We start from the raw sequence: 72,089 nt of genomic DNA, 5'->3' as shown, positions 1-72,089 counted from the left end.
ACACAGGAGTTGATATCTGCACTGCCATGATGACCTTCAATCAAGATTTTCTCAGATGCAGTTGAAAACCCTTTCCTAAGAAATGCCAAACACCACTAGCGCTCTACTTGAATTTCCTTCCTTTTTTTTTTCACAAGCAAAACTTAGCAATTTTCGAATTGCCTTGGAACACACAGGAGCTCAAGGAAAATCCACAAGTCATTAGGTAAATGAAAATGCATTATCATTTCCTTATTTATCCATTGAGTTTTAATTGACACTAGGATCCAATGGTCAGATTTGAAGCTCACAACTTAAAGTACACCGGTTATTTGTTAACAATACCGATACTCAAATAAATGACTCACGGGACAAACTTCAATTAAGAACTTTTTAGACCAGAATTTATGCATCACAACTATGCAGATAAACACATTTTTACATTAGTTGAGGGGATTCAAGAATAATCTTACCATGTGTGCTCCCTCTGGGCATCGGTATGCCTAGTTAGAAGTGGAACTATCATCACCGATGGATGATGAATTGGTTTCAGAATGTCCCTGTTCTTCTTCTTTTCCTTCATCCTTCTTGATCCATGTCTTTTTCATTTCATCTCTTATTTCTTCAGTTGTCTTCTTCCCTTTTAGGTCATTTTGCTCCTTTTTCTTGCTAAAATGATTCTTGTCTGTATACCGGTTGTAGGATCAACTTCTGCATTCTCTAGCTAAGTGGCCAATCTTATGGCAGTTAAAGCATGCCATACCAGTTGTCCTCCATGGTTCTGGATTGTTTCTCTGACCCATCCTCATTCTGCATGTTTCAGAAACATGACCAAAATTACCACACATGGAACAGGTGGCATTCAACTGATTGCTCCTTGTGTTGAGACTAATCGGTTTGAACGATGGTCTTGATACCTTTGTCTTGAGCCTGCATTCTTCTGATCTATGTCCAAACTTATTGCAAGTGAAGCAATGCCCATTAAATATTTTATCTCTTGACAGTCTGCTTGACTGAGATCGACACTCATAAGCAGTGTGACCATACTTATGACAATTGTGGCAGTAACCATCAAAAGTGAAAGTCTTCTTTTTATTAACCGGTTTGTTCCTGCAATCATTGGACTTATGACCCAATTTTCCGCAATGATTACAAGAGAATTTGAAAGACTTCATACCTCTTGTTTCTGAGTGATTTCTTTTATTATCCTTCATCTTTTTGGATTTAGATGACTCTCCAATTTTCATAGGACCTGAACCGGGGTAACCAAGGCTGGTTGTGTCCTTTGTTCTTCTCTAAGCCTTCAACTATCTATCTGCCTTCTCTAAGATTTCATTGAATTTTCTCAGCATCTCATTTCTCTCATTTTCACTTTTCAAGAGTTTTTCAATCTCTTTCATCATCCTCTCCTTTTCTTCTGCATTGTCATTTAGTTTTTTATGTATATATTCATTTTCCTGACTGATAACTCGGATCTCTTCATCTTTCCCAATCATGATTGCATCATTTTCTCTCAAGGCATCTTTAGCAAGCCTCCTGGCTCTTTCAGATTTTGACAAATATTCTTTTGCCTCTCTCTTTCTTTCATCAACACTTCTACTAGCTTCCAGTATCTTAGTCATTCTCAGGGGGGTATATGCACGAAGTTGTGGTACCAAAAAGGTGCCACACTTCAAAAAAAAATGAAAAATGATTATAAGGCACACGCACTATAGGGCACACACCTTATAGGCTTGGTGTGCCAAGCCTAAGGCTTAGCACACCAAGCCTATAAGGCGCGCACCCTATAGTGCATGCACCTTATAAGGTGTGCGCCTTATGAGAAAATGTGGGCTTGGATAATGGGTCAAGGGTCCCATATAACCATTTTTTAGTGCAGCTCATTTGGCTAGCACCAAATATGGTGCTAGTCAAATGACTTCCATTGAAAAATTTTAACCTTTGATAAATTTATACTCTATACCCTATAATCTATACTCTATTCCCTATAGTTTGATAGCCACAACCATAAAAATTAAACCATTTCAAACCTATAACAAATACCCTAGATCGTATGACCAAATATGCTAAATCCTCGACCCTATACAATAACCATAGACCCTATAACCCAATATGCTAAACAATATGAGGTCGTTATGGGTCGTATGGTGTCCTAAGGGGTCATATGGTGTCCTATGACCCCTTAGGACACCATATGACCCCTTAGGACACAATGTGGACCCTAACAATGTGTAAGGGGTTAGATGGTATCCTAAGGGGTCATAGGACACTATATGACCCGTTAGGAGACCATATGACTCCTTAGCCCATAACAACACTATATGGTGTTCTAAGGGGTCATATGGTATCCTAAGCAGTCATATGGTGTCCTATGACCCCTTAGGACACCATATGACCCATAACAACATTATATGATGTTCTAAGGGGTCACATGGTGTTGTAAAGGGTCATATGGTATCCTAAAGGGTCATAGGACACTATATGACCTGTTACGACACCATATGACCCCTTAGGACACCATATGACCCCTTAGGACACAATATGGTATCGCTATGGGTCGTATGGTGTCCTAAGGGGTCATATGTATTGTGTCTTAAGGGGTCATATGGTGTCCTAAGGGGTCATATGGTGTCGTAATAGGTCATATAGTGTCCATATGACCCCTTAGGACACCATACGACCCATAACGACACCATATTGTGCCCTAAGGGGTCATATGGTGTCCTAAGGGGTCATATGGTGTCGTAACAGGTCATATAGTGTCCTATGAACCCTCAGGATACCATATAACCCCTTACATGTCGTGAGGGTTCACATTGTGTCCTAAGGAGTCATATGGTGTACTATGACCCCTTAGGACACCATATGGTGTCGTTATGGGTCGTATGGTGTCGTAAGGGGTCATATGGTATCCTATGACCAATTAGGACATAATATGATCCCTCACGACATAATATGGTGTTATTATGGGTCATATGATGTCCTAAGGGGTCATATGGGGTCCTAAGGGATCATATGGTGTCCTATGGGGCCATAGAACACCATATGACCCCTTAGGTCTCGTTAGGGATCATATTGTGTCTTAACGGGTCATATGGTGTGTTATGACCCCTTAAGACACCATATGACCCCTTAGGACACCACACAACCCATAATGACACCATATGGTGTCATAAGGGATAATATAGTGTCCTAAGGGGTCAAAGGACACCATATGACCCCTTAGGACACAATGTGAACTCTAACGATATGTAAGGGGTTATATGGTATCCTAAGGGGTCATAGGACACTATATGACCCGTTAGGACACCATATGACCCCTTAGGACACCATATGACCCCTTAGGACACAATATGGTGTCGTTATGGGTCATATGGTGTCATAAGGGGTCATATGGTATCCTATGACCCCTTACCACACCATATGACCCCTTAGGACACAATATGGTGTCGTTATGGGTCATATGGTGTCCTATGACCCCTTAGGACACCATATGACCCCTTAGGACATAATATGGTGTTGTTATGGGTCGTATGGTGTCCTAAGGGGTCATATGGTGTCCTATGGGGCCATAGGACACCATATGACCCCTTAGGTGTCATTAGGGATCATATTGTGTCTTAACAGTTCATATGGTGTGTTAATACCCCTTAAGACACCATATGACCCCTTAGGTGTCATTAGGGATCATATTGTGTCTTAACAGTTCATATGGTGTGTTAATACCCCTTAAGACACCATATGACCCCTTAGGACACCATACGACCCATAATGACACCATATGGTGTCTTAAGGGGTCATGTAGTGTCCTAAGGGGTCATAGGACACCATATGACCCCTTAAGACACAATGTGAACCCTAACAACACGTAAGGGGTTATATGGTATCCTAAGGGGTCATAGGAAACTATATGACCCATTAAGACACCATATGACCCCTTAGGACACCATATGACCCCTTAGGACACCATATGACCCCTTAGGACACAATATGATGTCGTTATGGGTCGTATGGTGTCCTATGACCCCTTAGGTGTCATTAGGGATCATATTGTGTCTTAATGAGTCATATGGTGTGTTATGACCCCTTAAGACACCTTATGACCCCTTAGGACACCACACAACCCATAATGACACCATATGGTGTCGTAAGGGATAATATAGTGTCCTAAGGGGTCAAAGGACACCATATGACCCCTTAGGACACAATGTGAACCCCAACGACACGTAAGGGGTTATATGGTATCCTAAGGGGTCATAGGACACTATATGACCCGTTAGGACACCATATGACCCCTTAGGATACGTAATGACCCATAACGACACTATATGGTGTTTTAAGGGGTCACATGGTGTCGTCAGGGGTCATATGGTATTCTATGACCCCTTAGGACACCATATGACCCCTTAGGACACAATATGGTGTCGTCATGGGTCATATGGTGTCCTAAGGGGTCATATGGTGTCCTATGACCTCTTAGGACACAATATGGTGTTGTTATTGGTCGTATGGTGTCCTAAGGGGTCATATGGTGTCCTATGAGACCATATGACCCCTTAAATGTCGTTAGGGATTATATTATGTCTTAACGGGTCATATGGTGTGTTATGACCCCTTAAGACACCATATGACCCCTTAGGACACCATATGACCCATAATGACACCATATGGTGTCCTAAGGGGTCATATATTGTCCTAAGGGGTCATAGGACACCATATGACCCCTTAGGTGTCCTTAGGGATCATATTATGTCTTAACGGGTCATATGGTGTGTTATGACCCCTTAAGACACCATACGACCCATAATGACACCATATGGTGTCCTAAGGGGTCATAGAGTGTCCTAAGGGGTCATAGGACACCATATGACCCCTTAGGACACATTGTGAACTCTAACGACACATAAGGGGTTATATGGTGTCCTAAGGGGTCATAGGACACTATATGACCTGTTAGGACACCATATGACCCCTTAGGACACCATATGACCCATAATGACACTATATGGTGTTCTAAGGGGTCACATGGTGTCCTAAGGGGTCATCTAGTGTCCTAGGACCCCTTAGGACACCATATGACCCCTTAGGAAATAATATGGTGTCGTTTTGGGTCGTATGGTATCATAAGGGGTCATATGGTATCCTATGACCCCTTAGGACACCATATGACCCCTTAGGACAAATATGGTGTCGTTATGGGTTGTATGGTGTCCTAAGGGGTCATATGGTGTCCTATGATCCCTTAGGACACCATATGACCCCTTAGGACACCATATGGTGTCATTATGGGTCATATGGTGTCCTAAGGGGTCATATGGTGTCCTATGGGGCCATAGGACACCATATGACCCCTTAAGTGTTGTTAGGGATTATATTGTGTCTTAACGGGTCATATAGTGTGCTATGACCCCTTCAGACACCATATGACCTATAATGATACCATATGGTGTCCTAAGGGGTCATATAGTGTCCTAAGGGGTCATAGGATACCATATGACCCCTTAGGACACAATGTGAACTCTAACGACACGTAAGGGGTTATATGGTATCCTAAGGGGTCATAGGACACTATATGACCCATTAGGACACCATATGACCCCTTAGGACACCATATGACCCCTTAGGACACCATATGACCCATAACGACAATATATGGTGTTTTAAGGGGTCACATGGTGTCATAAGGGATCATATGGTGTCCCATGACCCGTTAAGACACCATATGACCCCTTAGGACACAATATGGCGTTGTTATTGGTTGTATGGTGTCCTAAGGGGTCATATGGTGTCTTGTGGGATCAGAGGACACCATATGACCCCTTAGGTGTTGTTAGGGATCATATTGTGTCTTAACGGGTCATATGGTGTGCTATGACCCCTTAAGACACCATATGACCCCTTAGGACACCATATGACCCATAATAACACCATATGGTGTCTTAAGGGGTCATATAGTGTCCTAAGGGGTCATAGGACACCATATGACCCCTTAGGACACAATGTGAACCCTAACGACATGTAAGGGGTTATATGGTATCCTAAGGGGTCATAAGACACTATATGACGCGTTAGGACACCATATGAGCCCTCAAGACACCATATGACCCATAACAACACTATATGGTTTTCTAAGGGGTCACATGGTGTCGTAAGGGGTCATATGGTGTCCTATGACCCCTTAGGACACCATGTGACCCCTTAGGACACAATATGGTGTTGTTATGGGTTGAATGGTGTCCTATGGGGTCATAGGACACCATATGACCCCTTAGGTGTTGTTAGGGATCATATTGTGTCTTAACTGATCATATGGTGTGTTATGACCCCTTAAGACACAATATGACCCCTTAGGACACCTTATGTTGTTATTATGGGTCATATGGTGTCCTATGGGATCATAAGACACCAAATGACCGCTTAGGACACCATATGGTGTCGTAAGGGGTCATATATCATCCTAAGGGGTCATAGGACACCATATGACCCCTTAGGACACAATGTGAACCCTAACGATACGTAAGGAGTTATGTGGTATCCTAAGGAGTCATAGGATACTATATGACCCGTTAGGATACCATATGACCCCTTAGGACACCATATGACCCCTTAGGACACTATATGGTATTCTAAGGGGTCACATGGTGTCTTAAGGGGTCATCTAGTGTCCTATGACCCCTTAGGACACCATATGACCCCTTAGGACACAATATGGTGTCGTTATGGGTTGTATGGTGTCGTAAAGGGTCATATCGTGTCCTATGACTTCTTAGAACACCATATGACCCCTTAGGACACAATATGGTGTTGTTATGGGTCGTATGGTGTCCTAAGGGGTCATGTGGTGTCCTATGGGGCCATAGGACACCGTATGACTCCTTAGGTGTCGTTAGGGATCATATTGTGTCTTAACGGGTCATATGGCATGTTATGACCCCTTAAGACACCATATGAACCCTTAGGACACCTTATGTTGTCATTATGGGTCGTATGGTGTCCTTAAGGGTCATATGGTGTCCTAAGGGATCATTGCACACCATAAGACCATACTGACTCCATATGGCATACTAGGGGCTCATATGGTGTTCTAAGGGGTTATAGGACACCATACGAACCATACTGACACCATATGGTGTACTAAGGGATCATATGGTGTCCTAAGGGGTCATCGGACACCATATAACCCCTTAGGACATAATATGACCCCTAAAAACACCTAAGTGGTCATATGGTGTCCTATGACCCATTAAGACACCATATGGTGTTGTTATGGGTTGTATGGTGTCTTAAGGGGTCATATGGTGTCCTATGACCACTTAGGACAAAATATGGTGTCATTATGGGTCCTATGGTAACCTAAGAGGTCATATGATGTCTTATGACCCCTTAGGACACCATATGACCCCTTAGGTGTCGTTTGGGGTCATATTGTGTCCTAAGGGGTCATATGGTGTTCTATGACCCCTTAGGACCTAGAGAAAGGAGGAAGTGAGGAAGAAACTGAGGGAAAGAGGTGAGAGAGGGAATTAGATGGGTGTAAGGATGAAGAGGGAGATAGCTCGAGGGATAGGAGAATAAGGGAATTGTGAGAGCTAGAGAGGGGAGGGACAAAGAAGAGTATGTATCTATAAGAATGAAGAGCCCAAGATGAGGTAAGGGGAGAGAGAGAATATGAGATCTAGTTCATAGAGAGAGATGGAACTACGAGGGAAGGGAGATAACGAAGGGAGAGGTGAGATGGGGGTTTCTATGTACACATTTGGCACTCTCCCTATTTGGCACGTGCCAAATGTGGAATATGGACCATATTTGGCGCACACCAAATGGAAAAATCCATTCATCACATTTGGTGCATGCCAAATAGGGCGAGCGCTATATTTGGCACGTGCCAAATGGCCCGCTTTGGGAAAAACCAAACCTATGGGTTGGATTTGCCTTGGGCATCCAACCCAAAGGTTTGGAGGACCATTTCAGGCTAGAGACGTGTTTTTATCAGAACATTGAAAATTTTGACATATTTTTGGTCGTGCTCTCCATCAAGTTTGCACGTGTTTCAATGAAGTTAAAAAAAATACCATGGTAAACTTGAGCTCCCTCTTAGCTATCCAACAATGTAATTTATTTCAAATTTTGATTTCATTAAGTCTTTCATCTATAATTTCTTTTGTCAGTGTGTTTGTTTTTTGTCAAAAACCAACATGCACTATTTTGGGTATAGATTTTTACATGTTCATCAGATTTTGAAAAAACTTACATTTTTAGAAACTAGACTCCATTCTACACAATTTAAAAAAAAAAGTTTTGATTTTTTATTAGTTTTGAATGATTTTAGGGTGGAGCACACTCAAATTTCTATTTTTCAAGATGTGTCCACTTCGAAAATTAGTAAAAAATCATATACTCATTAAAAAATTAGCTGAAAAATTTGGCATAAACTACAAGGTGTTAGCTAACTTCTCACCAAAGCGATTTTAAAAATCCAAAAAAAAGTTAACATTTTAGGGGGGCCACAACAGACGCTATGTTATGTTTTTTGCATAAAAACAGGACCACTTTTTGTGGCCCCCCTTTTTGAAGCCCTTAATCTCCACCATTTTCAAAAAAAATTAGTAGTTTAGAAAGTAGACTCGAAGCACTTTGACTCTTGTTCTTGTTGCATCTTCAAATTTGGAGTGTGACTATCTTCAATTTGTCGTTGAAGTTCAGACTTTGTTGATTTCAGAAAAAAAAAAAGTGGCATCTTAAGACCCCCTTTTGGTACCACAACTTGGTGCACATACCCAGGGCCTAACCTTCATGTTCTCTTTTTTGAGATGTGTGATTTCTTCGGTTAGCTTCTTGTTATTTTCCATAAGTTCTGAGACTGCTTCTTCAGCTTCTTCAGATCCACTCTGTTCAGAGAGTTGATCTATAATATCTTGGCTCTCATTTAGTTGTTGAGCCAATTCCTTCCTTTTAGCAACATATTTTCTCAATCTCTCTTTCAACTAAGCAATAATCTCATTGGCTTCATCAATCTTCTTTTGATATTGGTATTCTTCCATGATCTTTATCCTCAAGCTGAAAAGCTTCTCACCAAAGGAACTGTGCTTTGATACCAATTGTTAGACCCAATCAGTACTGAGAGGGGAGGGGTAAATCAATACATTACTGGTAAATACTAATTAATACTTTTACTTTAAGTATGAAACAATTTACCACTCACCAATGTAAACATTTATTGAAAAAATAAGCATAAATGAAAAGATACTCAAAGACACACAGATTTATCTCATGGAAACCCAATAGGGAGAAAACCATGGTGTGAGTAGGAACTCACAAAACTTGCACTCTTCTGGAGTATGCCCGGTTAAGAGCCATCCCTATTAGGAGATTACAACGACACTATTAGGTGCCACCCAGTTAAGGGATTTTGATCAAGGTCAGTTAGTGCCTTTACCCTGTTAAAGGTAGCTTGGTTAGAGGACTTAGAACATCAGTTAAGATGCTACCCAGTTAAAGGATTTATACAATGAAACCTGTTAAAGCCCACCCAATTAAAAGGGATTTATGTTGCATTTATTTGAAAAACAACAGAAGAATGATCAAATACAAGAAGCTACACATTAGCCTGATCAGATTACAATTAAGCATCACTCTTGGTCTGCATCGGTTATGCATGTCCTTCACAACTCTGCCTTCTGTCAGTTTGTTGGTACTTCAATCCTACAGTGTCAGTCTTCTATCACCTTAGTCACTGCTCAGTGAAACCCTCACTCTACCGGTCTTCTATCATTCGGCTCTACACACTCTAAGACTCCCCCTGTGTCCTCTTTCACATTAACTTAATTCACCTTGACAACAAAAAATCTCAAGAATGAGATATGTGTATTTATAGACCCTTAAGTCTATCACCAACTTTTCCCTCCAAAACATACCTTTCAAAGTTCCATTGTCAAGCCTTAAATTGCGCTTCTGAAATCATGCAGGAATCTCTGTCAATATTGTCGAACATGCCAATAAGTTCGTTGGTTGACCGAGAGAGGACTTCTGATTTAGTTGGTTGTAACCAAACGTTACCAGTCTGTCGGTTACCGACTTTTCCGGTCTACTGATCAAAACCTGTCTTAGTCGATTTCTTCTTGTGTACTGGTTTAGTCTTTTCTTAGCTGGTGGACATCTTCCTCGCCGATCTACTCACCGCTACCCAATCTCCTTATTGCTTGCCAGTATACTTACTGTCGATCGGTCTACTACTTGCCGATATACTTATTGTCAGCTGGTCTACTACTTACTCCCTAAGGATTGGGAAGACTGAGGATGATGATGTGGCCAACAATGACAACCATATCATTTCCCGGTCATACAAAATTGCATTAGAATGCCAATATAGACCATCATTCAACATGGAATTTGATGCAAAGATAACATTGGATCAATGTGGTGGGAAAGGGTCTGTGTAGATTTGCAACTCACTGTTTGTTTTATCAACAAACTTGTTAGATTTATGGTTTCTATCACCGATCTTTATATCTTCATTGCCAATGTGGCCTTGGACTATATGTCTAAGACGATAACAATGCTCAGTGTCATGACCAGACACATGGTAATATTGGCATAATTTAGAACCATCATATGAACAAGGGCATGGTCTATTGTTAAACATGGCTCTAAATTCAAAAAAGATTATGAGATTGTCTTTCAATAATCTTTGCATTATGCTCAAATAGGAATCGTTCAACTTGGAGAAGACCTTATTGCATTGAGGTTTTTGTGCAGCTGCTATTGAAGGAGTAGCTCTAACATTAGCCACAACTTTGTTCTTCCTAGACCCTTCTATGGACATGCCTACGAAAGTACCCATATGGGGGTTTGAAGAAGATTATTCGAACTGAGTCATTTTATGTTTGTAATCAGGGAGTGCGAAACACAAATTACCAAAATAATAATGTTTAAGAGATAACTTATCCCTCAATGTCGGATGTAGATTTCCAATGAACATTCTTTGCAAGTCACTATTTGGCAAGGCAAAGGGGATCCTAGTAGAGATAGACTGGTAACGTGAGATAAAGTCTATAACCTTCTCATTCAATATTTTATTACAATGAACAAGGTTTGTGATGGTGACCTTACTGCCAATGTTATCTTGGAACCATTTGAGAAACAAATCCATAAGATAATCAAATATTTGGATGTAATGATCAAGCAATGAACTATACCACTCTAACGTGGTTCCCTTAAGAGAATGTGAGAATAGTTTGAGCAAGATGAAATCCAGACAATGATAATTGCTACACATGGTCATGAATGAATCAATGTGCACATTAGGATCTCCATCACCATTGAAATGATCAAACTTAACGACTCAATGCCCTGGGGAAGGATAGTATTGAGGATGTTGACATCAAGCGGGATCTTGTGGTAATAGGTAGGTATTGAAGATTGCCTAGAGGCAGATGCAATGTTTGTGAGTTGCAACTATAACTGTCCCATATTTTGCACAATATATAGTATTCAAGATAGGATTATCAGGTGGAGGAGGAGGAGGAGCACCATGTAGGCCACCACCTCCACCAGCACAAACATGAGGACTGGTACCACTACTAGGGATGTGACCAACATGTGGACTAGCGCTAACAAAAGTGGTATGTCCTCTAGCAAAAGTGGTGGTGGAACTACTAGACATTCCAGTATAACCCAGGTTAATGGTAGAAGCATTAATGCTAGGGATAGTAGATTCAACCATGTGCACTTTCATCCTAGGTATATCAACACCAAGCTGAGAACCATATGTGTCAGATCGATTATCCTAACGAGAAGTACCAGCTAAGGGTACACAATTCTTAACAATCATAGACAATGCTCTCAACATCTCCAAGCCTCTTCTATCTAAGATCAGCATGTCTCTCAGAGTATTCACAATACTTCTATCCTAAGGAAGAACATTCTCCTGGTTCAAAAAACCCTCATTGTCTAATTTTTCTCTAACATATTAATTTGGTCAAAGTCAATAGTGACAAAAGAATCATGAACAATAGCAGGAGGAGAAGATGGGGGAAAATTTCTCAGGGTATTATTCTGAGAATTTGATTGTGAATTAGGTGGAGAAGGACCCCTATTCAAAATGGTTCTAACAAGGTGAGAGGCCATGAAGTCATTTGGATCAGGAAGCAGATCATTAAACATTAGACCTGGTTGAGGATGACTATAGCGATTCATAGGGATACTCTTCCTAACAGTCCTTACAACGACTCATGTGGTAATAAGTGTTGTAAAGATCATGGACAAGTTGTACAATGCTTTGACCACACTACAAAGATGTCGTAAGTCTACAATACTCAGTGGTGAAGGAAGGTGGTTCAAGATTTGTTTTAATTTGAAGAGAATTTATGCTTGTCTTTTTTTTATCTTTAGAATTTAAATGCAATTACAAAACAAACAATAAAAAAATGATAATGCAATTAGCTTCACGTTAGGTTCACCAAAATGTAGAGGATGGGATTTTCTACCCTTGAGGTAATGAACTCCAAGGAACAAATAGACCTTCACTCTACCTCACTTAAACTAGTGCTAAAGGTGAGTCAGAGGATGCAAAGTATAAAACTGAACTAACAAGCTACAAATAAGACTTCCAGATGACTCTACTAAGCCTTTGTCTTTGGGACAAACATGTGAAACTGGGACACCAACACGGTGCACTACCATCCTATATGGAAAAAGTACAGAGTTTGTACGAAAGAAACATACATGACTGTAAAACTAAGAAAATAATATAATAAAAAGAAAACTATACAACACAAAATGCGTAAAACTAGAGTGAGATAGAAAAAGGTGGTTGGGAACTCACAAGTGGTCCACAATTGAAGCCTCCAGCTAAATGAGCTTCTTTCCTCAACCAAAAACTTGCACACAAGCAACAAAGGAAAATGTTGGGGGTTGTGTTTAGAGGTCTGCCTTAGTCAAAATCCTATTTTAGTGTTTCCACCTCCACAAACAACCTAGATGATAGAAACAATGAAAAGGTAAATGATGAAGAGATAGATATTGATAAATGATAATGAATGTGGCAATAAAAAGATAATGGAAGCAATAAAAGATGAATGAAAGTGGGAGAGAAATTCCTTTCAATGCTTGAGAATTTGATGCTTGAAAGATTGAAGATTAACACCCAAGAAGCTCTTGAAGTTGCAACAATGGTGGATGATAATCATTGGAAGAACCTACGAGAGATGTAGAGAAAATACTCTAATAGATTGGAATTTTGCCAAATGATCCCGAAGTCCTTGTAAATTGCCAAAAAGTATGAGATATAGCCTTCTAAGAGGAATCCCAACATTGGTGGTTGTGGATAAAGGCATTATGAACTCTTTTAGGCACAGGTGCAATTCTCAAACGACCACTTGCAGACTGACATATTCATGGGACACTAGTTCAGTGCTCAGACATCTCCATAGCATGCTAGATTCCATCAATCAATTGGTCAACACATTCAATTAAAGCCAATTTCCAAGCTGAGAAGGAAATCCATGTGGACAAAAGGACAAATAAGCAATGAATGACTTCAATCAGCCTAAAGAAAAGGTGCTTATGTGAGGTGGAATTGCACAAGGTGCAATTTACAACGTTACAAATACATAATTTTAATTCAAAAACTATTAAATTTACTACAATAAATTATGAAAATAAAATTTCCCTATGAATTTCATTAGCAGCCCAGGTGAGAAAATAATACTTGTTGGACTCCTACATGTCTATGTTCCAAAACTATAGACGTTAGCCTTGGGAGTATGTCGAAACCTTGAGATCCACTTAAGCACCAAGTGCCCTCTTGTTCTGCAAGTCCTGGTGAGTACATGACTAAGGTCTCACCTCATAGGTCTTGCGAGTCCGAAATACAATATTCAATTATTATTACAAATGTAAAATGGAAAGTACTCACCGATACCTAACATTTGTGTTGAATATTTTCAATCTTAAGTATATAATATTATATTTTGAATTTTTACCAATCTTAAACTTCAATTATTTTCATTATTATAATCTTGTTGTCTTATTAATGAAAAAACTCTTGAAAAGTAATCTTGTTAGAATCAATTTTATATCAATTAATCAAAACTTGTTCAATATAATTGTAACTTATTATTATGAACATTTCTAGAATTTAGTATATATTTTATAGTTTCACCAATCATGAACTTCAATTAATTTTTGAATCTTTTCATTATTATAATCTTGTTGTCTTATTAATGACAAATCTCTTGAATTTATTTTGTACAATTAATTTACATCAATTAATCAAAACTAATTCAATATAATTGTAATATATTATTACGAGAGGTATGTAACCTACAACCTACAATGGAAGCACTTTAGGAGCTCAACACATCCATGAAAGAAAAATAAAAAGCCAAAAATAAACAAAGCATACAACATGGACAAGTTTCCATTTAGAAGATTTAATTTCATATTAGATTTGATTTGTTTCTCATTTCCATCATATAAAGTAGAAAATATGGGCACAATAAAAAAGATTTAATTATTTCATATTGGATTTGATTTGTTTTTAGTGATTACAACTTAGTTTCAAGATTTTAAGATATCTATGGACCTATTCTACATATAGATTACTTTTAAGATATATATAATAGTTATGAATATTCCAACCTTAAATATATCTTAAAGTTTAATTATTTTGATCAATTTTAAGCTATAATAATTTTATTTTTTATTTTTATTTTTAAAATTCTTTATATTTCTTTTGTCAGTTCTTTAATTCTCGTTTCTTTAAACTCATCCTTGTTTTTTAAGACTTGACTTACAATTATTTCTTACCATACGCTTTTCATATCCATATTAAATTATTAATATAATTTAAAACTCAATAAAATATCAATTCACAATTTTAATCCAAAAACAATCAAATTTACTACAATAAATTATGATAATAACATTTCAATATATAATAATTTATTTTATACATAATGACACCTGCCGACAAAAACTAAACAGTTTTAATCTAAAAATGATCAAATTTGTTATAACTGGCGAACCCTTATCGAATAGCCACTGGATTTAAGTAAAACATGGTGCAGAGGAGAAACTTAGAAATAGGCAGGCCCATAGCATTCAATTTATAGAGAAATGCATCATAAATGATAGGCATAGAATTAGATGTGATATTTATGTTTGGCAAAAGAGATAGGATAAGATAGATCAATGCGGGACTGCAGACTGCATGATGTGGATGGTCGGTCAGTGCCGACAGTAGTATAATTAATATACTCTTTCTAACAAAACCAGTAATTTATTTTCTGGTTCGAGAACTCCTTAGCTACTTAATAAAATCTACATGCTTTCAGTAAAAGCTTCTGAAACTGTAATTATGTATAGTCTATACGGAGCTATCAGTCTGCTGAGCGCCTACGTGGCGGCTGACGAGCAGCTGAAGAGAGGCATTCAGTTGGGGTGCATGAGACTCCAATTCCATCTTCCCTTCCAGCATCACAACTACTTCACCCATGCTGGGCCTCACCTTCTCATCCTCCTGAATGCACAACATGCTCACAATAGCGGCTCTTTTAACCTCCTCTGCATCCAAATCGGGCTTGCCTGCAATCCTTCTATCTACAAGATTCATCACATTTCCCTCGTGAATTTGATTGGCAGCCCAGGTGGGAAAATAGTACTTGCTCGATTCCTGCATATCTAAGTCTATATTTCTTCTACCAGAGATTATCTCGAGCAGGGTCATGCCAAAACTGTAGACATCAGCCTTGGGAGTAATGGGTAACCCTGAGATCCACTCGGGCGCTAAGTATCCTCTCGTTCCTCTTGTGGTCGTCAGTACGCGGCTGAAGTCTCGCCCCACAAGCTTTGCCAGCCCGAAATCAGCCACCTTAGGACAGAAATCTGCATCCAACAGAATGTTTTCGGGCTTTATATCGCAGTGAATGATGCGATCTCTGCATTCCTCGTGGAGATAAAACAGTCCTCGTGCACAGCCCAATGCGATCTGAAAGCGAGTCTTCCAGTCGAGCACCTTGTGGGCCTGGGCCGCAGACTTTTGGGATAAGAAGGAATTGAGAGAACCATTGGGCATGTAATCGTAAACCAGCAACCTTTGAGACCCTTGAGAGCAAAACCCCCGGAGTCTCACCAAATTGACGTGTTGAATGTTTCCGAGTGTGCTTATTTCTGCGCGGAACTGCTTTTCTGCATGTCCAGAGCCTTGAAGCTTTTTCACGGCTACGAGTGTGTTGTCCGGGAGAGTACCTTTGTATACCACTCCGAACGCCCCTTTTCCAAGCTTATGCTTTGCCTTGAAGTTCTTTGTCGCCACCTGCAGCTCTTTGTAACTGAATATTCTCAGCGACGCCGGCACATCTTGATCGCCGCCTTTCTGTCCTGATCTCCACCGCCGCAATCCCACCGCCGCCGCTGCCGCCGCCGCCGCCACAGCAAGCGAAATGGAAATGGCGAGGATTGCAGTTCGTTTTGCCTTGCTTTTCCCTCCTTCGGACAACTCAGAAGCCGCCATACGAATGAATAACGGCCTAGCGTTAGCAGAATTGCGCACGTTTAACAAATCGCCGAACCACAATTGGCAAGCGGGAGGAGTGGAATTAGTGATTGCATAGGCGGTGCAGGAGCAATTGCTGAGACAGGCACCGGCGCAATCCTTCACCGTTGCATGTGTTGTTTGCATGGATGCAATAGCGTTGTCCGGGAAGGACTTGTCGGTGAGTTGCATGAAACCATCGGTGGAGCAGTTGAGTGGAGTGCGCCGAACACAGCCGCTGGCCCACCACTCTTGAGAATACCAGGCGCGGTTGTCTTTGGGGCTGAAGCCGCTGAGGCAGTTGCAGAACTGGATGTTGAGACTGGTGCATGTTCCATAAGCCCCACACATGTCATACACGTTGCATTGATCTCTCGGGGCCGACCAAACAACGTTCCATTCACCATTGGCAAACCCATAAAAGGATCGTAAATCTCCACTCTTGTACATCACTAGACGCTGCGGTATCCTCTGGCTTGCATCTGGATGTAAGTATCTGAAATACATGCTTGTAGGGGAATATTTTACAAACTCAGAGGGCACCAGTGTGCTGCCAGAGATTGTTAGCTCTGGGACAAAGATGAAACGGTCAACAACCCACTCCCCGGTTGTCCAGTATGATTTAGTGTTGTTGTAGAGCAGCAGAAATTGGGTCTTACCGGGAGAGGGATCCATTCCTAAAGAGAAGGGACCCGGTGCTGGATCCACAGCGCTCTTCCAGGACGTTAGTCTCATGCCTTTCCACATCTTCATGTCAGTCAACCAGGTGTCTCCTGGGTGTTCGAAGCTCTCCCAAACGTTCTCACTCTTGTTCTGCCCGCCCAACATAACCAGATTACCATTTTCCAGCATCTTAACTGAGGACGCTTTAGCTTTCTGGATCTTCTCTGTGGACCAAAGGGATCGGCCCTCTGAATCAAACAGACTGAGATATCCGTCTGTGGAGAGTTTCAAAACACCAGACATGGTTCGTAGAGGAGCCTCTCTGTTTGCCACCCAGACTACAGTTTTGACTGGTATTTGGGCAAACCAGATGCCCACATACAAGTTGGTGCTTCCATTGGGATTGAAAAAACCCAACGCAAACGTGCCGTTCTCTGAAATTATGGTCTGGTTTATGGTGAGAGACTCTCCCAGAGTAAGTACGTCTCCTGAGCAACCACATCTGTGCACCAACATGATTAAGATAAAACCCAACAGAGAACATTCTATACACTTTACTGCCGATATGCCACAGCTAGCCATTTCCGAATCCTCCCTCTTGTAATTTCGGCAATCTATAGTCTTAAACATCAAGACAGCAAAAAAATTGTTTCTTCTTCATGCCAATATGCCATTTCCGAATCCTTTCTTTCTGCTGTAATATAGAGAAGTAATCCGGACGGTCCAAAAACCTGCTGATTATTTTGCCTAAATTTGATGCCCGTATGGCCATATTTAAACAAAAAAATTTCAAAGATAAATATTATAAATGGTCATAGCGAAATATATATAAAATTTATGAGAGATTTTTTTATATCGTAAATTCAAATTTGAAGTCTGACTCAAAATCAGAGATTGTTTCTTAAATATTTTATTGTGAAGATCACTAATATTATCACAATCTGTAAGTTCAATGGTCTAATTTAAAAAACACATTTTATGAACAAGATTTTCAATGAAAGCACATGTCCTCCAAACATGTCAACTTAACAAAGATGCTGAACAATTTATTAAAAGTTTTGATGAAGGGAAAAAATCTTACATTATATCTTTATATTTTCTCATTATAACAATCCAAAAGTTCAATGATCTAATGTAAGCACACACCTTATGAATAAGATTGTCAATGAAGACACGCATCCTACAAACATATCAACTTAACAAAAAAATTGAATAATTTAAAAAAATTGTTACATTCTTATATTTTATCATTATCACAATCCTCAAATTCAATTGTCTAATGTAAAAACATACCTTATAAATGAGATTTTCAATGAAAGCACACATCCTACGTATATATCAACGTAACAAAAACATTGAACGATTCAATAGAAATTTCTATAGTGGCCAAATAAAATGTTACATCATACCCTTATATTTTCTCATTTAAAATATCACTTTAAATAACCAATCCACACTAAAAAAAATTGAACTGAACAAGTAAGATCCATGTCAAATATAAGCCTATTGACTAGTTCATTTTTTCCTTCCCTAGTCATCATCTACTCCATGTAAGTCAATAGTCAAAGAACGTGAGCATATTGTTATCCAGAAGCTGGCCCCACGAGCATACAACCACAATATATGCAGCTAAGGACTAACGACAAAATTTATATTAAATTTTGTTATACTCTGTAATTTATAAGTTGAAACTTGAAAGCTTAGTGTAATTAAATATATTTATTTTCAAATATAAGATTTTTTCAATTGTAAATATAATATAAGTATTTTGAAATATAAAGCATATTTATATTAATTATAATATAATTTAAAAATAGAAATTAATTAAATTACAACTCAAACAAATAAAATTATAATTAAATAAAATTTTGAATTCAAATTTTTTTTAGTCAAATTGACTTTTTGTTGTTGTGGTTCTATTATTGAATATTAAGAAGGTGGGAGGAAGGAGAGAGTGGTGTTAAGAGAGATCAAAAAAACATATTCTATAATCATTGTTATATTCTTATTTGATTGTCTTGTTTTTGTGTGAATTGTTTTTTTTATTTTTTTTATTATATATATATATATATATATTTTTTAAGATATTCTTTTTTTTTTAAGTTTGAAAAATGAAAAAAAAAAAAAAAGCTATTATAAAAAAGAATTAGCAACTTTCTTTTTTTTCTTTTAAACATTATTTTTTCAAGTTTAAAATTTATTTAATTATTTATCTTTTTAAATAATTACTAATAATAATCAAAAGATTTAATTATTTGTCTTTTTAAATAATTACTAATAATAATCATAAGATTTCATTATTTATCTTTTTAAATAATTACTAATAATAATCAAAAGTTCTTATAATTTATTCAATTTATAATAATTTGTCTTATTAAAATTTTAATCATTGTGCAGGGATCCACTCTCTTTTGGAAACAATGGTTGATGTCAAGTCTCTGCTATGTGCCGTTGAACCTCTGCAGGTTGTTCCTCCAATTGGTCCCATTAAAGACAATGCCAATGCTCCAGTTCTAATTGCTCCTTCGGATGAAGGGCCTAGTGATTGGTTCCTTCGTTCCAGCTAGATATGGGTCTTCTAATCATATGGAGAATGTCACTCTCCCTTCTCTCTTCAGGTTTTGTAGCTAATTCACAAGGGTTTTTAGTTGGTGTTTTTCTTGGGATTATCCTTGTGAGTTGGGTTATTATTGTATGCAATCTAGATCCCTTGCCAGATTGTGATTTTGTCACTAGCTCTCTAGGACATGGGGATGGGTTGGCATATTGTATATGGTTACATATCAACTGCTTCGACTATCAGTACATGGCATTGTTTCATTATCGATGTTTTGATGTACTAGAGCTACAACTGAAGGTTTTCTTCATGGTTCTTTCCTACCGGTATGCTCTCCTGAACCAGGTCTTATGTACACTATTTATTAATAATTAATAAAATGTTTAGTGGCCTAGCCTCTTTTATTTAAAAATAAAAAATAAATAATTACTGTAAAATAATTATATTTTGAAATAAAAATCTACCTTTTATTACTATTTTATTTTGATAAGAATATACTTAAATGTTATTTTTCTTTTATTCTTAGGATATTCTATCTTGTTTTATAATTTATTCTACTCATCATCTTCTTTTTCTTTTAGGGATTAACTTTCATTAAGTTAAAATTTTATTTTACTTATTTGTCTTTTTATGTAGTTACAAATAATAATTAAAAGATATTAGAATTAATTTAATTTATAATTTTTTGTCTTATTAGTTTTTAATTTATCATAGAACAATTGCATTTAGGTTTTAATTTTAATTTGTGTAATAAAATAAATTTCAACTTAAAACCTAAATTAAAAGTTTAGAGCAAGAGAGCAAGGGAGAAAAACTAAATTTTGATTACTCATTTCATGCCAATAATTTAAGCATATCATGTGTCTTTGGGGAGTTATACTTAGGGTAGCATGTCATTTGATTATTATATCCATCTCTATCTCTCTCCACTATTTATATCTCCTTATACCTCTACCTACATCTCTCTATCTTCCCCATCTATCATTCCCATTGTATCCATCTCTATCTCTCCCTCTTTCTATCCATCTCTCTCTCTTTATCCCTCTCTCCTATTTCTCACTCCTTTAATTTCTCTCTAATTCTCTAGCCTCTCATTATTTCCCCCCCTCTCCATCTATTTATATTTATTTCTCTCTAATTCTCTAGCATCTCATTATCTCTCCCCCTCTCTATCTATTTATATTTATTTCTCTCTCTACATATCTATCACCACATCTCTCACTCACACACAAATTCACTCTCTCTCTCTCTCTCTCTCTCTCTCTCTCTCTCTCTCTCTCTCTCTCTCTCTCTCTCTCTCTCTCTCTCTCTCTCTCTCTCTCTCTCTCTCTCTCTCCGTGCACACACACATACATAGAGATATGTGTGTGTGTGTATGTATGTATAGAGAGAGATCACTTCATGTATATTTATCACTATCTCCCTCCAACTTACCCCTCTATATTTCACATGTTATATCTACTATGTCTCTCCTCTATATCCCTCTATGTACCTCTTTCTATCTCCCTCTCTCTACCTCTCTCTATCATTATTTCTCCCTCTCTCCCCATCAATCCCTTATTTTATATATCTCTATCTCCTCTCTCTTTAACTCATACACACACATGCACACTCCTTGTTTCTCCCTCCCTATCTCTATCTCTGTATTTAAATCTTCCTCTCTCTATCTCTCTCCCTCTCTCTAAATATTTCTCTATTACTTGTCTTTGTCACCTTCTTCCTCTCTCACTCTTTCTCCCTTCACCTCTATCTCCATATATCTCTTCCCCACTCTATCTATATATCATTATTCTCAACTCTTTCTCATTCACTCCATCTCTCTTGTATGATATCTCTATCTCTCTAGTTCTCTCTATCTCCCTCTTACCCCTCTCTCTATCTCTTTATATATACATATCTCTCTCCATCCCCCCCCTCTCTCTCTCTCTAACTTACCCCTCTATATTTCACATGTTATATCTACTATGTCTCTCCTCTATATCCCTCTCTGTACCTCTTTCTATCTCCCTCTATCCCCCTCTTTCTATCCTTATCTCTCCCTCTCTCCCCATCAATCCCTTATTTTATCTCTCCATATCTCCTCTCTCTTTAACTCATACACACACACACTCCTTGTTTCTCCCTCCCTATCTCTATCTCTATATTTATCTTTCTCTCTCTATCTCTCTCCATCTCTCTAAATATTTCTCTATTACTTGTCTTTGTCACCCTCTTCCTCTCTCACTCTTTCTCCTTTCATCTCTATCTCCATATATCTCTTCCCCACTCTATCTATATATAATTATTCTCACCTCTCTCTCATTCACTCCATCTCTCTTGTATGATATCTATATCTCTCTATTTCTCTCTATCTCCCTCTTGCCCCTCTCTCTATCTCATTATATATACATATCTCTCTCCATCCCACTCCCTATCCCTCTTTGTCTATATATATTTTCCTTTATTAATATCGCTCCATATTCCTCTCTCTATCTCTTTCTATCCACATCTCTCTCTCTCTCTCTCTCTCTCTCTCTCTCTCTCTCTCTCTCTCTCTCTCTCTCTCTCTCTCTCTTTCTCTCTCTCTCTCTTCCAATATATGTTTATATCTTTTTGTATTCCTCTATTTCTCTCACCCTTTCTCCATCTCTAATTTTCTATCTTTAGTTCTCTCTATTTATCTCTCTCCTTCTTCTCCTCTCTCTGTATCTAACTATTACTCTATCTCACCATCTATATATCTCTCTACATTTACCTCTTCCTCTATAGACCTCTCTATCTCTTCCTCTATTGACCTCTCTATCTCTTCCTCTATATCCACATATATTTCTATCTTTATGTCCCCCTCTATTTCTCTCCATCTTTCTATCTATATTTTCCCTCTTCATCGTTCACCCTATCTTCTTCTCCCCCCCTCTCTCTAGACATGTCTCCCTTTATCCATCTATCCCTCTCCCTCTTTTTAGACCTCTATAGTCATCTCTTTTCCTCTCTATATTTGTCTCTCCACATTTTATCTTTCATCCATCCCTCTATGTTTATTTACTTATCTTTCCTATATCTCTCTACCACTATATCTCTCCCTCTTTCTATATATCACTTTTAACTCTATCTCCTTTTCTTAATCTTCCTCTCCTCTTTCTCCATCTCCATCTCCATTTCATCTCTATCTATACCTCTATCTTCTTCCCTTTTTTAATCTCTTTACCCCACTCTTTATCTTCCCTCCTATCTATCCATAATTATATCCCTATCTCTACCTTTCTCTCCCTCTCACCCCATTGCAAAAATAATATGATCCTCTTGGTAATGGAACTTGATTATCTTCTTAATTCATAGGTTTTATTTTAATTATGATTGGATCCTTGTAAGTGGATTTGAAGCTGTCACTTCTCCATTGAGACCTTTGTTGCACAAACAATATCATTTTTCAAATAGACTACCATTGGTCTCATGTACTACACAAATTTATGAAATAAATAGACACAATTTTTACCTAACAACCTTCCACACCTATTTAGTATAATTCCCATTGCACACCAAGGTGCAATTGCTAGTATTTAAGTTTTTTTGAAAAGTCATATCTCATAATTTTTGTTTTTCATATTTTTGGTTGTGATTATTTTTTTTCCATGAAAAATAATATATTTTTATTTTTAATTATGCATTTTGGTTTTATCTAATTTTTTATCTCTCTTTATTTGTGTTTTTAGTTTTGTTGCTTTGTTAGTTTTTATTTTAGCATCATTTCATCATAAGAAGAGGTAGAGTACTTTGGTTGTGGTATCTATCTAGTCTAGTAGCTAATCATAAAGAAGTCTTAAGATTTAGATTGAAGAGAATTGTTAATGGGTTATATAAAATCTTGCTAAATTGTTTTGGTTCTAGATGAATATGTGATTGTCTTGTAGGGTGTTATGTTCTTTTAAAATAAAATAAAAAAAGTCAACAAGAAAATTCTAATAAAGGTAATAAATCAATTCATTCCTTTGAATTTTTACATGATCATTAAATGTTAGATTTCATTATTTAAAAAGAGAAAAGGTTAAATAATGTGAGCATTTTATTTATTTTTCATAGCAAAAATTCATATCTCCTAGGATTCTTTTTACAAAATTGAATTCTTGTAAGTGGTGAAAAAAATGGATCTCTATGCTAATATGTGAAAAATGGTTAAGAAAGCTTTACTTTTTATTTGCTTCAAGAGTAATGAAATACAAAAGAGAATTATTGTCCAAAACAATTGGAAAAAAGACAAGTCTATTTTTAGGTGGGTAAGTGCACCAAGATGGTGTGCAAAAAGGGGGGAAGCTAATTGAGTCTCGTCCACTCAAAGAACAAAGATTATAGTACTATGAATCTTGTTTCCAAACTACTATTTTTTATTAAAATTAGATAAGATTAAGGGGGTAAAATCCTTCACGCATGAAAAATAGACCCTGATTTTTTTTGAAAAACATAACATAGTGTCTGATATGCACATCAAAAAAGTCATAGTTAGATTTAGTATTTTGACAAATCCTTTGGTAGATAGATAGTTAAGAGTGAGCACTATAAGTTGTGTATTTTTTTGTAATTTTCTATTGAGTTTTTTTTTTTATGATTTTTTGAAACGGGCAAATCCTAAAAAATTAAGTACCTATTCGTGCGCGAAGCTTAAATTGCACCAAAATAATCAAAAATAATATTTTTTTTAGTGTAAAGAATCAAGTTCACTACAATAATATATATATTTTTTAAAATTTGGATAACTAGATCAAAGATATTAAAAAAATGGTACACATATGTCTCTGAGAACTATGGAGACACTGGTAAAAGAAATTCAAGAGTAATATGTTAATGTTGTTCAATTTTTAAAAAAATTATATGGTTAGAAAGCTTAGAAGAAGGGTGAAATTACAATGGAAATTTTAGAAATACCCAATTTGATAAGGTGTAAACCTAATGACGAAAAAGTTGAGAAACATATTTGATAAAACAGAACATGTAAAAAAGGAAGGAAATGGAGGGAAATCAAATTCCCAACCCTCAGGCTTGTCATCCAAGATTGTCAACGGGCCTAAATAGGGTAAAACACAATCAGGGTTTGTAAAATAAAAGCGTGAATGAATTAATAAAAACAAAGTGCGAATGGGTTTTTAGAAACAAGAGCCTATTCATGTTTCTTACACCAAAAAACATGTATGGTTTATGTTGACATAAAAAAAATTCCTATATATACAAATAGATATGTATGTATATAATATGTGTATACATATCTATATAACATGTCTATGTCTATATGTCTATATTGAATCCAAGAACATTGAGAGGGGGGGGGGGGGGGGGGGGGGTGAATCAGTGTTCTACTGGTAATGTTAGTTTTGAGCTTATTCCTTATTAACTGGTTAACAACAAATAAAATTAGAATGCATATACAAAATAACACAATGAAAGGCAACATCATAACACCAAGATTTATACGTGGAAAACCCTGCAAAGGGAAAAACCATGGTGGGGCTACTACCCACAATATCTATATACTTGATCAAGATATACAAATATTAGATAAGAGGGTTAGCACATGCTGAAAGGCCAACTGCTTAGAGCTCACTTCTCAAACACAAAATATAGTAAGTCTCACTGACTTACAAAACACTTACAAGTGTTTACAAATGAAAATTAACTTATAAATAGCATCTGACCATGTTGGATAAGTTTTGATGAATTCTCTGATATCCTTCTCTATATACCATTTGTCTGATACTCTATTCTACTACCAGTTAAGCTATGCATGTGAAATTGCACACAATCGCTTCCAATCACATACCAAAACTCATTGAAATATTCATAGTCAAAATCTCGCATCCCATATAACATATCTGATCTATCGTTGAGGTGATCTTCTTATATATGTAATAACCCACTAGAAATTAACTCAACAAATTTGACCATTCTTTTTTTTTGTTTAATTTAATCATTTGTGTTTGATTCAATCGAATACTCTAGGCATCCATCCATTTGGATTAGGCATTCATCCATCCAGGATGAGCATCTAACCATACGGGTTAGGCATCTATCCATATGGGACATAAGATTTCATATATCCAATAAGGGATAGGCATCTACTCTCACGGGGTAGGCATCTATCCAATCGGGATAGGAGGTGCTCTGGCCAAAGACTTAGACTCATCGGGACCATTTGGGTCCTGAGCCACTCACTAAGTACTACACTCTTCTAACAGAAGTGCACCAAGGTCGTTGTCCTTAGGAGTAATTAAATAACATAATACCTGCTTGAATTCCGCCTCAGAATTTGGCTTAAAGCCTCAAGAAGTCAAGTGAATCCATACGGAATTCCTTCCGAGTATGCATTGAATTGATTTTTTTTTCATTTTAATTATCTTTCAAATTAGGATTCTTACTCAATCCTCCTCCTTACCAAGCCTAGACCCCACCCACAAACGCTTGAGTACTAGGGACAACTTCGTCCCAAGACTACATACATACCCATTTCGGCACAGGATCAAGGCGTAAAGTATGTAGTTCTATTTTCTATTATATGGTTTGATGTAAACTGATTAGTGGGTACACAACCCTTTCTAGGGTCAATGTCCCACACAGTTTCTCTGCGGTTGCTACCCATAGTGGTAGTGCTTAAACAAAGGCTCAAGATGGCCTCTTATTTGTGTCCTAAAACAACTACATCCTAACACTTATCATAAGCGTCACCCTTGACCAAATTGTCAATCACCAATATCTCTTCAAGATTAAATCAATTTCATAAAAGCATTTTACTTAATCAACCCTAAAGGGGGTTTACTATGGTTTAACTCAACGGATGTAAAATCATTTAAGGATTATCTTGTTAGATTATCAATCCAAGAGGGATTACCCGCCCCTTGGATTTTAACTTCCAAGTGTCTCTTATTACTCCCCGACGATTTATAGGGATGATGCCATAGACGTCGTTGATGTAACTTTATTAGGCATTAAGTGCAGTAGTTCAACATGATGACATTACCCATAAGCGTGACCCAGAGGCACTATATATACCGAACACTGCTAGGTTTTGGTTTTCCAACTTCCTTTATTTAGTTTTCTAACTAAGAAGCTATGAAATCATCATGCTTGAAATTAATCATGAAATGAATGTACATAATTAGACATTGCGAAGTTTAACTACTTCGATGGCGACCAAGTACCATTTGATAAAAAGAAATACCATTCTTCTACAACTAAACTAATTAATATATAATGGTATGATAATGACAATTAAGAAAAAAACATGTAACTTGCATGAAGATAATGGAAATGTAACTTGCTCATCAATGAATGCAATTTAATATATAAGCAATACGCATGATGCAAAAATAGTGTCATTTACATACAAAATTAAGCAATGTTTACTTCTATTGTGAGAATATTTAATAATAGAGTTACTAGTTCCAAATGAGCTTTTAGTTTATACTTTTGGAAATTTTGGATTGAATCATGATAATAAGACTTATTTGTTTTTAAGTGAGCCTAAAATCATCAATCAAGTAATCCAATAAATCCTCAAAGGGATTGAGACAAAAATTTTAAATTTCAAATCTTTTACACAATAATCCTAATTTTATTAACTTAAATTTTAACTAAAGCAATTATTAGCAATTATTTAAAATTTAACCCAAAGTAATTACTAAAATTCCAAATTGCAATTTAAAAGGAATAAATTAAAACAACTAACTATAAAAATAAAATGAGCGAATTGTTTGTTTTAATAGTAAATGGGGGGGTGGGGACCACGGGTCCCATCACCCCTGCGGTCCTGCATGCGCAGGTCCGCAGGGTTGAGGGGACACCGCAGGCCCCTCCAATCCCCCTGTGGCCACTGTCGTGACAGTGATTGCAGGGGTAGTGGAGGGTACCACTACCCTCGGTAGTTACAATAACTGCCGCCCCTGCATGCCATCTGTTATTCATTCAAAATAATTTTTGAATACCATGCCATTGCTAATTTATATTCACCTTGCAACATTTAATAAATTTTAACATTTGAAATAAATTATATATATGTGTGTGTGTGTGTGTGTGTGTGTGTGTGTGTGTGTGTGTGTGTGTGTGTGTGTGTGTGTGTGTGTGTGTGTGTGTGTGTGTGTGTGTGCGCGCGTGCGTGTGTGCATGTATATTTATATACATGAGGATTACATTTCCAGATTATTAAATTACATAAAAGAAGAATATATAACAGGTATGTGTATATATAAAAAGAAAACATTAATGTAAGAGTGAGAATAACAATTTAATCCTAGGGACGAAAATATAACAGAGAAATAATTTGCTCCAGCGATGCATAGATTATCAAAGAAATAGGAAGATGTTTATACTGAGAAATACAAAGCTCACACAGAGGGATTTATATTCTATTTCTCAACTAATGTTCAGAGAGGGAGATTTATTTCTTTATTCACAGAGAGATTTATTTAGGGAGATTTATTTCTTCATTCACAGAGAGATTTATTTCTACACTCACAGAGAGATTTATTTCTTCACACAGAGAGATTTATTTATTCATTCATAGAGAGAGAGATTTATTTATTCATTCACAGAGAGATTTATTTATTCATTCACAGAGAGAGATTTATTTATTCATTCACAGAGAGAGATTTATTTATTCATTCACAGAGAGAGAGATTTATTTATTTTTATATTCAATATCATCTCTAGTTTTCAAGAGAAAACAGAAAAGCAAAAAATCTGATTTTCTACCTTTTAAATAGATCAAATAAAATATGCAAGAGAAATCTACATTTGTATTTAAAAAGAGAAAGAATTATATCACTGCATTTCTTTAAGGAAACAAAATAGATTTTCTTCCTATCTAGCAATTACGAAATGATTTCTTCCAGAAAACTATATTCAATGAAAGAATCTAGAAACTATTTTTTTTTTTGATAATACAAATTCCTCATATGACAAAAGGAGAGAACCTAGTTTACTGAAGCTTGATGTTGAATCCTCTAGCTATCCTTTTGATCCTTCCTTGCAACTTGAGAGAAATCCTTCAAACAACAACTTAAAAATCCTACAATGAAAATGAGACTACCAAAGAAGATCCTACTACTAAAACTTGGGAAATTTCCTTCAAAACAAAATCAACTCCCTTCTTTGAAACTTGCATACAACTTTATAAGAAAAATCCCTCAATTCCACTATCTAGAGAATTTAATTAAGAAAAGAGATTCTTTTCCAATATTGGACTCATGCAAATTGATTAAACTTAGTGGGGGAGTTACATGCAAGGTGGTGGAGATTCCTCTAGAAGCTTCTTATTATTCCTACAACATGTGCCATAATTGGGAGTGGAAAATAAATAAATAAAAATAATGCATTTTGAATTATATTCTCCAAGTGTGTGTGTGTGTGTGTGTGTGTTCATTTTATTCTTTTATAACATTTATTCAATCATTTTAAGTAGTTTAACCAAAAACATAATGGAATTGTATTTAAATCAAAAAGTGACAAAGGAGGGTTGTGACATCCTCCCCCCCTTAATTTGTGTATCGTCTCGATGCACTTATTGAATCTATCCAAAAGAGTCTATAGTTAATGATTAAAACAAAAAAGGAAACAACTACTGCATTTCCTTAGTATCCTCCCATGTGGCATTCTTTTCATCATACTAATTCCATTGCACTTTACATTGATCAACCTCTCTATTGCGCAATTAGCACTGGCACCTCTCCAAGATTTTGAATGGCTCTATCATTATTCCTCCCATTTCCTGGACTTGTAAGGCATCCCAATTCAAAATGTGTTTCTCATCAGGTACATACTTTTTAAGAGATACATGGAAGACATCATGGATTCGGCTCAACTGGGGAGGTAAGGCCAACCGGTATGCAACTTGATTAATCCCTCCCAATATTTCAAAGGGTCCAACATAACGAGGTGCAAGCTTGGTATTTTTCCCAAATCTTATGGAACTCTTGTGTGGCATAACCCTTAGGAAGACTTTCTCTCCCACTTCAAACTCGCTTGGCGTCCTATTTTTGTCTGCAAACTTTTCTACCTATCTGAGGCTTCCTTCAATCTCTACCTAATTTCCTTAGTTTTCCTTTCCATCTCCTTCAACATATCTGGTCCAATAATTACTCTATCTTCAAGACTATCCCAACTCAAAGGTGTTCAACACGGTCTACCATACAATTCTTCGAAAGGTGTCATTCCCAAAGATGTTTGATATGTATTATTGTAAGCAAACTCTACTAGAGGTAGGTACTCTTCCCATTTCTTTTGTTGGTCCATGTAGTACATACGAAGTAGATCTTCCAAAATCTGATTTGTCCTTTTCGTTTGGCCATCGGTTTTAGGATGGTATGCAGTGCTAAAATTTAGTTGAGTTCCTAGAGCTGATTGAAGAGTGGTCCAAAACCTTGAAGTGAATCTAGCATCTCTATCTAATATAATTTTCTCTGGTATTCCATGCAACCTAAATATTTCCTTAACAAAATGCCTAGCCAAGGTAGGTGCATCATCCGTTAGGTTCCCTGGTATAAAGTGTGCCACCTTAGTGATTTTGTCAATTACCACCATTATTGCATCATTCCTAGAAGGTGACATGGGTAACCCTTGCACAAAATCCATGCTAATAACTTGCCACTTGTGTTGAGGTACATCATGTAACTGTAATAATCCAGCTGGATGTCTATGTTCTGCCTCTACTCTTTGACACTCCAAACATTTAGCCACATATTTGACTGTCATTCTTCATCCCTTGCCAAAAGTATAACTTCTTTAGGTCTGCATAAAGTTTGTTAACTCCTGGGTGCCCTGAATAAGGGGCATTGTGAGCCTCCGATAAGACTACTTCCCTTAAGTTTCCTGAATTAGGAATATAGATTCTATTATTGAATCTGAGCAATCCATCTTTGTCTAATGTATACCCTTCAACCTTAGGATCAGTTGGATCATATTCTAAAGTCAATTTGACTTGCTCATACCATGGGTCATGTCCCTGCTCATCCATTACTTGCCTTTTTAAGGAAGTTTTGAATGTTTCTATAGTCATCAAGTGTCTCCTCCTACTTAAAGCATCTGCCACCCTATTTTCCTTCCCCTTAATATATTCAATTTCAAAATCATATTCACTTAGAAACTCTAACCACCTTCTTTGTCTAGCATTTAAGTGGGGTTGGGTAAAGATGTACTTTAGTCCTTGGTTATCTGACTTCAACTCAAAGGGTTTCCCTAGTAAGAAGTGTCTCCATTTCTGTAGGGCATGCACAATCACTGCTAACTCTAAGCCGTGGGGTGCATAATTAACTTCATGAGTCTTTAGCTTCCTGGATTCACAAGCTACTACCCCTTCATCTTGGACGAGTACTCCTCATAAGCCTTCAATAGAAGCATCAGTTACGACAGTGAAGTGTCCATTCGGGTCTGGTACCTTTAGAATGGGTGTTGAAGTTAGTTTCCCTTTCAAAATTTGGAATGCCTTATCACTTTGTTCTGTCCACACAAACCTTTTACCCTTCCTTTGTAATGAGGTGATGGGGTTTCCTATCTTAGAGAATCCTTCCACAAACCTCCTATAGTAACCTGCTAGCCCCATAAAGCTTCTTACTTCTGAAACATTTTTAAGGATCGACCATTCTACTATTGCTTTTATCTTATCTAGATCAACTTCTATTCCTTCCTTTGATATTATATGCCCAAGGTAGTGAATCTTTTCCTCAAAGAAGGCACATTTTGACAACTTCCCATATAGCTTATGTTCTCTCAACCTTTGCAAAACAAATTGTAGGTGTACTAAATGTTCCTCTGCAATCCTAGAGTAAATCAATATGTCATCTAGAAATACCAAAACAAATTTATCCAAGTAGTCATGGAGTACACTATTCATTAGGTTCATAAATGCAGCTAGGGCATTGGTTACACCAAAAGGAACTAATGTGAACTCATAATGCCCATATCTAGTCCTGAAAGCTGTCTTTGGAATGTCCTCCTCCTTAATTCTGAGTTGATGGTATCCTGACTGGAGGTCTATCTTTGAGAAAACTACTGCTCCTTTCATTTGGTCAAAAATATCCTCTATTTGAGGTAAGGGATACCTATTCTTTATTGTGACCTTGATCAACATCCTATAGTCGATGCATAGTCTTAAGGGTCCATCCTTCTTCTTAACAAACAAGACTGGCACTCCCCATGGTGATACACTTGGCCTTATTAATCCCTTAGCTAGGAGTTCCTCTAATTGCATCTTGAGCTCTTGCAATTCAGCTGTGTTCATTTGGTAAGGTGCCCTTGATACTGGTTCAGCTCCCTATAGTACTTCAATAGAAAAGTCAAACTTCCTTTTAGGGGGTAAGCCGGGTATCTCTTTTGGAAATACATCCTTGAATTCCTTTAAGAAAGGGGTATTTTCCTCTTTTCCTTCATCAATTTCAACCATATAGATTAGGCCTCCTCTTCTTCTTTCCTTCTTTAATTGCATGGCTGATATGGTTTCTATATTAATGGGATTAAACTTTCCTTGGATTTTGACCCTTTTTCTTCCATCATCCAAACATTCAACAACTTTGCTATAGCAATCTAGATTAGCTTGATGGTCTATTAACCAATTTATTTCAATAATTACATCATATAATCCTAGGGGTGCCACATAGAGATCTACCCTTGTTTCAAACTCAAGAAATTGTACCCTTGCCCTTGGCAAACACTTAGTTACTTCCCTAGTTGCCTTATCCCCATATTGAACCATCCATGATGACTCCATTTTGGTTAACTTTTAATGAATATTTGCTTACTAATTCAGGTGAGATGAAACATTCAGATGACCCAGTGTCAATTAGAATTGAAATTGGTTGCTCAAATAGTGTACCTATAGTTTCCATAGGAACATTCTGGTATCTTCCTCTTCAGTTCCTAATTGCTGCATGAATCCTTTGTTGGGGCCCTTGTTGGGTTTGACTGGCCCTAATCTGACCTTGCATCCTGGGACACTCTAGAAAAATGGTTTCCCCCACACATGAAGCATCTACCTCAAGGACCCTTCCCGCCTTGATTCCTAGGGGGATCATTCCTTGTTTCATTGGCCCTGGGTGGATAAGTTATCCTATTCTGCTGATCATTCTTGTTATAGTTGCCTCTGTTATTATTTCCCCTATTATTATTATTCCCATTCCTCTGATATTGATTAGGAGGTGGCCTTCTTTCAAAGGAATTATTCCTTTGACCTTTGTTGAAATTAGTGTTCCCCTTGAATTCCTGTTTCCTTTTAAAAGAGTGGTTCCCATTATAGTTCTGCCCTGCTAGTGTTTGAATCTTCCTCTCTTGCCTTAGGGACTTTTCAAGCACTTCGTTCATGTTTTTGGGTTCGTGCATGTCAAACTCTACCCCAATGTTGGTATTTAGTCCCAAAATGAATTTCCTTGCATGGCCTTCTTCATCTTTCTGGTACATAGGTACATACTTAAGCAATTTGGCGAACTTATCCCAATATTGTTGGACTGATAGGGGCCCTTGATGTAGATTGTGGAATTCTGTCACCTTCTCATCAAAGAACAATTGAGGGAGCCACCTTTTTGGAAGTGGTGAAGAAATTGATCCCATGTGATCGTATCCCTGCTATACCCATTTTGCTCCTTGGTGTTGGTCCACCAACTAGCTGCCTCCCCTGTGAGTTGATAGGAACCCCATAAAGCCTTGGTTGTTTCGCTAAAATCTCTTAGTTCAAAATAATTTTCCATTTCATTTAACCAATTCTCAGCTCCTTCACCAATTTGCCTCCCATCGAACTTAGGAGGGGTGATTTTCTTTAAATCCTTGGAGAGTTCCAATATGTTATTTTCTTTTCTATTACCCATCACATTCCCTTGATTGCTACCAGGGTTTCCATTTTTAGTACCACTTTGATTTTCAAAGTCATTCTGCCTTTCCCTAAGGTCCTGCATTGATTGTTCCAAGAAGTTGATTTTATCTCTTTGTTCGGTTAGAAGGTTGATTATAGCCTCGACCCCATCTTTGTTATTTCTTGGGTTATGTTGATCCCCTTCATGGTCTTCCTCATGGTTTTCTTCATGGTTTTCCTCATGGTTTTCTTCATGGTTTTCTTTCCTTTGACTCCTAGTGGTAGTATGTCTTCCATTACCCCTTCCTCTTACTCTTCCTCTTCCTCTTCCTCTTCCTCTTCCTCTTCCTCTAGCCATTCTAGGTTTTTACCTGAAAGTTAAATTATGTAGTTAGTTCTTGATTTAGGATTTTAAAATTTAATTTCTACCATTGCAAAACATTCCCTTAGTTTTATAAATTGAAGTGAGCACAATGCCTACATTTGAACCTTTGCTCTGATACCACATGTAATAACCCACCAGAAATTAACTCAACAAATTTGACTATTCTTTTTTTTTTGTTTAATTTAATCATGTGTGTTTGATTCAATCGCATACTCTGGGGATCCATTTATTTGGATTAGGCATTCATCCATCTAGGATGAGCATCTAACCATACAGGTTAGGCATCTGTCCATACGAGACATAAGATTTCATCTATCCAATAAGGGATAGGCATCTACCCTTATGGGGTAGGCATCTATCCAATCTAGATAGGAGGTGCTTTGACCAGAGACTTAGACTCATCGGGACCATTCGGGTCTTGAGCCACTCACTAAGTACTACACTCTTCTAACAGAAGTGCACCGAGGTCGCCATCCTTAGGAGTAATTAAATAATATAATACAAGCTTGAATTCCACCTCAGAAATTGGCTTAAAGACTCGGGAAGTCAAGCGAATCCATACAGGATTCCTTTTGAGTATGCATTGAATTACTTTTTTTTTCATTTTAATTATCTTTCAAATTAGGATTCTTACTCAATCCTCCTTCTTACCAAGCCTAGACCCCACCCACGAATGCCTGAGTACTAGGGAAAACTTCGTCCCAAGACTGCCTACATACCCGTTTCGGCACGGGATCAAGGCGTAAAGTATGTAGTTCTATTTTCTATTCTATGGTTTGATGTAAACTGATTAGTGGGTACGCAGCCCTTTCTAGGGTCAATGTCCTAGATAGTTTCTCTGCGGTTGCTACCCACGGTGGTAGTGCTTAAACAAAGGCTCAAGATGGCCTATTGTTTGTGGCCTAAAACAACTACATCCTAACACCTATCATAAGTGTCACCCTTGACCAAATTGTCAATCACCAATATCTCTTCAAGATTAAATCAATTTCATAAAAGCATTTTACTTAATCAACCCTAAAGGGGGTTTACTATGGTTTAACTCAATGGATGTAAAATCATTTAAGGATTATCTTGTTAGATTATTGATCCAAGAGGGATTACCCGCCCCTTGGATTTTAACTTCCAAGTGTCCCTTATTACTCCTCGATGATTTATAGGGACGATGCCATAGACGTTGTTGATGCAGCTTTATTAGGCATTAAGTGCAGTAGTTCAACACGATGGCATTACCCATAAGCGTGACCTAGAGGCACTGTATATACCGAATGCTACTAGGTTTTGGTTTTCCAACTTCCTTTGTTTAGTTTTCTAACTAAGAAGCTATGAAATCATCATGCTTGCAATTAATCACGAAATGAATGTACATAATTAGACATTGCGAAGTTTAACTACTTCGATGGCAACCAAGTACCATTTGATAAAAAGAAATACCATTCTTCTACAACTAAAATAATTAATATATAATGGTATGATAATGACAATTAAGAAAAAAACATGTAACTTGCATGAAGATAATAGAAATGTAACTTGCTCATCAATGAATGCAATTTAATATATAAGCAATACGCATGATGCAAAAATAGTATCATTTACATACAAAATTAAGCAATGTTTACTTCTATTGTGAGAATATTTAATTATAGAGTTACTAGTTCCAAATGAGCAATTAGTTTATACTTTTGGAAATTTTGGATCGAATCGTGATAATAAGACTTATTTGCTTTCAAGTGAGCCTAAAATCATCAATCAAGTAATCCAATAAATCCTCAAAGGGATTGAGACAAAAATTTTAAATTTCAAATCTTTTACACAATAATCCTAATTTTATTAACTTAAATTTTAACTAAAGCAATTATTAGCAATTACATAAAATTTAACCCAAAGTAATTACTAAAATTCCAAATTGCAATTTAAAAGGAATAAATTAAAACAACTAACTATAAAAATAAAATGAGCGAATTGTTTATTTTAATAGTAAATAGCGGGGGTGGGGACCACGGGTCCCATCACCCCTATGGTCCTACATGCATAGGCCCTCAGGGTTGAGGGGACACTGTGGGCCCCTCCGTTCCCCCTGCGGCCACTGCCGTGACAGTGACCGCAGGGGTAGTGGAGGGTACCACTACCCTCGGTGGTTACAATAACCGCCGCCCCTGCATGCCATCCATTATTCATTTGAAATAATTTTTGAATACCGTGTCATTGCTAATTTATATTCGCCTTGCAATATTTAATAAATTTTAACGTTTGAAATAAAATTTATATGTGTGTGTGTGTGTGTGTGTGTGTGTGTGTGTGTGTGTGTATTTATATACATGAGGATTACATTTCCAGATTATTAAATTACATAAAAGAAGAATATATAACAGGTATGTGTATATATAAAAAGAAAACATTAATGTAAGAGTGAGAATAACAATTTAATCCCAAGGACGAAAATATAACAGAGAAATAATTTGCTCCAGTGATGCACAAATTATCAAAGAAACAGGAAGATGTTTATACTGAGAAATACAAAGCTCACACAGAGGGATTTATATTCTATTTCTCAACTAATGTTCAGAGAGGGGGATTTATTTCTTCATTCACAAAGAGATTTATTTCTACACTCACAGAGAGATTTATTTCTTCACACAGAGAGATTTATTTATTCATTCACAGAGAGAGATTTATTTATTCATTCATAGAGAGATTTATTTATTCATTCATAGAGAGAGAGATTTATTTATTCATTCACAGAGAGAGAGATTTAGTTATTTTTATATTCAATATCATCTCTAGTTTTCAAGAGAAAACAGAAAAGCAAAAAATCTGATTTTCTACCCTTTAAATAGATCAAATTAAATACGCAAGAGAAATCTACATTTGTATTTAAAAAGAGAAAGAATTATATCATTGCATTTCTTTAAGGAAACAAAATAGATTTTCTTCCTATCTAGCAATTACGAAATGATTTCTTCCAGAAAACTATATTCAACAAAAGAATCTAGAAACTATATTTTTTTTTATAATACAAATTCCTCATATGAGAAAAGGAGAGAACCTGGTTTACTGAAGCTTGGTGTTGAATCCTCTAGCTATCCTTTTGATCCTTCCTTGCAACTTGAGAGAAATCCTTCAAACAACAACTTAAAATTCCTGCAACAAAAATGAGACTACCAAAGAAGATCCTATTACTAAAACTTGGGAAATTTCCTTCAAAACAAAATCAACTCCCTTCTTTGAAACTTGCATACAATTTTATAAGAAAAATCCCTCAATTCCACTATCTAGAGAATTTAATTTAAAAAAGAGATTATTTTCCAATATTGGATTCTTGCAAATTGATTAAACTTAGTGGGGGAGTTACATGCAAGGTGGTGGAGATTCCTCTAGAAGCTTCTTATTCTTCCTACAACATGTGCCATAATCGGGAGTGGAAAATAAATAAATAAAAATAATGCCTTTTGAATTATATTCTCCAAGTGTGTGTGTGTGTGTGTGTTCATTTTATTCTTTTATAACATTTATTCAATCATTTTAAGTAGTTTAACCAAAAACATAATAGAATTGTATTTAAATCAAAAAGTGATAAAGGAGGGTTGTGACAAAATATCCTTCTAACTTAACCATGTCAGCTTCAACAAGAAATATAAACAAGTCAGCTGCCAAAAGATAGTGAAAATCAAACATAAATCCAACGACCATGTCGGCCATCACACGTCACCATCAAAATCCATGAAGACATAATTGGGACCAAAAGATTTCCTTAGTCGGGTCTTATTCATTACCAGGTTCCATATACATGTTATCGGGATCTGGACATGCTACCGGGATCAGGACTTAGCCTGGTATGAAGTGAAAGTTGGTGTCAGTGCCGGTGTAAAGCAATGTGAATACAAATACCGGTTAAGTGCAATGCATGTCGGTTAACCAAACAATGAAACCATTTACTCTGAGATAATGAGTTGCCATCAATGACAATCCATAATTCCATGAACCTTACCGGATGAGTGTCAACTGCCAACAATCTCCCCCTTTGGCATTGATAGCAACACTCATGTGAAAAATCATACCATCCATGAAATTGACACATAATTAGAATTTGTTGATCTGTACATGTGTTTGTAATATACATTTGAAGCTCCCCCTAAGAAATATATACATTTTTCACTTATTCCTCCCCCTTTGACATCAATGGCAAAGTGGGGTGCCCACAAAGAATTTTGTACAATTATAAACATGAGCTGGTTCTATACAAACTTTAAAATATCTCCATACATATTCTTCAAAAATGAAAAGTAAGTATCCCAACCATTCTTAAGAGATTCAAGAATGGAGATGAATCCATTCAAGATGTAGGCATGATATTCTATTTCTTTCGAAGTAGTGGGATCGTCCTTTTGCAAGTTAGAAATACACTTTATTTTATGAAATAGCATATGTAGCATGTAAAATTCATCTTATAAAATATCAATTAGAAACAAAGGGAAATCATGAATCCCTATCTAATCAAAGAATCTTAACAAACTAACAATGAAATAACATGATCAAGCAAATAGGAATTAAAATAATTCAAATCAAACTCCCTATTCCAAGATTGCATATAGCTTCCATTGCTCTTCTCTTCTCTGTGGTATGATGGCTCTCAGATATTGCGCCAGTAACCTACAAGTGACACAAAGATTCAAAGTTCATGATTTAGAGGAATTGTGAGGATTGAATGCTCAATTTATAGATTTTTGGAGAAGATTGATTGAAAGGTGGAAAAGATTGATCAAGAGGTGGAACTCAGGTGAGCTCACATGCTGATTGATAGTTGAACTGTTGATTTAGAGGTGAAACATAATAGATTGAATAGATTAATTGAGTTAACTAATTGAGAAAAAGCTAACTGAAGGAAGAAAAACAATGATTGGAGGAAATAAAGAAGATGACAAAGAGAACTAGAAGATGGAAATAGAGACTAGAGAGAAAATTGAATTAATTAATTAATTGATTGAATTAATTAATTAATTGATTGAATTAATTAATTTAGCATGTGCTTGCATTTAGACTTATATTTTCAATTTAATCTTTGCATGAGATTTTAATTCAAATAATTGAATTTAGTATTTGAATGTATTTAAAACTTGACTTTGATTTTCAATTTGATTTTTGAAATCATGCACATGTAATTGATTTTAGAAGAAATTAGAAGAAATAAGAAATTAAATGAAATTAGAATTTGAAGAACTAGAAGAATTAATTAGCTTAATTAAATAATTTAAAGAAACTATTTAATTATTTAGAAATGGAATTTAATTAAATAATAAAGATTATTTAATTTAAAAGATTAAATTACAATTAATTAAATAATTAATATTTAATTAATATTTAGAAGAGGGTTGAATGTTTAGATGATTAGAGTTAGAAATTGAGAATTAACTTATTTAAATAATAAAGATTATTTAAATTGGGGAATTAATTAAAATTAATTAAATAATAAATATTTAATTAATATTTAGAAAATGGTTAAAATGATGATAGAATAAGAAATAGAATAATTAATTAGATGGTGAGGAAATATGAATTTAGAAGAATATGATTAATTAACTTAATTAAATAATCAAATAATTATTTAATCAATTAGAGGAATAATTAGTACATGATCAATGAGACTTTTTAGGTGTCTACATTTTCCCCTCTTTGAGACAAAGTCAGAACGACATTGTTTCAAAGAAAACGAAAAATTCTGCCCCAGTATGCCTTGGTACTTGTTGTATAGTGTAAATATGCCCCATAGGAAAAGGTGGTCAGAAAATTCAAAAATTTAGACCACGTTTTTGATATAAGTGTAATGAGCAAGCGTGTGAAGTTTCGTGCAATTTCAAGATCATTTGAGTAGGCTACAAGGTGTTTGAAGCTGGCGAGGACCACGGGCGTCGAGGTGTCAAGAAACCCTAATTTTGAGCTATAAATAGAGAATTTTAGGTTTTCATTTTCTCATTTGTAATTTGGTAAATTTCTTTGTTTTCTCTACAATTTGTGTGTTTTCTTCCGAGTATTTGATCATCATGGCTGGTTATAGAGCTCGATTGCATCTATCTGACTGAGTACGTTCATATCAGAGACCTCCTAGGACTGGCGGCATGGTATTTTTCCAAAAAAAATTTGATTTTTTTGCTATTTTCTAAAAAAAATTCCATGATCAATTTTTGCACTGTGTTATGCAATCGCTTGTCAATGTTTACGGATACGTTGTTAATGTACCACAAATGCTCTAAATGCTATGCATTCGCCTTAAGTGTTACGCTTTCATGTTAAACATGCCGCATTCGCTCATTTCTTTACGCAATAGTGTGTATTGTAACGCATGCACTCATTTCATTACGCATTAGCTTTAAATGTCACGCAAGAGTCATAATTGTACCGCATTAGTCATAACTATCACGCATTCATTGTACATGTAATTTTTGTCATATGTTTTGAAAATATTTTTGTTTTTTGGGATCCGATATCTGATATTTTCAACATTTTCTCATTATAGGAGAACATTGGAGTGTTATACTGCCAACAGAGCAGACCTAGTGGACTTGATCTTCGTGCTGATTTACTTGATGAGGAGATTGAGCATATCCGACAGCTTGGTCTATATCATGTTTTACAATTGCCAGAGGTTATGGCCAACAGGGCCATGATTACAGCATTGATAGAGCGGTGGCATTCTGAGACTTGTTCATTTCATCTTCCGATTGGTGAAGCATCGATCACATTAGAGGATGTATGGCATATACTCTGTATTCCTATTCATGGTGAGAGAGTTGTATATGACCATGATGATGGCATTGCTAGACTATGTGCACTTTTCGAGTGTGAGATACAGGATTTGCATATTAGTGGTCATTATGACATCCCTTGGGCCCAGTTAGACTATGATGACATGACTATTGTATTATGCGATGTTGTCGATGGTTTACTAATACCTGACAAACAAGGTCATGGATTTCTAGTTGGATGGGGTAGAGTGCTCCATGATATGATTATTCATCGTAGATTGTATGTGTGGGGTCCATGTCTACTAGCCATGTTGTATTATCAGATGCATGGTATTGTGTATCTAGGATATCGATCTATCAGTTGTGGTGTGACTCTGCTCTAGACTTGGGCATGGGAGCATATTTCTATTTCTAGGCCTCTCATTCATGTAGATTTGCAACCTAGTGAGCCTTATGCTTTCAGGTACACAATAGGTATTAGACACAGAGTTTGAGGTAACACCTTATATTGGAGGCATCAGTTGGACATATTGCAGCATTTCATTTGGAGACCTTACTTAGATTGCCCCAGTTGGGAGGATGATGTAGTGCACATGCCTTTTTGCCAAAAGTAGAGATATCTATTCGGTGGGACCTTTGAGACCCAGTGGATCATCGAGATGTATCTTCTAGGGTGGGTTCTGAGATAGTTCGGTGAGGTACAGGTGACACCTGTGGTTACTACTTACTTTGCTCACGTATTGTGAGAGGTATCTGATTGGGGTGTTTGCATACAACCACATGTTGCTTCTACTGAGTTTGATGCTTTGCAGCCATTACTCTAGGGTTGGGGTAGGGGTGTAGTGGATCCAGGGACGACGACGAAGGATGATGCATGGTTTGCTAGGCACAGGCCGGTACCACTTACTCATCATGTCATTCCTATTACAGCACAATAGATTTGCCATCCTAGATAGCGGTTGAGGATAGATGCAGGGGAGAGAGCCGGAGGAGGAGGAGAGTTTGGAGTTGAGAGAGGAGGTGGTGGAGATGAGGGAGGAGGTGAGGGAGGTGAGGGAGATGAGGATGTAGACATTGGTGGAGACACCGAGTCGATTAGCAGTGAGGATAGCGATGATTCTTTTGAGTCATCAAGTAGCAAGGATGGAGGTGATGATGAGGATATGCTAGAGCTAGAGGATGTGCCTGTTGTAGAGGGTGAGAGAGGATATGTGGGTGATGAGGATGATCTGCAAATTCTTAGAGCGTGGGTCCAGAGTCTAGAGGATGAGGTTGCTAGAAAAGATGTCAAGCGGGAGACCTACCATGCAAATTATGATGCGCTTGAGGCTGAGAGGAATCATCTCTAGAGGGAGAGAGATGAGGCAGTCCGGAGATGTCAGATCACCATGGATGCCTTTGATCAGCTTTTTAGAGCAGGTATAGATGTGCATGACCAGGTAGATAGGTATTTCACTGCTGCGCAGGAATCTATTTATTATCGCCAGGCATATGAGAGATCCATCCCTGAAGGTCAGAGAGAGCCTAGCTTCAATGCATTTATGGGGAGGAGATCGAGTAGATCTACTTCATGACAGACTAGCAGTGGTGGTGTTATGGGACCACCTCGACATCCTAGGACAGGATCCACCTACTAACAGAAGCAGTGTTGGTTGAGACATTTTTTTGATCATGTTATTTGAGCCTTCAGGCTTATTTATTGTATTCACACACATTATCTTTTTTTAGTCGTATATATATATATATATATATATATATATATATATATGATATGTGGGTTTTGGCAGTGATCTATTTATGTTTTGTTCTTCATGTATGCTTATATGATGCTATGAGTTTTATGATGCATATCTATTTGATTCTATATGATTCTGAATGCAATGGTAGTACATGTATGTATTAATGATGCTAATGAATGTAATGGAATTTATAATGAATGTTTTTGAAATCTATAATGAATGCAATGGAATGTATTATGAATGCAATGAAATCTATAATGAATGTTTTTGTATGATAATGGCTGAACAAATTTTACTTCAGATACACCGTGAAGAAATGTTAGTTAGATGATAGAAAGAATGTTAGAAAGAATTCGATTTAGAAACAAGATGAGAAATCAACAAACTATCAATAAGCAAATGAGATGAGAATGAAATTGAAAGAATCACGAACCCGTGTCACATATTTTATTGCATCAATATATATTCATCACCGAGCCTTATTATTGAACAATGAAGCTTAGTACGTCAGGGTATAAGGAACCAAGATGCAAAGATATCTCATTGTAGAAACAAAGATGTAGAAGACAAGGAGTGAACCCTCCATTCTAGGAATTACGCTAGGGGTCAAGGTATGTGTGGCATCCAATAGCTGAATGCTCCTATCACAGACACCCACTAAAGAAATTTCCCTATAATTTCATCGGTTCACACCACAAACAGCAAACAAAAAAAAAGATAATGCCCATCATAGCTCCTCTAGTCACTTGTGGACATCCTTGAGTAGCATAGGAATAATACCTATCACCAAATGATAAAAGATAAAGACTGACCCAGACAAAATTCAGTAGCTATATTGACTGTGTGCCTTCATTCTTAGTTGCTTGATGTGATGGTTGATAATTTCTGATCTCATAAAGTTGCAGACCCCGTTTAAGATTGACCTATCTGATTTTGAGTGTATCCTCTTCTGTTTAAGACAAGATAATGTTCACTTTGATATGGATATGATACGATTGATAAGACAGTTTGATCAGTTGATTGCAGATGTTTGACTGGATAGTTGTATCCTTTGTTAACTTCGTGCGAAGTGTTTGCTGGATATCTGCTAGGGTATTTATTTCTCACAAGACATTTTATTGCAAGTTTTTTGATTGATTGATTTTCAATTTTTAGTTCTTTTCCAAGAGCTTTTTCGATGTTTTTGGATTATGTGAATTGATATTTGAATGTTTTTGGATTGATTTTTTCAGGACATTTTGCAGATGTTTTTGGTTGATTTTTTTAGGACGTTATATGAATGTTTTTGGATTTTATGGTTTTCAGTGTTTTTTGGATTTTGAGTTTTTCAGTGTTTATGGATTTTTTTGAAGGACGTTATATGATTTTTTTGGGGGATTTTTCAGGACTTTATATGATTTTTAGGATTTTTTCAAGACTATATATGATTTTTTGGATTTTTTCAGGACTTTATCCAATTTTTAGGATTTTTCAGTTATGCCCCCAGTGTGCAGACCTGTATGACATGATGATCTGCAGAATTGTTGTGGAGACAAATGAATTTTTGACATGACCTATATTAATGCAATATGCATGATGAAGATGATTTTCCTATTCGAACAAGGTTGACTGTGTTTGTTTTATCATTTGTAATACATCAATTGAAATGGAGGTGCAAAACATTTCATAGATAAGTAGTCAATTGATCCCTAAGGTCCTTTGGAACATTCAACTCAACACACTTAGTGACTAGGATTTACAAATGGAGATGTGAAAAAATTCCCCATTGGTTCTTGAAACTTTGATCTTTATTTTTATTTTTTTTGCCCATGTGTGTGCAGATGAGTTAATTCCTGCTCTTGTGTTCACTAAAGATCCTTAGCATCCTATATGACTAGCTACCTGGATTATCATAGCTTGAAAAGCATCCCGAATAGAGCCTTGCTGCTAGCAAGCCTTGAGAGATCCGATGAGGTTATAGACTGTAATTGCTCAAATATTGCTCCATTGCCAGTAGGCATTCATAGCCCTGATGGAGTTACTTGCATGTTCCCATAGTCAAGTTTTTTGTCACTCTTTGTATATATGATATTTTAGTTATATATCATTGCTCTTTTGCCTTGAGATGGATATTTGGCATAGCTCTTTTTCTTTTTCTTTTCTTGCCTTGACTTGTAAGTAATGAAACCTTCTTGGGTGTGACAATTACAACAGCGTTGAAGCAGAATTTTAGATTTTTCACTAGTCATATGATCAACTAGGTGTCTAGAATGAATTAGAGATCTTCTTAATATGTTTGAGATATAGAAATTGATAGATTTTGGGTTAACAAGTCTCAAATAGTGAAATCATTACCCAACCATAAGTAAAGCGTCGTCACAAGGTAATGTTGTGAATGAATGATCTTAGGACCTCATAGACTTCATGTTCGAATATCTAAGAAAGGAGATGACCCTTGTTTCTCTTGAATGCAAAGAAATGACAAACTTGAACAGTTGCCTTGTTTTCTTGATGCTCTAATATGAAAATGCAGAAACTTTGAGGATGCGATGCATTTGAAAAAGAAAACTATATGTAATGCAGGGTTTTGAATAATATGATATGCAATGCAGAAAGTAAAACCTAGACTACACAACCCTTAGGTATAGTATCGTATAAGGTGCATGTTGTTCATAGGGTCAGAGAGTGGATCTCCCTCCATGGTAGCCAAATTATATGCTCCATTGCCTATGACCCTTGTTATGATGAAAGGACCTAGCTAGTTAGGTTCAAATTTCCCTGGCTTTTCTCATTCCACTAGGTTCCTTTGATTTTCTTTAAGGACTAGATCTCCCACTTCAAAAGTTTATGGGCGGACTCTTTTATTATAACTCTATCTTAGTCTGTTTTGATATCCTTGTAGATGGTTGAACGTTGTTTGTCTTTTTTCATCAAGGGTTTTGATTTCTTGTAACCTTGCTACCCTATAGTCTTCCTCTAATATGATGTTCTGTAAGGAGACTCTTAGAGAAGGTATTTCTATTTCAATGGGGAGTATCGCTTTTGTACCATAGACCAAGGAATATGGTGTTTCTCCTATAGGTGTGCGTACTCTTATTTTGTAAGCCCAAAGAGCAGGATTTAACTGGAGATGCCAGTCCCATCCTGTGTCAATGACTACTTTCTTAAGAATTTTCAATATTGTTTTATTTGTAGCCTTTACTTGTCCATTGCTTTGTGGATAATATGGCATGGAAAATCTCTGTTGTATGTGAAATTTGTCACACAAATCTTTCACTTCCTAGTTTTTAAATGGACGTCCATTATCTACATATAATGTAGTTGAGCATGAATTTTGATATTTGCTTTCCATTGGTGTATGTAAGAGTAATTGCCTCAACCCATTTGGTAAAGTACTCAGTGGTTGTCAAGATGAACTTGTTTCCATTGGAAGAAGTAGGGTTGATTTTACCCACTAGATCTAATCACCATTGTGAAAATGGCCATGGTGATGTAATGGGTTGAAGATCTTGTGTTGGTGCATGAATCAGGTCTCCATGCATTTGGCATTGTTTATACTTCTGCACATACTTGTAAGCATCCTTTTCTTAACAATTTCTTTGACAATGGCGGACCGCTTTGGTGAACCCCACAGATTCCATCATGGACTTCCTTTAAAGCAAGGTGTGCTTCATTCTCATCCAGACATTGGAGAAGAGTTCCATCGAAACCATTTCTATACAAAGTATCAGCTATAATGCTGTATCTAGATGCTTGATGAATAAAGGTCTTCTTTTGATTTCTAGACAGATCTGGTGACATGTATTGAGTATGTAAATATGTATATATTTCATTGTGCGAAGGTGATTTTGGACCCACGATTGCACATACATATTCTGATAGGGGAGTCTCATAAGTGTTGGTATTTTGGTATGGTTTTGTCATTGATGTCAAAACCTACTGAAAACTAGCACTTTGGAGATCCAACAACATTCACTGGCAAGCAAGTAACTATTGCACAGTTACTGGTATATGGTTCACCGATAGGATATAATGTTCACCGGTATTTGGAATGATATGGAAGACACTTGGTAATGTTGAAAACATCATGTGGACACTTTTTTTTGAATAATTAATCATTAGTATATTCATATTTGCATATTTGCTTTTACCGACAAATAGGTCCAGGTTATTTAGGGTTACACCGGCAGGTTTATCTTTTCCAGATTAGCATGGCATGCTATGGAGATGATTTATAATTCTTGTAAATGCATTAAGCCGACATGTTCAATCGGTTATTGCATCGGATATGATATTGTATGTAAAATGATTTTATTGTAATATCTTGTAGAGCTGACCTACTAAAATTGGTCTTAGGGTATGGTATATATGTAAGATCTTATTTGTAAGATCAAGTGTGGAATGTGAAAAATAATTGAGTGAAGATATATGCGAGATCAAGAAGAGGTATACACGAAGACATCATTTGAAGGTGAAGTTAGGTTTTTGTAGAAGCATATCAGCATTACACTGATACTGAATACAGCATATGAAGATGCTATTTTGTGCAGTACATTCTTATTGGATTTAACCATTCAACTATAGTCAGTGTGACTCCCATTTTGTGATTGAGCAATGAGCTCTAGGTTGTTGGCCTTTCTACATGTGCAGACCCCATTTATGTACACTTACTATCTACAGTAGTATCATCTGATTGTGGGTAAGGTTTCCCACCATGGTTTTTCCCCTTACAGGGTTTCCACGTACAAATATTGGTGTTATGTGTTGTGGATGACTTTATGTTTATGTTTCATGCATTAATTCTTACTGGTATAGCAATTTACTGTTAAAAATGTCTATCGGCATACTTAACTGGTTTACCGGTATTAAGCATTAAGCTGGTTAATTAGTTTTTGGTTTGAATTTATTAGACAACTGATTCACCCCCCACCTCTCAGTTGTCTCCAGGACCTAACAATTGGTATCAAAGCCTAGTCCTCTTTTGCAGAAGTTTAACAACTTGAGGAGGTCCAATGTCTACTAATTATTTCAGGAAGGACAGTCCTAAACTTGATGGAGCCAACTATGGGATATGGAACATCAGAATGGAGACACATCTAAATTGCATTGGTAAATACATCTAGGAAGTTACAAAGAATGGTTATACTACTGCTATAGCTGGTCAGACTGCTCCAACTACCTTAGCCAAAGATGAAGAAAATGATTGCAAAGCAAGAGAAGCACTTTTGAGTGCATTATCAGATCAACAAATCATGGGATTATCAGATAGGTCTACTGCTAAAGCTATTTGGGATCATTTGGAAACACTGAATGAAGGAGATTCCATAGTCAAGATTGCAAAACTTGAAAGCTTTCGAGTCAGGTATGAACATCTGAAAATGGAAGAAGATGAAAGGATTTCTGCTTTTATGGAAAGAGTAAATGAAATTGTTTTAGGTATTAAATGTTATGGAGGAACTTTGAGTGAGGATGAAATTGTTTCAAAAATATTAAGAGGTTTGCCAACGGCATATAAAATGAAGGTTACTGCTATAAATGAGTTGAGAACAATGCCTAATACATTAGTAACTAGGGATACATTGATTGGAAAACTTTCAGCCTTTGAAATTAAGGAATTTGGTCCCGTTGCTACTATAAAAACTAATTTGGCCTTTAAAGCATCAACATCATCTACTCCATCATTTGACAAATCAGACTAGAGAGCCTTTTATGCAAGAGAACTTGAAGAATCCAGAAAGGAGAATGAAGAGCTTGAAGAGCTTGAAGCATTATTTGCAAGAAAAATGCCAAAAGGTCCAATTGGAAGTAAGTATGAAGGTAAAGCACCCTTTAAATGTTTTAATTGCAATAAGATTGGTCATATGGCTTCAAGATGCCCTGATAGACATGCTAGACTAAGAGAAGAAGCTAGAAGAACATACAAGCCTAATCCTGAATATCAGAGATACATATTTAAGAAGAACAAAGACAAATCTTGTTACATTGTTGATGAAGGTGTGACTGATGATTCTGATGAGGATCCAGCAGACAATGGATGGGTTTTTGTTTCTATAATAGAAGATTAACCGGAACCTACTGCTCAATCGGTAGAAAAAGCCCTAGCAGCTAAAGTTGAAGCAAAGGATGAATGGATCATTGATTCAGGATGCTCACATCATATGACTAGAGACAAAGGTAAATTCTTAAAATTTCAAGAATACAATGGATGTTTAGTAAGATTTGGAGATGACAAAGCTTGTTCAATCAAAGGTAAGGGTTCAATATCTCTTGATGGTAAGCATAACACTGACAATGTCTACTATGTTGAAGGATTAAAGCATAATCTTTTTAAGTGTTGGTCAATTAGTTGAGAAGGGATTCCAGTTACAATTTAAAAATGGAAAATGTAAAATCATGAATAGAACTGGTTTGGAAATTGCAACCGATAATCAGACTAGAGGCAATATCTTTTATTTGAATAACAGTGAAAAGGCATGCTTAATTGCACATATAGATGAAAGTTGGTTATGGTATAAGAGACTATGTAATGTAAACTTTGATTGCATGGTAAAAATCAGTACTTCTAAGGCAATTAGAGATCTACCTAAAATTGTGAAACCTCAGAATACAATTTGTAAGGAATGTCAATTTGGAAAACAAGCTAGAGCTAGTTTCAAAAGTATTGCAGAAAAATCCAATAATGCTCTTAATTTAATTCACAGTGATTTATGTGGTCCAGCTAGAACTAGAAGCTTACAAGGTGATAGATATTTCATGCTAATTATTGATGATTATTCTAGAATGTGTTGGGTTACTTTTTTTAGAGAGAAATCAGAAGCACTTGGAAAGTTCAAACTATTCAAAGCAATGGTTGAAAATGAAACCGGTAAGAAAATCAAATGTTTAAGATCAGATCAAGGAGGAGAATTCACATCTAAGGACTTTAATACATTCTATGAAGTGAATGGAATCAGAAGACAATTATTAGCACCTCAGACACCACAAAAGAATGGAGTTGTTGAAAGGAAAAACAAAACTATCTTGGATGCAGCAAGAAGTATGTTATCAGAAGCAAATCTACCACATGTGTATTGGAGAGAGGCAGTTAGCACTGCTGTCTATACATTCAACAAAGTTCACATCAAAGGTGAAACCGGTAAGACCCCTCATGAACTATGGTTTGGTAATACTCCTACTCTTAAGTATTTCAGAATTTTTGGAAGTAAATGTTATATTAGAAGAGATGAGTATATTGGCAAATTTGATCCTAGAAGTGATGAAGGAATATTTCTTGGTTATTCATCTAAGAGCAATGCATATAGATGTTTTAATAAGAGATTGCAAAAAATTGTTGAGAGTACAAATATAAAGATTGGTGAACAATTCAGAGGAACTTCAAAGTATATAGACTCTGAACTGGCAACAAAAATTGTGACAAATGAACCTATATTGAGTCCACCGGTACAGAATGAAGATCAAGTTACTTTGGTATCATCAGAGGATTCCACAGTAATTGAAGAACAACAACAAACTAAGACACCCCAATATGTAATTTTGAATCATCCTAAAGATCAGATAATTGGAAACAAATTTAAAGGAGTTATGACAAGAGGAAGATTGGCAAATGAAGAGGTATGTCTTATTTCTCAAATTGAACCATAATCTATCAATGAGGCATGTGAAGATAAATTTTGGATTAAAACTATGGAATAAGAATTAGGACAAATTGAGAAAAATAATACTTGGACATTAGTTCCCTGGCCTAAAGATAAAAATGTAATTGGAACCAAATGGGTATTTAGAAACAAACTTAATGAAGATGGTAAGGTTGTCAGAAACAAAGCAAGACTAGTGTGTAAGGGATATTTTCAAAAAGAAGGAGTTGATTACAATGAAACCTTTGCACTGGTAGCCAGAATTGAGGCAGTTAGATTATTCTTGGCTTTTGCAGCTCACAAGGACTACAAAGTTTATCAAATGGATATTAAATGTGCATTTTTGAATGGAGATCTTGAAGAGGAAGTATATATTGAACAACCTGATGGATTTTCTTTAACAGATGACAATGATATGGTTTGCAGGTTAAGAAAAGCTCTATATGGATTGAAACAAGCCCCAAGAGCTTGGTATGCAAGGTTAGATAAGTATCTTTTAAAGATTGGTTTTACTAAAGGAAATGCAGATAGCAATTTATATTACAAAATAACTAATGATGACATCTTGATTATTGAAGTATTTGTTGATGATATAATATTTGGAGGAGAAGATGGATTATGTAAGGAATTTTCTATTAAAATGTAACAAGAATTTGAAATGTCTATGATTGGAGAAATAAAATTCTTTTTAGGTTTGCAGATTTCTTAGACTGATAAAGGTATATTTTTGAGTCAATCCAAGTACTTGAAAGAATTACTAAAGAAATTTGGGATGGAGAACTCTAAACCAGTAAGCACACCTATGACTATAAATGACAAATTATCTCAAAGGGATGAATCTACACCTGTTAATCCAACTAGATACAAATCTATGATAGGAGGTTTACTTTATTTGACACAAACTAGGCCTGATGTTATGAATGTAGTATGTATTGTTTCTAGATTTCAGAGTAATCCTAGGGAAAATCATGAATCAACAGTAAAAAGGATTTTCCGATACTTACAAGGCACAACAAATCTTGGATTATGGTATCCTAAAGATGAAAATTTTGACCTATGTGCATACACAGATGCAAATTGGGTAGGAGATATGGATGTTAGAAAGAGAACCACTGGAGGAGCATTCTTTCTTGGAAAGAGATTAGTTTCTTGGTTGAGTAAGAAACAGAGTTGTACATCTTTAACAATAGCAGAATGAGAATATGTTGCAGCAGCAACTAACTGTACATAGGTATTATGGCTTAAGCAAATGTTGAAAGACATAAAGGTAAAATGCAAGGAACCCATTACTATATATTGTCATAACACTGCAGCAATTGATATATCTAAGAATCTAGTATTACATTCTAAAACTAAACATGTTTCTATCAAACTGAATTTTCTAAGGGAAAAAGTTGCAAAAAAGGAGATAAAACTGGTTTATGTGAATACTAAAGAACAACTTGCAGATATTTTCACAAAACCTTTGCCTAAGGAGACTTTTGAATATCTCAGAGATTAGCTTGGAGTCATACCACCACCAGCAGAGACTTAGACAGTTGATAATTGTCATCAACCGACAGAATTAAAAAGACAAATCTTTATTCTGGTATTTGATGAGGAAGCTACTTCTCAGGGGGAGTAGTTGGTATTTTGTATGGACCTAAATTTTGTAGCTTTGGCATTTGATGTCAAAGGGGGAGAGATATCTATGGAAAAACACATTATCTTTTGAGGAAGAGATTGGTATTGAAAATAAATCTTTGGATAAACACATGTTGCTCCCAGGGGGAGAAATGGAGATTGTTGGTTTTTGATATTTAGCATTTCTGTTTTGGCACTTTGACGGTTTTTCCATCTTGTGTTGGCATCAATGCCAAAGGGGGAGATTGTTGGTATTTTGGTATGGTTTTTTCATTGATGTCAACACCTACTGAAAATTAGCACTTTGGAGATCTAGCAACATTCACCAACAATCGAGTAACTATTGCACAGTTACTAGTATATGGTTCACCGACAGGATATAATGTTCACCGGTATTTGGAATGATATGGAAGACACTTGGTAATGTTGAAAACATCATGTGGACACTTTTTTTTGAAGAATTAATCATTGGTATATCCATATTTGCATATTTGCTTTTACCGGCAAATAGGTCCAGGTTATCTAGGGTTACATCGGCAGGTTTATCTTTTCTAGATTAGCATGGCACGCTATGGAGATGATTTATTATTGTTGTAAATGCATTAAGCTAACATGTTCAATAAGTTATTACATCAGATATGATATTGTATGTAAAATGAATTTATTGTAATATCTTGTAGAGCTGACCTACTAAATTTGGTCTTAGGGTATGGTATATATGTAAGATCTTATTTGTTAGATCAAGTGTGGAATGTGAAAAAGAATTGAGTGAAGATATATGCGAGATCAAGCAGAGGTATACACAAAGACATCATTTGAAGGTGAAGTTAGGTTTTTGTAGAAGCATATCAGCATTACACTGGTACTGAATCCAGCATATGAAGATGCTATTTTGTGCAGTACATTCTTATTGGATTTAACCATCCAACTGTAGTTAGTGTGACTCCCATTTTGTGATTGAGCAGTGAGCTCTAGGCTATTGGCCTTTCTGCATGTGTAGACCCCATTTATGTACACTTACTATCTACAGTAGTATCATCTGATTGTGGGTAAGGTTTCCCACAGTGGTTTTTCCCCTTACAGGGTTTCCACGTACAAATATTGGTGTTATGTGTTGTGGATGACTTTATGTTTATGTTTCATGCATTAATTCTTACTGGTATAGAAATTTACTATTAACACTGTCTATCGACATACTTAACTGGTTTACTGATATTAAGCATTAAGTTGGTTAATTAGTTTTTGGTTTGAATTTATTAGACAACTGATTCACCCCCCCTCTCAGTTGTCTCCGGGACCTAACAATAAGTCGGCAGCATCAACTGTTCTATGATGAACTCAAACTGAGTTTTGTTAGTAGGCATATTCAGAAGAGATCCTATGGTAGCCATTGCATCTGTTTCCTTGTTTTGTATCCTTGGGATCTGTTCGAAGGTAATTTTGTTGAAGTGCTCCTTGTAATCTTCGACCAGCTTCTTATAAGGCATGAGTTTGTCATCCTTCATGTTGTAATCATCATTGACATAGTTTACAATCAACTACAAATCACCATAGACTTGTAACTCTTGTATTCTCCATTGTACAACTGTACGAAGCCCTATGAGGAGAGCTTCATATTTAGCTATATTGTTTGTGCATTGGAAATTGATCCTAAATGACTTAGGTATAGCATCCCCTTGAGGCGTGACGAAAATAATCCCTACTCCAGATCCATGACTTGTATATGACCCATCAAAATATAATTTCTACATTATAGATGCAGTGAATGTAAACATGGATTCATCTAGAAAGTCTACTAGTAATGGGTGACTGTCCTGTAAAGGAGCCTTTGCTAATTGATCTGCTGTAATTTGTCCTTGGATGGCTTTTTTGTCTATGTATTCTATATCAAACTCTCTTAGGATCATAACCCACTTAGCCAATTGCCCGATCAATGTTGCTCTGCTCAATAGGTACTTGAGTGGGTCAAAGCATGCAATGAGTTGTACCTTATGACTCAGCATGTAATGTCTGAGCTTTTGGGATGCAAAGATTACTGCTAAGCATGCTCATTCTATAGGGGTATAATTAAGCTCATAGTCGATCAGAGTCCTACTTATATAATAAATGGCTCTTTCTTTTCCATTTTCATCATGATGTGCCAATAGAGCTCCTAGAGCTGAGTTTGTTGCTGATATGTATAACAATAGAGGTTTTCCTGGAGTAGGTGATACTAACACTGGTGTGTTTACAAGATAATCTTTCAGAGCTTGGAAAGCTTCTTGGCATTGTTCTTTCCATTTAAAGGTAACTCCTTTTCTGAGTAAATGTTGGAATGGGTGACACTTATCTGCCAACTGTGCTATGAATCTCCTTATGGATTGCAGTATTCCTTGTAACCCTCTTAGTTGTTTAAGTGTTGATGAAGGTTGTATATTAATGATTGCCTTGACCTTGGCAGGGTCTATTTCAATTCCTCTATTTGACACTATAAACCCTAATAGTTTACCCGTTGTTATGCCAAACACACACTTCATTGGGTTTAATCTGACATTATACTACTCCAACTGATCAAATATATGTGCAAGGGGCATAAGGTGACTTTCTCTTATTTGTGATTTAGCCAATATATCATCCACATAATCTTCCATTATGTTGTGGATCATGTCATGAAACAACATTGTCATGGCTCTTTGGTATGTTTCTCCAGCATTTTTGAGACCAAATGGCATCACATTCCAGTAGTATGTTCCCCATGGGCATGTAAAGGCCATTTTATGTTGATCTTCTGGTGCAATTTTAATCTGGTTGTATCCTGAAAAACCATCCATTAAGGATAGCATCTCATTTCGAGATGTTAGGTCAACTATCATATCGATATTTGGTAGCGAGAAGTCATCCTTAGGACAAGCTTTATTTAGATCCCAGAAATCCGTGCAAATTCTTATACCTCCTGTGGGCTTAGTCATAGGTACCAGGTTGGATATCCATTTTGCATAGTCAATAGGTCTAATGAAACCTACATCCAACAACTTTTGAAGTTCTATTTTAACCAGTAATGCGATACGTGGATGCATTTTTCTCAATTTTTGCTTGTAAGGTTTAACTCTCAGTATCAAAGGTAAGTGATGCAACATTAATTCAAAGTCTAAGCCTGGCATATCTGCATAGGACCAAGCAAAATTGATAGGTCTTTTCTTGAAAAAATGAATGAATCTATCTTTTTCTTCTATGCTTAGTGATTTTGCCAAATGGATGTTATGTACAACCTCCCCTTCTGCTATGTTTACTTCTTTTGTTTCTTCTATAAGAAATGTTGAACTTTCTCTTTCAATAGGAAGGTTACCCAACTCACTCTTGCCATTATGGGTGTTTTGATCTTTATCTTCTATTGTAAAGGTACTTTCTTCTCCAAAGTATGATGTTCTATCTAGGTCTACAACAAACCCTGCTTTGTGGTCACCTTGTGGAAGCCCCTCTCTGACTCAGAGAAATTCTGCAATTGCTTCATCATTTTCAAACCAATCCAGCATTGGTTTTCCTTCTTGCCCCCAATCAATCAAGTGTGAATGTACCAGGGGTAAATCATTACTCCCTTCTATAGTAGGATCTAATAAAATGAAGACTTGATTGTTTGAATGACTTTGTGTATTTTCATCTTGTATAGGCTTTATTTGATACCTTAATATTACACTTGCTGGTGGGATAGAATCATGGAGTGATAATAACTCGTAGTCGTGAGAGTCTGTCTCACTTTCAATATATGTTTCATCCTGTGAGCTATCATCACTTATTTCTTCTTGTTCCTGTTATTGATTCTAGTGTAGATTGACTGGTCTTCTTTGGACATTAGTTACCCTTCTTAAGCCTAGTATAAGCCTTTGCAATCTTTCTTTATCTAATTCCTTAGGTTGAGCATGAGTCATTTCTCATGGTAGTAGTGACAATAACCATGGATGAGATTTATCTGGTGGTGGTAAACCTGCCTCTGTTGAAACATTAGCCTGTATTGTTGTATCAATAACTGCATCATTTTGTGATTGAGTGCTAGGTTCTTGCAGGAGTTATCTCATGTCTTCCCCATCTGATTCCACACTAGGTGATGTTGGTACTTGATTACTTGTTTGAGATGGAGATGGAAGCACCTATGTGGAAAAATCCCTTTGTGGTATGTAGTATGACGGTTGCATTGGTCGATTTAGTATATCAAGGGTGCGTTGTCTTGCCTCTGTGATATGTGATATATGTTTATACCCCAATCCTTGATTCCCTGGATTATCATTAGGAACAATAGGTTCTAGACTTCCTTGTTTTTGTAACCCAAGGCCTATGGTACCATCATATCCATGTCTCTGGAGCATTTTGAATCCATTGCCATACTGATCTGTGGGTATTCTGGGTATCGTCATGTGATCTTCTTCTCTATATATCCAATGGTTAACATCTTCATTTAGGGATTCTTCTTGTAAGTCACCCCATCTAATGAAAGAGCATGAGTCTGTGTATCTGACAATTTCTTTTCCTTTGTCTTGTTTTTGTACTGTATTGTGAGGTTTCCCAAAAGACTTAGGAGAAAGAGATAATTGTTTCCCACTTAAATTATTTGCAATAGAATACTCTCCACAACCCATATCTTTTATTTGTAAGGAGGATGTTGTAGGCATATCCTTTTTTGTTTCTGTGATCTTTAATGTCTCCAGTTGTGTAGTGAGAGGTGCTACCTGATTGATAGGTACCTGATTATCCACACTTTATTTCAAGTAATTACAATGTTGGAAGGGATTTGGATCACCCCTTATGGTGATTTCAACACCATTATATGGGAATTTGACACACTGATGAAATGTGGATGGTACTACTTGCATGGTGTGGATCCATGGGCGACCCAATAACTTGTTATATCCTAGTTCCCTATTCAGGACTTGAAAAGTGACCTCTATTGTTCTGGGTCCCACTTGTACTGGTAATGTTACAATGCCTTTTGATGGACGTTCTTCATCATCATAAGCCTTGATGTTTATCCTCTTGGAAGAATCAATATGAAGTTCAAAATATCCTAGTGCCTTGACCAGCTTTAAAGTACAAATGTTGAGACCGACTCCCTCATCTATGAGTACTCTTCTGATTCATCTCTTATGAATGTAAGCTTCCAAATGTAGTGGGTCATTATGAAGCAGTCTATCACTAGGAATATCTTGTTCTGTGAATGCAATATGTGTGCCTTGTGTCAGATTTCCTACCATAGACTGGAAGGCATTTTCATCTATATCTTTGTCCACTACCGAATCTTGAAGTGCTTTATCTAGTATAGCTCTATGAGTGGGTGAAATACGCAAAAGTTCAAATAATGATATTTGTGCCAGAGTTTTCTTAAGTTGTTCAACAACATTGTAAGTCCCTATTGCTGGTGGATGATTTGGTGGTATCCCTTGTAAAGTTACCTTTGATTTGTGAGTAACCACTACACAGCCTCTATCTCTGGGAGTTATGGTGATTGTAGCGATTGTATCATTTGACTTACAAGATTTGTTGGTATCATAAGTTGTTTTTATCAAGATTTATGTTAAATCCCTCTACATAGTCTTTATGTGTATGTTTGACATCCATGATGTGTTCTATGAGTTCATCTTCAAACCAACCTGAGTGAGATGGTTGATCATGCCCCCAATCTCTGAGACAAATATTTCTATCATCATCATCCTTTGGTGCCTCTGATATCATGCAAATTTGGTTATCATCTATGTGAGTGTCTTGATATTGGTCATCTTGATCAAGTGTTTCTTGTGAATCATTGTTTTCTATATCTCCTGAGCTAATGGCATGAATAGTGTAGTCGTATGAGACCTTTGTGTAGTTAGCTATATTGTCTTGGGTACCTGATGTGGTAGCTTTCCCTTTGTCATGTTTAACAAAAGGATCCTTAAAAATTGTATGATTTGTGTTTGCTGAGGTTTTATCAGTATCAATTGTGATGTCCCCTTGGTCTATCATATCTTGGACCAATTTTTTCAATTTGTAGCAACTTGTTGTTTTGTGACCTTTAGTCCGATGATAATCATAGAAATCATTATCATTCTACCATGTGGGTTTGAAAGGACCTGGTTCATACACTCTTACTTCAAGTAAAGTGATCATGTTTGTATGTATTACTTTTTGAGTGCTGACTCAATAGGTTCTCCTAGAGGTGTGTAATTTCTTCTTGGAGCATTTACCCTGGGGTATCTTGTGTTCATGTTTTGTGTAGCATTTACATTTGAAAAGGTTGTGTTATTCCCTATATGTGGATTAGATGAATGAATTGTTCCCAAAGATAAAACAAGTTGAGTTATGTTTATCATTTTGGTGTCTACAATACCATCATTGGTCACATTTTTGTTTTTCGACCAAAACTAGATTTGTCATTGTTGTTGGTGTTGCCATACTTAATAAGGCCTTGTTCTACTAGTCCCTTCTCACATTTGAGAGCTTTTTCCATGATTTGTTTGAATGTGGTTAAACATTGCATTTGTATCAGATATTTAATCTTCAGAATCAAGTTTTCTATGAACATATCCACTTGCTCTATTTCTGGGATAACTGTCTTGCACCTCCTATAGAGAGACCTCCATCATTGTATGAAGGATGCAAATTTTTCATTCTCATATTGTTTAGTGGCACATAAGTCCATCAAAGTAACTAGGGTATCAATGTTATGTGAGAAGTTTGCAATAAATTGTTTAGCTAATTCTCCCCATGATGTGATGGTTGGTGGTAAATGTGAAAACCACTCTAAAGATGGACCTCCCAGATTTTTAGGAAATAGTCTCATTAAATAAGTATCTTCCAAGGCAACCTCTATACATGTCGTAAAAATTCTCTGATATGATCTCTAGGATCACCCTTCCCTCGATATCTATCAAACTTGGGCACTTCAAAATTTTATGGAAAAGGCGACATGTATAATGTGTGATCAAATGGATAAGGAAGTAAGTCCTGTATTGTGTAGCTCTTTTTATCATTACCGGTCTACATGGTCATCATTTGTTGTTGCAAATTCTATATTTGTTGTGTCAAAATCTCTATTTGAGTCAAAGGTAGACCTTTTGTTTGTGTATGTCCCACAAAAGGATTCGTGGTTGCATAACTAGGAGTTTGTTGGAAGGTACCATGGTTATAACTTTGTGTTTTGTGCATTCCACTAGGTACTGTGAAGTAAGAAATATGCGAACCCATGTTTGGTTGAGTTGTACTTGTTGTATTGCCAAAACCTATATTTGCATTTTGATGACTATATGTTGATCCCATAGAATAGGAAACTAGAGGTTGGGTTGTACTTGTTGCTTGTGTTTGAATAGGTGTTGAGACACTTGATATTATTGGTATGCTTTGTGTTGGTATACTAACATTGATCGTCGAGGTTGATGCACTTGTTTTAAAGTTTGCATTTGTGTTGACATTTATTTGGATAGGTACGTTTTGAGGAAAACTGGAGGTCGTTGCTTGTATTTGTGTCATGGGTGGTGTTTGACTATTATCTTGACCTAAAGTTTTTCCCGGTGGTAAGATCTTTGTGACATCAAAATCTTCAGGTAGTTTTGCCCCATTTTGTAATAACAACAAGAGATACTTGTCCCTATCACTATGTATAAGTGCATCTAGGATCATAAGGATGTGTGGATCTTGTTGAGCTGACTCAATTTCTTCCTTTGTCAAATGTCATTGTAATTCGTTTAGGGTAGACATTGTTTAAGGACCTGAGTGTTGACCAGTTGACATGTCCATATTCCAAGTAAGGTTTATAGACTGTGTGTTGTTTGGGTCCGTTATACCTTTCGCTTTTAGTGACCTCATGATGCACATCTAAAACTGCTATATGAGGGTGGTTCTATGCAAGACGACGACTAATGCTAGACTATAGACATAAATTTGAGGTATGCAAGACTATACTAGACTCTCTATTGAGGATTTTGACGTGAGACCTGTTGAGCATTTCTGGATTTCTCTAATGCAAGTCTTTCCATTTCTTGCCTAATTTGTTCTGTCTCAATCTCTCTATCAATTCTACGGGCAATTTTAGACTCAATATTTATCTCGTGTATGACTCCTATATATTGAGGTGTGTTTCTTCTTGAGTCCCAAGCTAAGTTAGCTAGACCATCAATGATTTCTCGTTGACCGCTGTTTGGCACTAGATTAGGTTTCTCGAAGGGGAGAAAACCATCACCTGGGAGACCCATGATGACACATGCTATGACTCTATAACTGAAAATGGACTTAGACGTATATGAGGTCTAGATGAAGATGTATATGAGGATGATAATGCAGACGCAAAATTAGGACTATGCAATGACTATGGATGATAATGAATATGTGAGTGGGACTATGCAAAGACTTAAGATGATAATGAGGATGTAAGTGGTATTATGAAAATGTAAGGAATTTCTAGGGTCACAAGTATGTTAAAATTTTGAGTTTTGGGTTTCAAAATGGACTTTGTTTTCTATAACTTCGTGTGTATGACAAGTTTTTTGTAGTTTTCCAGATCTGAGAACAATTGCTTGGAGGTATGTATAGCTAACTAACTCAATTTTCATACAATCTCAGAAAATTTAGAGATATGTAGGATAGGGCCTAAAATAGCCCACAAGACTAACTCAATACTAGTCTAACACAACAATACATAAAAAAGCATGGAATACAATCTTAGGCTGGAAAGTGGACACCATTCAATGAGGCCCTTACAATAAAATACTAAAACAAAATGAATACATAGAGAGTCTAGAAGCACTAGCACCACTCCATGGCACACACTTCTTGGGCATGCCAGTCTCTCTTACCCTGAAGATCCAAAGATCTTCTTTATCATAGTGTAAGGTACATGAAGGGTATCTATGGGGTACGATCCACACTCCCAGAATCACTGAATGTAGGATTTTTGTGTTAGTTAGATGAGGGGGGGGGGGGTGAATCAGATAACCTCAATCAAATTACTCTAATCAGATTCAACCTTGGTAGTACTTACTTGATATGCAACTATGACTATAAAACATTCAAACTCATAAATAGATAAACATGAAACATTAAATCACATTTGACACCAGATTTAACATGGAAACCCTAATAGGGAAAAACCACTGTGGGATTTCGGACCCACAAGAAAATATACTCTTCTAGAGTATGCTCGGTTAAAAGCAAATCCTGTTAAAGATTACATACACATTGCTAGATGTGACCCAGTCAAGGGATTTCCCTCATATCTGTTAGAATCTTCACTTTGTTAGAAGTGACCTTGTCAAAGGATTTCAAACACTCATTCAGAATGTTAACTTCCAAGAGGATTTACAAATAAGATTGTTAAGTCCACTTGGTTAAGAGATTTCCTATCACTTACAAACATAAATAATAGTAATAAAATATATCTGTAACTTCACATCTAAAATATTAAAGAAGATTCTATGTGCTCAATATGCTCAAGATAATCTTGTCATAAGACTTATCTTTCTCCTTGCTGGGCTTCTCAATCTATTCTTCAATTAGATCTTCAATCTTTTGCACTCGGTAATCACCTCTGTAGCATCACTGTGTGTCATTTTTCCCACGCCCTTGTTCAACAACATTACTCTTTATTTATAAGCAATTGTTGACCACTTAATCTCCTTAATCACATTTCCCATGATTAATCTTAGCCATCATATCTTTAAACTTGACTACGTTCATTGTATCCTTCGATCTGAAAAATATTTTATCTTGCCTTGAAACTTATATCCTTCCTTGGTAATTGTGCTTGGTTAGGACCGTTCAATCTATGATGTAGATCTTACTCTTGAAATTTAATTGTCGTTGATCCTTAACAAACTTCTTGCACATCATTCCTATCTTCAATAAACCTCCAGCTCATTGGCATCCTTCATTAAATAATGTATACACTTTATTTAATGCATTCTGTTACTGCTTGGTTGATACTTGGTTAATACTGAACTTTACTCGGTAGACATCCTCTTCTCGGTGACTTTTTCATTCATTAACTGACATCGGTAACCTTGGAGTTTACCTACTAGCTCCTTGTTCGGTAAAATAGAACTATCAAACCTTTACTCATTCTATTACATATATATAGGATATCAAAACAATCAAAACATACTTTTTAAGATATGGCAATATCATACTTAATCAGAAAATCAATTGCTTGACATCAATGAAAAAATAATAATATTAAGACAATAATCATCCTTTATCAATTATATACCTCATCTCCAACAACCTTCTTGATATCATCAACCATCAAACTTATTGTAATGCCAACAATCTCCCAACTTGTTTGTAATGCCAACGTTTGGGCAACTAAATTGGTTCATAGTATTAGGTTTCGAGGGATCCCGATCCAATGACGGATTCTCAGAGCAAGCCATTTAAGACTTTAGTTGAGCTTATCAGTGTAGGGAAGGCCCCCACATATGTCGAATTCACTCAACACTCTAGCCGCTTGACCAGTACTATACTTATATAGCGGCTCAAAAAACCCACTCGAGAGTACGCTGGGAGAGATGATATCCCCAACACATCCCAATTCGAAGTACCTCTGTGGGGTGATGAAATCCCTAGTCAAAGATACCCCTCACTACGTAGAATAAAATAAAAATTGGATGTTGTTGTCACCTTCCTCCTTTCTCCCAAGACCCCGAAGGTGGGTGGAAAGTTTGTTGATGAAACAATAGGTCCACCCCAAACACGATAAAAATTCTTTACCTTAAGAAAAAAGAAAAATGATTTAATCTAATGCAGCCTGATTCACATTCATTTTATAGCCCAAATTTAGGTGTTGAATACGCATGTGCATGTCCATTTTAAACACCAACTCGAAAGATGAAGGCATACATGTCAATTTTAACCATTTGTTGATTTTAAGCACCAAAAGACAAAGTGTTAGATACATGCATGTCAATTTTAGCCCATGTTCATTTTAAGCACCAAACAACGAAGTGTGAGATTATCCATGCATGTCCATTTTAACTATTGTTGATTTTAAGCACCAAAAGATGAAGTGTTAGATGATGCATGCAATTGATCTAATCCTTTTTGTAAATCTGCCACAGGCTGCAAATAGGAGATTTGTAGTAAAATCAAACCAACAAAAAATAGAAACTCAAAATTTGACAAAAGCGAATGTGTGATAATACCTATTCAATTGTGTGATACTTACAGACCAAATGCATGAACCTGACATAGCGTATGCGTAATTCTGACAGACCGAATGCGTAATGATAATAGATCAATTGCATAATAATAACAGGTCGATTGCATGATAGATAGGTAGACAACAAAAAAATTTAAAAATTAAAAATAAAAAAAAACTAAACTCGATCAGCAACCTGCAAAACCAATTGAGTCCCTAGCCAAATCTCTCATCATCCATTCAATATTGATTAGATCATATTTAACTTGATAAGAAAGAAATAAGTTGTTATATCTATCAAAGGCCCTTTGTTCTTCTGAATCTTGTATCTTCTTTTCTGCTTGGAGAACCTTTTGATAGCGTTTGGCTTCTCTTCTTTGTTCTTTCATCCTTCTTGCACCTGAAATCCTGAACTATACCTTTATTGCCATAAATTGTTATAATCAAATCATGAAATAGAAGTAATCTGTTTCCAGATTAACCCAATTTTAGACAGAATTAGACAGATCAAATAATAGACAGAATAAAAAATTAAATAACAATTTTCCCTACGAATGTGTGATCTGGAAAGGGCAATTGTGTGACCTAGAAAGGGAGATTGCGTAACCTTTTCAGAGCGAATGCGTGACCATGAGGGGTCAAATGTGTGGCATTGTCTATGTGATTGCGTGATGGAAGATCTGTTCTCAAAATCCATGCGAAATCTGTAAAAAAAAATGCAAAAAATCCATACGACCTGCAAAAATTACACAAAGAATAGAGAAGGTAAATTAGTTGTTGATTCACGTCGGGTTCACCAAAATGTAGCATGTAAAATTCATCTTATAAAATATCAATTAGAAACAAAGGGAAATCATGAATCCCTATCTAATCAAAGAATCTTAACAAAATAAAAATGAAATAACACAATCAAGCAAATAGGAATTAAAATAATTCAAATCAAACTCTCTATTCCAAGATTCCATAGAGCTTCCATTGCTCTTCTCTTCTCTATGGTTTGATGGCTCTCAGATATTGCGCTAGTAACCTGCAAGTGACACAGATTCAAAGTTCATGATTCAGAGGAATTGTGAGGATTGAATGCTCAATTTATAGATTTTTGGAGAAGATTGATTGAAAGGTGGAACAAATTGATCAAGAGGTGGAACTCAGGTGAGCTCGCATTCTGATTGATAGTTGAACTATTGATTTAGAGGTGAAACAGAATAGATTGAATAGATTAATTGAGTTAACTGATTGAGAAAAAGCTAACTGAAGGAAGAAAAAAAATGATTGGAGGAAATAAAGAAGATGACAAAGATAACGAGAAGATGAAAATAGAGATTGGAGAGATAATTGAATTAATTAATTAATTGATTGAATTAATTAATTTAGCATGTACTTGCATTTAGACTTAGATTTTCAATTCAATCTTTGCATGAGATTTTAATTCAAATAATTGAATTTATTTAATTCAATTTAGTATTTGAATATATTTAGAACTTGACTTTGATTTTCAATTTGGTTTTTGAAATCATGGACATGTAATTGATTTTAGAATAAATTAGAAGAAATAAGAAATTAAATGAAATTAGAATTTGAAGAACTAGAAGAATTAATTAGCTTAATTAAATAATTTAAAGAAACTATTTAATTATTTAGAAATGGAATTTAATTAAATAATAAACATTATTTAATTTAAAGGATTAAATTACAATTAATTAAATAAATAATATTTAATTAATATTTAGAAGAGGGTTGAATGATTAGATGATTAGAGGTAGAAATTGAGAATTAACTTATTTAAATAATAATGATAATTTAAATTGGGGAATTAATTAGAATTAATTAAATAATAAATATTTAATTATTATTTAGAAAATGATTAAAATGGTTAAATGATGATAGAATAAGATATAGAATAATTAATTAGATGGTGAGGAAATATGAATTTAGAAGAATATGATTAATTAACTTAATTAAATAATTAAAGAATTATTTAATCAATTAGAGGAATAATTAGTACATGATCAATGAGACATTTTTAGGTGTCTACATCATATTATCATGTTGGGGACTAATTAGATTCTAGAGCTCATTTTCTTTCCTTATTATCCTATCCCTATCCTTCTCCAATTCAAAAATTTGATCCATAATTGTCAAAAGTGGACCATCCAGAGAATTTGTCAAATTGATTGTCGAGTTGTAGGAGCTAGAAATTTGAATTAATTTTTTCTTATAGTCGGACAGTTGCTTGTCTATTGGGCCGGTTAGCTTATCAAAATCTAGACAAGTCTTATAAACATTACCTCCTTTAGCCAAAGCTACATCAATGGACTACAAACAAGTCTAAAGTTTCTCCTTACCCATATCAATCATTTGCAAAAATGTTAACTTCTAGGCCACAATAATATTAGGAACTGAGAAGGACAACTAAGAGGGGGGGGTGAATCAGTTGTGAACTAGTTGTCAATAAATTATAATCCAAATGCAAATTATTCCAACTTAAACTTAGTGTCGGTAAACCAAACTTAAGTGTCGGTAAAATAGATTAACAATTATAGCAGTACTAGTTTAACTTAATGCATAAAACAGAAAGAGAAACAACATCCACAACACATGACACAAAGATTTTGATGTGGAAGCTCGGTAAGGGGAAAAACCATGGCGGGAAACCTTACCCACAATCAGATGATACTATTGCAGATAGTAAGTGTATACAAATGGGGTTTGTACATGCAGAAAGGCCAACAACCTACAACTCACTGCTCAATCACAAAATAGGAGTCACACTGACTACAATTGGATGGTAAAATCCAATGATAATGTACTGCTCAAAATAACATCTGCAATGCAGGATTCAGTGTTGGTTTAAGCTCTGAACATGAGTGTCAAACACCTTCATAACCTTTCCTTCAACCTTCAAATAATGTTTGCATGATTTGCACAAGGATCTTCTTATTTTCACTCTTCCATATTCACACACACTCATACCATATCCCATATCCGATCTTCAATAAGATCTTACAATCATTTATACAAAACCTAAGACCAAACGTATAGGTTGACTCACTAAAGATATTACAATTAAATCAATTACAAATAAGTCTTGATGTGATACAACATGTTGGCTCAATACATTTGCCACATTATCCAATCAATAAACCATCTCCATAACATGTTGTGTTGATCTAGAGTACCAGTCCATAACCTAGACCTATCTGTCGGTTAAGACAAATCTGTCAACTCGATTAGACCAATAAGAAAAACACCAAATCCAAACTTCCAATCCATGTCTTCAACATAACCAAATGATCTCCAAGTTATCATCACTGTCGATGAACCATATGTCCTACTGGTGAAGATATACTGGTGACTGTGCATAAGCCACTAACCATGTCGGTGAACCATTTTGTTGGTTCAACAGTAAACCAATATAACCATAGTGCCAAATCAACAATGTAGACCTCCAAGAAGATAAGTGTTGACATCAATGACAAAACCATTGCAACACATGACGAAGTCATCCATAATACCAACAATATCCCCCTTTGGCATTGATGGCAACACTAGATGGAAAAACATCTAAGTGCCAAGAATAGAATGCCAAAAACCAATAAACCAACAATCTCAAAAATAGATCAATACAAAGTTATGTGCCAAAACAAAAACAAAAACCAAAAATACATCTCTCCAAAGAGTATATCTCTCCCTCAAGGTATAGTATTTTTCCATAGATATCTCTCCCCCTTTGACATCAAATGCCAAAGCAGTTGAGGATTTAAAACATAACATTTAGCCAACTACTCTCCCTGAGAAGTAGCTCTCCTTAATCAAAGTCGGAAAAATATTTTCTATTAGTCACTGTCGGTTTGATGCCAATCTTCATCATTCAAGTCTCTGCCAGTGGGGAAATTACCCCAAGCTGCTCTTTGAGATATTCAAATGTTTCCTTAGGCAAAGGATTTGTAAAGATATCTACAATTTTCTCTTTAATATTCACATAAACCAATCTCACTTCATTTGCTTCAACATTCTCTTTTAGAAAATTATACTTAATAGAAAAATGCTTTGTCTTAGAGTGAAATACCATATTCTTTGATATAGCAATTGCCATTGAATTATCACAATAAATAATTATTGGTTCTTTGTATTTTACCTTTATAACCTTCAACATTTTCTTGATCCATAATACCTGAGTATAATTAGTTGTTGTTGCAACATATTCTGATTCTGCTGTTGATAATGATGTACAAGTCTGCTTCTTACTTATCCATGAAATCAATCTTCTACCAAGAAAGATTGCACTGCCAGTGGTACTCTTTTTATCATCTACATCTCCTGCCCAATTTGCATCGGTGTATGCACATAAATCAAAATTTTCATCCTTAGGATACCATAAACCAAGATTTGTTGTGCCATGTAGGTCTTGGAAAATCCTTTTAACTACTTATTCATGATTTTCTTTAGGATTGCTTTGAAATCTTGATACAATACATATTACATTCATTATATTAGGTCTAGTTTGTGTCAAATACATAAATCCTCCCATCATATATTTGTACCTTTTCGGATTAATAGGAGTTGAACCATCCTTCAATGTCAATTTATCAGTTGTAGTCATAGGAGTGTTTACCGGTTTGAGATTTTCCATACTAAATTTCTTCAAAAGTTCCTTCAAGTACTTTGTTTGACATATGAATATACCTTTATCTATTTGTGAAATCTGCAAACCTAAAATTAATTTTATCTCTCCAATCATAGAAATTTCAAATTCTTCTGGCATCTTGTTAGCAAAGTCTTTACATAATCCATCTTCACCTCCAAAATCATATCATCTACAAATACTTCAGTAACTAAAATCTCATCATTGGTAACTTTGTAATACAAATTGTTGTCAGCATTACCTTTTGTGTAACCAAGCTTCAAAAGATATTTATCCAATCTAGCATACCAAGCTCTGGGAGCTTGCTTCAATCCATATAAAGCTTTCTTTAACCTGCAAACCATATCCTTATTATCTGTCAAAGAAAATCCATCAAGTTGTTCAATGTAAACTTCCTCTTCTAGATCTCCATTCAAAAATGCACATTTTACATCCATCTAATAAACTTTATAGTTCTTGTGAGCTGTAAATGCAAGAAATAGTCTAACTGCCTCAATTCTGGCTACTGGTGCAAAGGTTTCATTATAATCTATTCCTTCTTTCTATGACTAACCTTTACAAACTAATCTTGCTTTGTTCCTGATTACTTCACCATTTTCATTAAGTTTATTTCAATATGCCAATTTAGTTCCAATTACATTTTTCTCTTTAGGCAGGGGAACCAATGTCCAAGTATTATTCTTTTCAATTTGTTCTAATTCATCTTCCATTGCTTTTATCATATGTTCATCCTGGCATGCTTCAATAACAGATGTTGGTTCAACTTGAGAAATTAAACATACCTCTTCATTTTCCAATCTTCCTCTAGTCATAACACCTTGATTCTTATTTCCAATTATCTGATTCTCTGAATGATTCAATCTTACATACCTAGGTTTGTTCTGATTCACAGGCTATTGTTCTTTAGTCACAGTTGAGTTCTTTGATGATGTCAGTGTGACTGGATCTTCACTCACTACCAGTGCAATCCGTGTCAGTTGATCTATAATCATTTCAACTGTCAATTCTATAGATCTTGAATCTCCTCTAAAATGGTCATCTATCTTCACATTAGTACTCTCAATGATTTTCTGTAACCTTTTATTATAACATCTATATGCCTTACTTCTAGAAGAATAATGAATAAATATTCCTTCATCACTTCTAGGATCAAATTTGCCAATATACTCATCTCTTCTAATATAATATTTTCTTCCAAATATTCTGAAGTACTTAAGAGTAGGAATATGACCAAACCATAGTTCATAAGGTGTCTTACCAGTTTCACTTTTGATATGAACTGTGTTGAAAGTATAACCCGATGTATTCACTGCTTTTCTCTAGTACACATGAGGTAGATTTTCTTCCATTAACATGGTTCTTGCTGCATCCAGAATAGTTTTGTTCTTCCTTTCCACAACTCCATTCTGATGGGGTGTCTGGGGTGCTGATAGTTGTCTTTTGATTCTATTCACTTCACAGAATGCATTAAATTCTCTAGATGTAAATTCTCCTCCTTGATCTGATCTCAAACATTTGATTTTTTTTCCGATTTCATTCTTTACCATTGCCTTGAATATCAAGAATCTTCCAAAAGCTTCTAGTTTCTCCCTGAGAAAAGTAACCCAACACATTATAGAATAATCATCAATTATTAGCATAAAGTATCTATGACCCTATAGACTTTTTGTTCTTGCTAGACCACATTAATCAATATGAACTAAATCAAGAATGTTATTAGGTTTCTCAGTAATGCTCTTAAATGTTGTTCTAACTTTCTTTCCCATTTGACATTTCTTAGATACTGGATTATGAGGTTTCACAATCTTAGGTAAATCCCCTACTGCCTTAGTTGAACTGATCTTTACAATGCAATCAAAATTCACATGATAGAGTCTTTTATGCCATAACCAACTTTCGTCAATGTGTGCAATCAAACATGTCTTATCACTGGTATTCAAATGAAATATATTACCTTTAGTTTGATTACCGGTTGCAATCTCCAATCCAGTTCTATTTATGATTTTGCATTTCCCATTCTTTAATTGTAATTGAAATCATTTTTCAACTAACTAACCAACACTCAAAATATTATGCTTTAAACCTTCTATATAATAAACATTGTCAGTGTTGTGCTTACCATCCAAAGATATAGTGCCTCTTCCTTTGATTAAACAAGCTTTATCATCTCCAAACCTTACTAGACCTCCATGAATTTCCTAAAAAGAAGAATTTTCTTTTATCACCAGTCATATGATGTGAGCATCCACTATCTATTATCCATTCATCCTTTTCTTCAATTTTTGTTGTCAGTGCCTGCTCTACTAGTTTGACAATAGGTGTTGGTGGATCTTCTTTTATTGCAATAAAAGCCAATCTCCTATCTATTGGATCTTTATCTGAATCATCTGTAACACCTTCATCTGCATAGTAACATGACTTATCTCTATTTTGCTTAAATTTGTATCTTTGATATTTAGGGTTAGGCTTATATGATGTTTTTGCTTCGTCCCTTAGTCTTTCATGTCTATCAGGACACCTAGAAGAGATATGACCAACTTTGTTGCAATTAAAACATTTGAAAGGTGCTTTACCTTCATACTTACTTCCTGTTGGACCTTTAAGCATCTTCCTTGCAAATAGTGCTTCAAGTTCTTCAAGTTCTTCATTTTCTCTCCTCATATCTTCAAGTTCTTTTGCATAAAGTGCTTTCCAATCAATTTTGTCAGATGATGATGATGCTTTGAAAGCTAATTCAATCTTGACAGTAGCAACAAGACCAAATTCCTCAAGCTCAAATGCAGAAAGTTTTCCAATCAAAGTATCTCTAGAAACTAAAGTATTAGGCATTGTTCTCAACTCATTAATAGCAGTCACTTTCATTTTGTAAGCTGGTGGCAAAGCTCTTAAAACTTTAGACACAATTTCATCTTCACTTAAGGATCCTCCACAACATTGTATTCCTAAAACAATTTCATTAACTCTTTCTATAAATGCAGAAATTCTTTCATCTTCTTCCATTTTTTATTTTTCATACCTGACCTGGTAACATTCCAGTTTTGAAATCTTGACAGTGGTATCTCCTTCAATCAGTGTTTCTAGTTTATCCCAAATAGCTTTAGCAGTAGATTGGTCTAATAATCCCATGATTTGTTGATCTGATAATGCGCTTAGAAGTGCTTCTCTTGCTTTGCAATCATTGTCCAAGTCCTTAGCCAAGGTTGGTGGATGAGGTTTATTCAAAGTAGGACCAACATAGCCATTCTTAGTAACATCCCATATATCTCTTCCAATGCAGTTCAGATGTGTTTCCATTCTCATCTTCCATATGCCATAGTTAGTTCCTGAAAATATTTGTTGCCATAGGATCTCCTCAAGTTGTTATGCTTCTACAAAAAGAGGACTTAGCTCTGATACCAATTGTTAGGAACCAAGAAGGACAACTAAGAGGGGGGGGTGAATCAGTTGTGAACCAGTTGTCAATAAATTGTAATCCAAATGCAAATTATTCCAACTTAAACTTAGTGTCGGTAAACCAAACTTAAGTGCCGATAAAAAAGATTAACAGTTATAGCAGTACTAGTTTAAGCTCTGAACATGAGTGTCAAACACCTTCATAACCTTTCCTTCAACCTTCAAATAATGTCTATGTAATTTGCACAAGGGTCTTCTTATTTTCTCTCTTCAATATTCGTACACACTCATACCATATCCCATATCTAATCTTCAATAAGATCTTACAATCATTTATACAAAACCTAAGACCAAACGTATAGGTCGGCTCACTAAAGATATTATAATTAAATCAATTACAAATAAGTATTGATGTGATACAACATGTCAGCTCAATACATTTACCACATTATCTAATCAATAAACCATCTCCATAATGTGTCGTACTGATCTGGAGTACCGGTCCATAACCTAGACCTATTTGTCAGTTAAGACAAATTTGTCAACCCGATTAGACCAATAAAAAAAACACCAAATCCAAACTTCCAATCCATGTCTTCGACATAATGAAATGATCTCCACTTTATCATCGTTGCCAGTGAACCATATATTCTTATGGTGAACATATACCATTGATTGTGCATAAGCCACTAACCATGCCGGTGAACCATATTGCCAGTTCAACAATAAACCAATATAACCATAGTGCCAAATCAACAATGTATACCTCCAAGAAGATAAGTGTTGACATCAATGGAAAAACCAATGCAACACATGATGAAGCCATCCATAATACCAACAAATAAAACTTTCTTTAGCCTCTATTAGTGAAATCTTCAATAAATAATCATAATGCTTAGGGATAAAGCCAATGATGTCCTCTAATTTACCCAAAGAGCTTGCACCATCTGGAGCTTGAAATTCTAGGACTAACTGGTTCAAAACCTCAAGACTGTGCTCAATCAGTTTCCTATCCTTTGACTTTGCCTAAGCCAATTCCAGAGTAGCCTATGCCTAAAGAGTTGCCACTACCAAAATCTTCTCTATTGGTGACAACATATGGTATGGTTTGTCAAGAATGATGGAAAGTTGTGGTAAATTCCCTTTAGCTATGGCAAAAGTGTCAATTGCCAAGCAGGAAGAGAGATCCACCACAATTTCCTTACCCTTATCAGTAGGAGAGATAACCTTTGTATCCTTTAGCTCTTGTGCATCAGTGGCTTCACCACTTGGTGCCTCACCCAAAACCTAAG

At 35.9% G+C, this 72,089-nt stretch overlaps 1 protein-coding gene across 1 annotated transcript; it reads right to left on the bottom strand.

Annotated features, from left to right (window-relative positions):
- Positions 1-15,053: 15,053 nt before the first annotated feature.
- Positions 15,054-17,923, bottom strand: LOC131048318 (G-type lectin S-receptor-like serine/threonine-protein kinase At2g19130). Its single transcript, XM_057982231.2, has one exon. It carries the CDS (start codon positions 17,804-17,806, stop codon positions 15,347-15,349), a length of 2,460 nt encoding a protein of 819 aa, XP_057838214.2. The 5' UTR covers positions 17,807-17,923; the 3' UTR covers positions 15,054-15,346.
- Positions 17,924-72,089: the final 54,166 nt, after the last annotated feature.

The sequence above is a fragment of the Cryptomeria japonica genome, chromosome 7, assembly GCF_030272615.1.
Source record: "Cryptomeria japonica chromosome 7, Sugi_1.0, whole genome shotgun sequence".
In the NCBI taxonomy this organism is placed as follows: Eukaryota; Viridiplantae; Streptophyta; class Pinopsida; order Cupressales; family Cupressaceae; genus Cryptomeria; species Cryptomeria japonica.
This window is presented reverse-complemented; position numbering and strand designations above follow the sequence as displayed.

Coding starts and splice junctions, on each gene's coding strand:
- LOC131048318 (XM_057982231.2), bottom strand. CDS start 17,806: ATGTTTAAGACTATAGATTGCCGAAATTACAAGAGGGAGGATTCGGAA.